This window comes from Callorhinchus milii, unplaced genomic scaffold (assembly GCF_018977255.1).
Source record: "Callorhinchus milii isolate IMCB2004 unplaced genomic scaffold, IMCB_Cmil_1.0 Scaffold11, whole genome shotgun sequence".
Taxonomy (NCBI): domain Eukaryota; kingdom Metazoa; phylum Chordata; class Chondrichthyes; order Chimaeriformes; family Callorhinchidae; genus Callorhinchus; species Callorhinchus milii.
In genome coordinates, this window is record NW_024704752.1 from 1525969 (window position 1) to 1594594 (window position 68626).

Below are 68626 nucleotides of genomic sequence, written 5' to 3' on the forward strand. Positions count from 1 at the left end.
ACTGGGTTTTCACCGTGGTTAGCGGTTTCCAATCTCTGTGTTTGCACAAAACATTTGGCTCTGTGGTCTGCTCGCTGCCCACATTGTTGAGCAAACAGCTGCCAGTTTAGCCCTAAGCCCCTCTCCGATGTCTCGATTCAATCAGGGTCTACACAGGTGCAGGTCAAGCCTGTACTCTGCGCAAATTGTTTTCTCACAACACGTTATCCCGTTTTCCCTGTTCTCCCCCCCCCCAACCCCCTGGCCTCCCCATTAATTATTTTTCCTTTTGTTTCTTGTTCATGAATTTTGAGTAGGTTGTAGTTGGCGGGAGGGGGAATGGTTGCGGAGGAGTGGTTTGGGGAGAGGAGGGGGTTTGGGGATGGGGGTGTTGCAGAGAGAAGAGGAGGAGGGGGGGGGGTCACACACTCTCTCAAACCCATTGACAATCCACCAATAAATTGAGACATCTGTGAGTTTCCAGCTCTCCCCCACCCCTTTGAGCTCATCACAGGTAAAACCCAACACTCCCAATTAAACCCTGAGTTTGGAGTGAGCGAGTGAGCGAGCGAGGCCTGTGTGGAGTGTGCTGTCCCTAACCACAGCCTCAAGTCTGCAGAAGCCTCACCATTAGCCAGCTGTTCCCTTCAGAACCTGCTGATTGCTAACAATGGGTCAAAGCCAAGGCCTGAGATAGCCCTCAGGCTGGTCGGTGGGATGCTAGGGCCATATTCGCTCTCTCATCCGCACCCCAACCCCCCTCTCACCACCACCACTCACTACCTTAGTATAAACACCTTGTCTGACCACAAGCCCCTAACAAGGTGCTTGTTTGACTGCAGATTGCTAAACCATATGTGGACAATTAACACGGGGCAGGGCTGCTGTCTGCTCCCCACAGAGGCTGAAGGCAGCTCTCTCAGTCCCTCAAGGGTGTTAAGGTCTGGTGGATTAGTCTGATGTCCATATGTGGCATTGACGGATGAATTAATGCTTCCCCCCCCCCACCCTCGTTTCAAAGCAAAATGCGGCTTGAAAACGCTAAATGTGAGTAGAAGTCAGAGCCAGCTCCAGTCCATCGCCATCCGACAGCCCCAAACGCTGGGGCTTGACCCTCACGACCTGGTCGTCAGTTTGTTTTCACTCCCAGCGCCCCCCCCCCCACACACACCCTGACACACATACCAACACTCACGCGCGCACATGCACAAACAAACCCAAAACATCACACGCGGACATAGATCCCGCAGCTCAATGATTAGAGCACTTGTCTTGCAAGCGAGGGACCTGGGTTCGATTCTCGGCAGAGGACGAAACCTCGGGCAAGTTTCCTTACTCCACGCGCCTGATAATAATCCCTCAAGAAAAAAAATTAAAAATAATAATGATAATTTGGTCACTCAATCCCCGACAGTTTGTGGGACGCTGCTGTGCACAATTGGGTGCCGCGTTTTGCCCACAAAATACAGAGTCAATTCACTTTACAGTATATTCAGTGAAGCGCTTTGAGATGTCTCAAAGACGTGATAAGGCGCTGTATCAAATGCAAGGATTATTATTATTTGTTCACATAGAGGAGTCCCGTAGGGTAATGGTTAGCACACTCGCCTCGTAAGCAAGAGGACCTGAGTTATTTTGGTCACTCGATCCACTCAATCTCAATACAGCTGCTGCATTTCGCCCACAAAATACATAGTAACTCCAATATATTCTGTGAAGGGCTTTGAGATGTCTTAACACGTGATAAGGTGCTATATCAAATGCAAGGATTATTATTATTACTAAGAGATGCCCGGTTCAGGTGGACATTAAAGAACCTTTTAACGTTTTACGCACCTACAATATCGCCCGGTCTCTCAGCCTGAAGACAAACTCTCTTAGGACAGTTAATTCTCGGTTTACCAACGTCAAGATGAAAGATTTCAGGCCGAGAGAAAAAAATGCAATTTATTTGCCATGTAACTGAATGAAATAACAGCCCTGATAATAATGACATTATTACTCATGTCGATGTACAGTGAAGCCCTAATCTCTCATTGTTCTGTCCTGCAAATCCCTGTGGAATGTGCTCAGGAAATCAATGGGAACTGGTCGTAAAGTGCTTGGATTCGCCATACGCCTGATCCTTTAATTACACGTTAAAAGCATTTATATTCCATTCATCTACAGGAACATTTGGTCTCAGAATCACATATTTTACCTGAGACGGGCTCACTCGAGGCTCCCGTCATGTTTACAGCTCAGAGCCGGACAGGCAGGTCCTAGGGGTTTTGTTGGTTGACTCTGACTCAACCTTTGTTGTAGTTGTCCCTGTGCTCACTAAATATAATTTGTTGTTGTTGCTGTCTCGAGGCTGATGCTCCAGTGCAAGGCTGGGAGAGAGAGGATATGCTGTAAACTGGAGTGACTGTGTATGTTGTGGGTAAAATGCGGCAGCCAATTGCATCCAGAATTGTCCCACAAACAACCATGGAGTGAGTGACCAATTTTATTTAGTTGGCCAGGACCCCAGGAAAAGGAAACTCCCTTCTCTTTTCAAATAGTACCATGGGATCTTTATCGTCCACCTGAACAGACAGACGGGACCTCGGTGTAACATCTCATCTGAAGGACGGCACCTCCGCCAATGCAACACCCCCTCAAATGCTGCATTGGGGGGGTCAGCTTAGACTATGTGTTTCCAAATCCTGAAGTGGGGCTTGGACCCACAAACTTCTGCTCAGAGGCAAGAGTGCTACCACTGCGCCCCGTTAACCCAAGGTTCTGTCTAAACCCTGCTCAGGTAGATGTGCAAGATCCCATGGCACTGTTTGAAAAGGGGGGTTTTCTCCCGTTGTCCTGTCAGCATTCTCTCAGATCCAGTCCCGTTTGTGGGACGTTGCTGCGCGCAAATTGGCTGCAGTGTTTGCCCACAAATGCACAGTCACTACACTTTGCAGTAAAATTCTGTGAAGCACTTCGGGATGACTGAATGGCGTAATAAGGCGCTTATCAAATGTGAGGATTGTCATTACAAGATCACAATAAGTGAAACGTGTTTACAGTGGGAGTATCGGTGGAATCTCATTTCCTTACTCCATACATCTCGGTTTACCTAACAGGAAGCAGAAACCCAGTTGTCAGTTGATTAGCAGATCGCTTTCTGTGGTTATTATTCCCTTCTATACAAAATAACAATAATAATTTGGTCATTCAATCCATGACTGTTTGTGGGACGCTGCTGTGTGCAATTGGCTGCTGCATTTTGCCCACAAAATACACAGTCAATACCCTTTACAGTATATTCTGTGAAGCACTTTGAGATGTCTCAATGACTTGATAAGGGGGAATATCAAATGCAAAGGATATTATTACAGTGGGAGTAACGGCAGTAATCAGCTGTGGAATGCGCTGAATGGCAGATCAATGGAAGCCAAACTCTCTTGTCACAAAGTGCTTAATCTGTGAACATTTCCTGATCCCTTAATTAAACACTAAAAACCCTTGTTCCATTCATCTCCTAGAAGGTGATGTTTCAGCGTGAGAGATGCAGTCACCTTCCGGTCATGTTTACAGCACCAAACGGGCGAGAGGTGACAATTTGCATCCTTTAAATTCGGGCGTGTGTGCGCGTTCCTTAGGAGATCTCAGCATACGGCTGAGCCGGGCGGACAACGTGGAGCAATCAAAAGCAACAACCAGTGAGCTGGTCGCTAGTCTCAACACACTTCGTAGGATTTATAATAAATAAATTTCCTTGCATCTGAGACAGCGCCTTATCACATCTTTGAGACGTCTCAAAGCGCTTCACAGGATATACTGTAACGTGGATCGACTGTGTAATTTGTGGGCAAAATGTGGCAGCCAATTCAGCACAGCAGCGTCCCACAAACAGTGGTGGAGTGAGTGACCAAATTATTATTTAATTTATTCTTTTGAAGGGATTATTAACTCCGGAAAGTGTTCTGCCAATCGACTAACAGTCAGGTTCCTACTTACTGCTGGGTAACTAGACGTGTAGAGAAGGAAAAGTGCCTAAGGTTTTGCCCCGCCCGGGAATCAAACCCAGGTCCTCTCGCCTGCGAGGTGACCACTCCAACTAGTATGATATAGAACTCCTCAGGGTTTCCTGTAAAGTGTAGTGACTGTCTAACATAGTGGAACTTAGCAGCCAATTTGCACACAGCAACGTCCCACAAACTACGCTTTACCTGGGGGATTGTTGGCCAGGACACCAGGAGAGAGAAACTCTTCTCTTTTTCAAATAGCGCCGCGGGAGATCTTTAGTATCACCTGAACAGACTCACCGAACGCAAGCTTTCCTCTCTTCCCCCCAACCCCCCCCCCCACCCTCACATGGTCCCTCCGTCTCCCCCTCCCCCTGCCACCGACTACTGGTGTTCCTAACACAGTGAGAAAATATACCAACAAATGACATTGTATAAATGACACATAGACCTCAGCTCATGTCGGGAGGACGTCCCAAGGAGCTGGACAGTGAGGAGCTTGCACCCGAGTTGGGGGTTGGGATCAGGAAAGGTGGTGGGGCAGGGAGGGTGGGGGTAGGAGGGGGGGGGGGGAGAGAAAAACTCTTGTGTGGGGTTAAAAATGTTTAAAACCCCCCACAAAAATAAAAGGTGAAGGCTCTTTGCTTGTCACGTGCAGAGGGTACGAGTCTGTGTGTGTGCGTGTGTGTGGGAGGAAAGGGAGACAAAGGCAGCCTGGCCTGATGTCAGCACGACAGCCCTGAGTGGGTGACTGAGGACCACGTGTCACTCAGGAGATCTCAGCAAGGCGCTGGCAAGCAACAGAGAACAGAATGATTCATACTCTCTGCCCGCTGTAATGCCATTGTGGGGCCGGGTTCAATTACCCCCTAATAACACAGGACCTTCATGCGGGAGGTAGAGCGTGGGGGAGAGAATGAGAGAGAGAGCACGGAAGGGGAGAGTATGGGGGGGAGAGAGCGCGCGGGCCGGGGAGAGAGTGCGGGGAGGCAGAGAGCGCGGGGGTGGGGGGGGCAGAGAGCTCAAGGGGCGGAGAGCCAGAGAGCACGGGTGGGGGAGGCAGAGAGCAGGGGGAGGGGAGGAGGCAGAGAGCGGGGGAGTGGAAGGGGAGAGGGCAGGGGAGTTGACGTGGGGGTGGGCGTGGGGGGAGGGGAGCGGGCGAGGGGTAGGGGAGCGGGCTAGGGGTGGGGGTGGGTGGGTACAGAGCCGGAAGAATGGAGAGAGGGGGGAATCACACTGTACAGTATAGCCTGTGAAGCGCTTTGAGGCGTCTCAACGATGTGATAATGCGCTGCGTCAAACGCAAGGGTTATTTTTATTTATTATTATATCCTCGCATTTGCGGAAAACCAGAGAAGGAGGGAGAGGGGAAAGAGAGGGCGCGGGGAGGGGGGTGTGGGTGGTGGTGGGGAGGTAATAATATGAAGACTATAATTAAGACATTAATCCATGCAATTCTCTCTCTCTCTATCCCTTTGCGAATGAAAATCTGAATTAATAATGGAGAGAGAGAGAGAGACTTCGGAGATTGTCAGAGCAAAAGTGGCGTGAAGCGAGCAGAAGCTTAATCAGGATTTGATTGACAGCTGGATTGTGGGCATGAATATTACAGTCAGCCCCACTACCAGACTGTCCGCCCCTCCTCCAACGCTCCCCCACCCCCCACCCTGAGCACGTGCGTGCCGGGCACCCGGTCTGACTGGAAACCCAATGCCAGATCAGGCACACGTGGGTGGAGAAAATATTAGGATTAACCCATTCATGGGGGGGTGGGGGTCACCGTCTCTCTCTCTCTCTCACTACCCCCCTCCCCCTTCCTCTCCCTCTCCCCATTGATTCTAATGGTGTTGATTAAAAGCTCTTTTGTTAATAATACCTTTTTATTAAAATGTTCATTTAAAATGAATTAAAGCTGCGCGTGGATAATCCACACTAAATAATATCCTCCATTCTTCCATCTAATCCTCACTCACAGTGAATATACGTGTGTATTAAACACACACCATCACCCAAAGCTGCCCCTGCTCTCTCTCTGTCTCTCCCTCTCTCTCCTTTCATTACTGTATGTCTCTATAAATGCAGAGCTGGTTTTAAAGTAATAACAATAATAATCCTTGCATTTGCTATAGCGCTTTTCCCGTCTTCTAGACGTCTCAAAGCGCTTCACAGGATATACTGTAAAGTGAATTGACTGTGCATTTTGTGGGCGAAACGCGGCAGCCAATTGCGCACAGCAGCGTCCCCACAAACAGTCGTGGATTGAATGACCAAATCATCATTTTTTTTATTGTAATTTTTTTTTGAAGGGATTATCCCCTCAAGAAAAGTGATCCACCAATCGACTAAAAATCGGGTTCCTACTTACTGCTAGGTAAACAGAGGTGCGTGGAGTAAGGCAACTTGCCTAAAGTTTCGCCCTGCCCGGGAATCGAAGTCAGGTCCTCTCGCTTGCGAGGGAAAGGCTTTTGGGATCTTCAGGGTGTTCACAAACTCCTGTTACCTGCCAACCCTCATTTTTTTTTCTTACAATGAATGTTTATTTTTTGTTGCAGATGAGTAGAGTGTAACAATGGCTGATCCCAGTAACTTATCGTAATGGTTAGCGCTCTCGCATTGTGGTGTGGAAACAGAGTTAAAGTTAAAGGCACCAATAAACTGCAAACAGTTACCAGAGAGTAATGAGCGACCCCGTTAATCTGCTAAACTCGGCATTCATCAAATTCCTCTCCAGGTTTTAATATTTGTCTGAAAGGCAGACTTAATTAAACGGTGCGTGCAAACAAGAAATAGCCCAGCAAACTGAACCCAGACACCTCAGCCACCACTTACAGCCCAATTCAGACTGGGACCCATTCCCAAAGGTTAGACACTCGCTTGCTGTGATTATTATAATAATAATCCTTGCATTTGATACAGCACTTTATCAGGTCATTGAGACGTCTCAACTGCTTCACAGAATATGTTGTAAAGTGGATTGACTGTATATTTTGTGGGTGAAACACGGAAGCCAATTGCACACAGCAGCGTCCCACAAACAGCCGTGGATTGAGTGACCAAATTATTATTTTTTCTTTTTTTAGGAGGGGTTATTACCCACTGAAAGTGATGCACCAATTGACTAACACCCGAGTTCCTACTTACTTCTAGGCAAACAAAGGTGTGGGGAGTAAGGAAACTTGCCTGAAGTTTTGCTCTGCCCAGGAATCAAACCCAGGTCCTATCACTTGCGAGACGAGCGCGCTAACTACTACCCTATGGGACTCCAAGATACATGGCTGAACTGCATTTGGGATGAACCTGCTGAGATTGGGACAGTCGGGGAGTGGAGAGGGAGGGGAGGAAGCTTTCAACTAATTTCTTATCCGAGCCCACGTTGGAGCCTAGAATCCTGTGGCTTAGTTTAATTTAATTAGAATGCTCTCATGTGGAACTTTGTCAAATCTTTCTCAAAGTTGGAATCAAGGACATGTCGGGGTGTGGCCCTGTTTGCTTTATCTGCACCATCTTCAAAGAAGCCAAATAGCGTTGCCAGCCGTGATCTTCCCCTTCTAAACACATGCTAGCTCCTTCTTATTAAGTTATTACTGTACTTGCATTTTCAACCAACTCCTTAGAATGGAATCCAATATTCATCCTCTTATTGATGTTCGTCCTGTGGGCCTGTCTTTGCTCGAGTCAGTGTGTGGTCCTCTCTAAATAGCCGGCCCGCACTCATCCACTTCCACTTTACCAAAAGGGATTCATTTCCCTTCAAAATCATAGTCTACAATTTTCCTCCCTTCTCTTATTTGAAGACCTAATTTCTCTACTCTAATCCCATTCCCCTGCTCTCTCCCATCGTGTCTGTGCTGGTGCTCGTTGGTAACCCGATCCCAACACCCCCCCCCCCCGAAAAAAGTCTACCCTTCATTTCACACATAGAGCAAGATTAATGCAGCCATTTTAAATCGGTGACCAGGTGACTCCAATTGGACAAGTACAGAAAAATGCATCAGTATAATAATAATATAATCCTTGCATTAGTATAGTGCACAGCAGTGTTCCACAAACAGATTTTTCTTGTGGGGGGAAGGATTATAATCCCCAGGAACAAACCGGCAATCGACTAACAACTGAATTCCTACTTACTGCTCGGTAAACAGTCACGTAGAGTAAGAAAACCTGCCTAAATTTTCGCCTGCCCGGTGAGGTGAGCGTGCTAACCACTATACTATGGGACTCCCAATAGTTGCAAATGCCAAGTTGCATTGTTCCCAATTAATCTCTACCTTAAGCAGTAGTTGGCCAGTCATTAGTCCATCCGTCACTTGTTAGTCTGTAGCAAATTCATGCTTGCAAACAGGAAATTTGTGCCAAGCCCTGGTCCCTCCTGTGGCTATGATGAAAAGTGTAATTGAGACGGTAGGAAGACTTTCGGTCTGTTCTCTGCGACTCACACGAACCTCTGTAAGATCTCCCTGTGAGCCCTACTGCTGACACTCACTGTGATTGATGGCTCAGGCGGTGGACATCAGCTCAGGGAAATGAACCCAAATCAATCTGGCTGGGCTCGGGCATTTCTGACAACGTGGACCGAAGGGGACAGGAATTCAACTTGTGAAGTCCTGTAGCTTAGTGTAGTGAGTTTGCCTCGCAAGCGATAGGTCCCTGGGCGGGGCAAAACCTTAGGCAAGTTTTCTTACTCCATACACCTCTCCTTACCTAGCAGTGAGTAGGAACCCTGTTGTTAGTCGATTGGCGGATTGCTTTCCAGGCGTAATAATCCCTTCAAAAAAGTATATAGATAATAATAATTTGGTCACTGAAAACGTGACTGTTTGTGGGACACTGCTGGGCGCAATTGCCTGCTGTGATTCACCCACAAAATATACAGTCAATTCACTTTCCAGTATATTCAGTGAAGCACTTTGAGACACCTCAAAGACGTGATACAGTGCTATATCAAATGCAAGGATTATTTTAACAAGGAAGTTCTGTAGATCTGTCTTCTCCACACTTTCCCCTCACATTTCCCAGCCTTATATTGGGTTCAATTATCCCTTAGACCTGGTGCCAATTACCACAACTCCATTCAAGCCTAAAACAAAAACAGAAGTGGCCGGTAACACTTAGCAGGTCAGGCAGCATCTATGGAGAAAGGAAAGTGAGTCAACGACCCTTCGTCAGAACATGACAAAATGTCATGAACCCAAAACGTTAACTCACTTTCCTCTCTCCATAGATGCTGCCCGACTTGCTGAGTGTTCCCGGCCGCTTCTGTTTTTGGACACGACTGTTTGTGGGACGCTGTTGTGTGCAATTGGCTGCCACAGTTCCACCACAAAATATACAGTCAATTCACTTTACAGTATATTCTGTGAAGCGCTTTGAAGCGTCTCAACAATGTGATAAGGTGCTGTATCAAATGCAATGATTATTATTATCATTATTATTATTATAGATGTCAGCTCAGCCTATTACTCTCTCACTGTTGTCTGCCTCCATGTGACTTTTAACACACAAGCAAGTCCCAGTCCAAATCCAATCAGCCTGACTCGATCTGTCACTCTCTCACCTCTGGGTCAAAAAGTTCTGCACTTGACCCCCGTCTTGGACCTTGAAGCTTGGACCAGACTGATGTGCTCGGGGATGGGGGGGTGGGACAGAGGTGTGCTTTGTCGGAAATGCCGCCCTTCCATTGAGCCAAGGTCCCCGTCTGCACCTTTTTAGGTGGACGTTAAAGATCCCGTGACACTATTGAAAAAGAGAAGGGAGTTTCTCTCTCTCTCTCTCTCTCTCTCAGTGTCCTGTCCGACAATCCCCCCAGATAAAATCAATCGTTCACCTCATTGGCTTTTTGCGGCACTTTGCTCTGTGCAAAGTGGCAGCTGCGCTTGCCTACAAAACACACGGTCACTACACTGTGGGACACTGTAGCAATACCCGGTGGCTGATCCCCACAGTCTCTGCCACAAGCGTATAATAATAATATAATAATAATCCTTGCATTTGATATAGCGCTTTTCACGTCGGGAGGACGTCCCAAAGCGCTTCACAGAACACACTGTAAAGTGAATTGACTGTATATTTGTGGGCGAACGCGGCAGCCAATTGCGCACAGCAATGTCCCACAAACAGTCGTAGATTGAAAATGACCAATTTATTATTGTTTTTTTGGTTTTTTGGAGGGATTATTATTAGGCTCTGTGTGGAGTAAGGAAACTTGCCCGAGGTTTCGCCCTCTGCCTGGAATTGAACTCAGGTCTCTCACTTGCAAAGCGAGTGCTCTAACCACTGAGCTACAGGACTCCAAGCGTACACATGGCTCTGGGTTTGGGGGAGAAAGCGGTGGACAGATTCCCAATTGACACAGATAAACATCTGCTCGAAACCACGCCAGTCAGGGACGGGAGCCAGTGCCAGGAAGGGACCATAAATCCAGGCTTATGTACTGCATTTGTCAGGGTGGGAGTCCATTACACTGCTCACTGCACCACCCAGGACAGGCTGAGCACTCAGTAAACCTAACTGTTCCCCATTGTAGTGAAACCCTGAGTAACTGAACAGAGACAGTGAAGCCCAGTTGTGAGCAACTTCTCACTGAGTTTCTTTAACGTCCAAACTCAACTCAATCAGCCAAAGGGTCTAGTTTTAGGGTAACGTTCCTATCAAATGGAGCTGTGATAATGGTTGCTCTGTAACTGGATTCTACTGGGTTTTTAAATACCACGACTACTACTAATGATAATCCTTGGATTTGATATAGCGGTTTATCACGTCGTTGAGACGTTTCAAAGCGCTTCACAGAAAATACTGTAATGTGGATTGACTGTATATTTTATGGGGAAATTGAAATAAATGTGGTCAAAATGTTGCAATTTCAATATCATCTCTTGTCTCTCTCTATCTATCTCTATCTCTCTGCCTCTCTGTCTCTATTTTGTCTCTGTCCCTCTCTCGATCTTTATCTCTGGCTCTTTGACTCTGTCTAGCTCTCTCCCTATCTCTGCCTCCACCTCCATCTCTCTATGTCTCTTTTTGCCCTCCATTTTTCTCTCCCTGCCTTTGGCACTTCTCTTTCTCTCTCTTGCTCGCTGCCTTTCTTTCTCTCTCCATCGTTTCTCGATCTTTCTCTCCAGGTCCCCGATTAAACCCTGGGTTATGAGCAATCTTTGATGGTGGAGTATGAGTGACCAAAACATTTAGGATTTATATATTTGATTTACTTGGGTCTCCGCCCAGTGACTCTCCGGCTCCTATCTTTACTTTAACTGTAAGCTCCACTTACCAGGGAGTGTGCCTTATCACGTCTTTGAGACGTCTCAAAGAGCTTCACATTATGTATTGTAAAGTGAATTGACTGCGTATTTTGTGGGCGAAACAACTATGAACGTTTTAACTGTGAACGAGGTTTAGACAGAAGGATGGGGGATATCGTTTATTTCTGAGTGTGGATTATCTTGAACAGGAGCACAACACGAATGTGCCGGGTGGAGGGGGGGCCACTAGGACTTTGTGGACACCCTGTACTATTGGTGCTGGGGGCCAGGCAGGAGAATGGCCTGTAAGCACACATACAGAGAGAGAGGGGAACCTCGGGCCCGGGAGGCTGAATGTGGTCTTGTCAATGCTGCCAGGCCCAGCCAGTGTTAATAATCATTAGCGAGCAGCTGAAAGGCTCCAAGACAAGCGAGCTGCAGGTTTCTGGCTGCTTTTCAGCCCCCGAATTAAGAGAGACGCGTTTGTATTGAATGTAAATTTCTGGGGTTGGAGGTAGGCCCAGGAGGTTTAGAATCCAGAGCAGGCCCGCGGTTGCCATGGCGACCGGTCCGCCGCCACTCCAAGCCAGCACGCGGGGGCATGAGAGGTTGCCGTGGTGACGGAAGGCCACTAAATAAGCCGAGCTGACGGCCTGGGTAAATACTCTGCCCCTTTTCCCCTTCACTGAGGCCAAGAAATGCAAACCCAACATGGCCGACTCCAACCAGTGACAGGGCCCTGAGGAGAGGAGTCGAACACACAATCGCTCCTTTACATCAGACTTTCTGATCTTTAACGCTCTTCTGCTCACAGTATTGGTGGCATTAAATACCCCTCAAACCTCCATCCACCCACCCCACATTTATGTCTGCTTTCAGCCATTCTAACCCCTGTTTCATTTAATCGGCCTTCTCTCTTTCGTCTGGCATTTTATTTGCCCTTGAAAGACTTGATCTTCGCTTCTTAGCCATCTGTATTCCTTATTGAACTCGTTGGCATCCCTTGTTAACATATTTGCACACATATCCTTTTGGGAGGACACCTGTGGGAGGACTCAGTGGGAGGACTCCTTTGGGAGGACTGCTGTTGGTGTCTCTACATCAATCTGTTAGACAGACACACAGAAGACATGTTGTCCTTATTAGCACTGAGGTATCTCTCTAGAAAGGTGTGTGACCTCTGTTTCTCCTTTGTTGCAGAATACCATGCATACCTTTTTGGGGCTTAACCAAAGCATTTTTAATAGATTTTTTAATATAGCTCATCAATGATAGGAGAGCCCCGATAAAAAAATATGCCCCTAACACTCCCCCAGGCAAGACCTTTCTAATGAGGTATACATCATGTCTTTACATCAATGGGTTATTGCGTTCCTAGTGGACAGACAGATATCTTTATTAGTATAATGATATCTTGTTAGAACTATATTTAATGTGCTAGAGAGGAGGGTGCATAAATGTTTATATGAGTGAGTATGTAAGTGTGAATGTGGGTTTGTAAGTGAGAGTGTGTAAGTGTGTATACTCCTCAATTGGTTTCTTCACTACACAAGGACACACTCTGTGGACTAATGTCAGACTAGTCTATGAGCTGAAAGTGCCAGACTTGGGTCCTGGCCAACAATTAAATCAGTCGCTCACTTCATGGCAGTTTGTGGAACTTTGCTGTTCCCAAATCGGTTGCTGCGTTCGCCTACAAAATATACAGTCACCACACTATGTACTAAAATCCTGTGAAGCACTTTGAGGTGTCTTGCTAAGGCGCTGTATCGAATGCAAGGATTATTGTTTTATGATGAAGTCCAGACTTATATGAGACTTGAACCAATAACCTGACCTCGAGGTGAGAGTGGGACCAACTGAGCCAGGCTGGAAGAGTGGGACTTGCCAAGAGAGAGAGAGAGAGCGAGAGAGAGAGAGAGAGAGGAACACACACTGCATTCTGTCTCACATTCTCCCCTCCCTAAATACCACCTCTTAATAAAGCCGTTTAGCAGCTTGATGAACTCACATTACTCTGCGTTGAAATGAAGTTGGTCAACTCATGAGGAGGTGAGGCGGGGGGTGGGAGGGGAGGAGTGTGGGGGAAGGGAGGAGAGAGGAAAGGACCCAGCATTTGGATACTTTCTCTGCCCCCTTCTCTCCCACTCCCTTCGCCCCTTGCTCCCTGCCTCCTTGATCTCTCCCCTCCCCTTGCTCTCCCACCCCCTCCTCCTCGCTCCCAGCACAGACAAACACTGCGTCTTCGAACCATTGCAATGCTAGAGTTGGCAGCAGTGACTGAGCAGAACAGACGAGAGCTATTTAAATCCATGAGGGAGGCAAATAGGTTTAACATTTGTTCAGAAAAGTGCACATTTCACAGTTCTTTTACCTTTACAACTGTTTCCTCTCTCACGTCTGGACTCTACAAGAAGTGGGGGGGCTGAGAAAATGTAACAAATAATAATAATAATACCAGTTCTTGCATTTGATATAGCGCCTTATCATGTCGTTGATAGGTCTCAAAGCGTTTCACAGAATACACTATAAAGTGGCAGCCGTTTGCACACAGTGACGTCCCACAAACAGCAATGGAACGAGTGACCAATTTTATTTGGGGGAATTGTTGGCCGGGACACCGGGAGAGAGAGAAACTCCCTTCTCTTTTGGAGTAATGCCTTAAGATCTTTAACGTCCACCTGAACAGGCAGACGGGACCTGGGTTTAACGTCTCTTCTGAAAGGCAGCATTTCTGACAATTCTGGCCAGAAATTGCTGGTGTGGGTGGTGGGGTGGGGGGGGGGTTAGGTGAGGGTTAGGGGGAACATGCCAGTGGGTAAAAGTGTTCAGAAATCTATCGCAAACTAAAAGGAGATCTTTCAGTTCTGGAATGTGTGTGAGATCGATGCCTACATTCTGTTATGTCTGTCCACGTTTTGCTTTGAACGTCATTTTACTGAGCTGTGAGTTTCGAGAGTTTTGACGTCGTGCTCCACCGCTGTCAATCGCTCTGGGACACTACCCTGTGTGAGGGACGCTGTATACACATATATTGTTGTTGTTGCGGAGTTTGTACGTAAGCGCGTGTGTGATTGAATGAGACAGTGACATAGGGGGAGAGGCAATTAGACCTGGCGTGGTGTGATCTTACCCCCTCCCACCAGAGCCACTGTCTCCCATCCCATTGTCGTCCCCCACCCACCCCACCCCACCCACCACCCAAACACTCTCATTCACTCATTCCTATCTTTTATCAAATCCCCCTCCACCCCGATAAAGGGGCAAAATGTGCACCATTGCATATTGCTGAGCCATGTGCTAATTATCACAAGTGTCGGGTTATGAAATGGCCCATTTTTCCACCCCATTCAACGTTCTGGCATAGAAACTGGCCACTTTCCACCCGCCTGGTGTTTCTTCCCCACAGGAGCCTGATGGTCTAATCCCCTCTCTCCTGCTCGCTTACTTACCCCTCACCCATTCGGCCACACTCTCTCCCCTTTTCAAGCATCTCATTCCCTTAGAAACATAGGAACAGGAAGAGGCCATTCAGCTGCCCGAGCCTGTTCTGCCATTCTACAAGATCTTGACTGATCTGTATCTCAACTCCAATCACCTGCCTTTGCCCCGTATCTGTTAAAATCCTGACCTAACAAATATCTATCCACCTCACTCTTGAAAATATGAATGGATCCAGCCATAATCCACAGCCTTTTATGGGAGAGTTCCAGATTCCCACTACCCTTTGAAAATAGTTCCCCAACTGAGGAAATAGTTAGCCAGGAGAATGGGTTACCTCTGGAGGGGGCATAGAGAATGGGTTAACTCACAGGCTCTCTCAACCTGCAAACCACTCACGTGGAATATTTTCATGTTCCCCCCTTTCGGAGCTCCATCCCACAGTCCCTTCGCCTTGCTCCCTCCCTTGCCTCCTTCAAGGCCCATCTCAAAACCCTCCTCTTCGACCACGTCTTTGGTCACCCTCTTACCCCCACCCTCCATGCCCTCCACCCATCCTGATCCCAACCCCCAGCTCAGGAGCAAATCCCTGACTGTCCAACGCCTTGAGCCGTCCTCTTGACGTGAAAGGCGCTGTGTAAATGGAATTTGTTATTGTGTTTTAACGCGACCACTTTTCTGTGTTCCTTCTGACCCTCCCTCCAACTTTACATCTCCATCTGTCTCAGTCACACCGAGAAACTGAAGAGAGAAAGAAAATGAGAGAGTGAGGGAGAAGCTAAAGAACGAGAGAGAGAGAGAGAGAGAGAGCAGTTTTTATCAGGTATAAACATCTTAAAGTGCTTTACCGTTCAATACATTGACTGTTGTTGATTTGTAGGCAAAATGCGGCAGCAAATGTGCACACAGCAAGGTCCCGCGCATGTACACAAACACACACATGCACATACACACAGCCTGAGAACAAGAGCTTAATCTGAGGGACTATTGGCCAGGACACTGGGAGAGAGAGAGAGAAACTCCCTTCTACTTTTCCAGACAGTGTTGCTGCTTTCCCCTAACCTGAACCGGCGCAGACTTGAACTCGGTTCAACGTCTCATCCAAAGGACGGCACCTCTGTCAATGCAGTGCTCTCTCTCTCTCTCTCTCCTCACCACTCTTCACATCCACACCTCCCTCCAGCATTAAACTGGAGTGTCAGGCTAGAGTGTAATTTTAAAGTGGCCCACGTGAGTTTTAAACCTTCAAGACGACTCAGAGATGAGAGTGCAAGCCACCGAGCCTCAGAGATAATAATAATAATAATAATAATAATAATCCTTGCATTTGATGTAGCGCCTTGAGATGTCTCGTGGATTGAATGACCAAATTATTATTTATTTATTTATTTATTTATTTACATAGACAGATACACAGAGGCTCGGCCTCTTGCTGTGTTTGTATAAGCAGTGAATCGCTGATGAGGAAGAATTCTTTACGGAACCATTTACGTGCTCCTAATACCAGCAGCAGCTTTAATAATTGAGATAAACACAAGGAATTTGCGGCTACATCCAGCGCCAAAGCGTCCTGCAAAAAGCTGCTAATTTATGCGCAGGGAGTGTTGAAATGAATGCCATCCTTTTTACATCTTGGGATCTGGGCTCATGTCCAACCCAGACACAGGCAAGAGAGAGAGAGAGAGAGAGCAGGCGAGACAGACAGAGAGAGAGATGGACAAAGAGGAAAGAGTTCAGGCGAGTGAGAGAGAAAGAGAAGGAGAGAGAACAGGCTAGAGAGAGAGAAAGAGAAGGAGTGAGAGAGACAGAGAGAAAGAGCAGGTGAGAGACACCGGGAGAGATAAACTCCCTTCTCTTTTCGAACAGGCAGACGGGACCTCGGTTTAACGTCTCATCCAAAGGACGGCACCTCCAACAACACAACACCCCCCACAACCCCCCGCGGTGCTGCATTGCAGTGACAGCTTAGACTATGTGATTCCATGTCCCTATGTGGGGGCTTGAACCCACAACTTTCTGACTCTGAGGCGAGAGAGCTACCGACTGAGCCGGGCTGACACACAATAACAGAAAGGCAGATCGAGGGCTTGGGAGAGAGCAATTCCAGCCCAGCTTTGTACCTGGTGTTGAAATGAACATCCGAGCCCTTGAAAGCCTACAGATAGCCGGGAGAACGAGTTAAACCCTGGCCCTTGGCAGGGTCCGAGAGCAGCTCCTGATAAATGTGATCAAGTGGGATTAGCAGGGCTCTCTGGCTGGCCATCCGTCCGTCCGTCCGTCCGCACACCCAACACCTCGCGCAGGCGATCAGGTTTTCTTTTAGATGATGACTACGATGATGAAGGTGAAAGTCAAAGCCCCCCTCAAGCGCACCAGGTTTTTCATTTAAAGTGGGATTGTTGGCCGCTTGTGGCTCAGACCTGACTTACACTCGCCGGAAGGTCCCGAGCTTGACGGGATGTAGAATAATGGAGACAGAGAGACATTGACCACCCCCCTCCCCCACTCACTCGTCGGGCAGGTAGACATTGTCTCCCACTCCATGGGGACAATAAGTCACAGGCCACTGGTGGGCTCAGGGAATGAGCATTCTCACGTAATAATAATAATAATCCTTGAATTTAATACAGCACCTAATCATATAGTTGAGATGTCCCGAAGCGTTTCACAGGATATATTGTAAAGTGGAGTTCCTGTGTCTTATTGCGGGTGAAACGCAGTCAATTATGCACAGCCGTGTCCCACAAACTGTTGTGCTTTGAGTGACCACATTTTTGGAGGGGAAGGATTATTACCCCCAGGAAGCGAGCCGCAAATCGACTAACAACCTGGTTCCTACTTACTGCTAGAGGCGTATGGAGTAAGGAAAGTTGCCTAAGGTTTCGCTCTGCCTGGGAATCAAACCCACGGCCCAATTCCCTCTCTCCCCCAAATAATCAAACCCCCACCGCCATTCTCCTTGAGCCGTGTCCCTTCACTATCGTGTTCTCTTTTAGGTCGTTCATTGTTTGGGTCTGGGGGGAGAATACTTAATGGGAACCTATTTTGCCCCATATTGAGCAGGCTGACACCCTAGGATGGGTCAGCCTCACTAGTAAAGAAACAGAAAAGGGGGATTTCAGTCGTGACTCATTTCTACCCCAAAATAATAACAATTCATCATTTAAAGAGGGTTCATGAGACAAGGGCGCCACCCAGTGGATAACTGTCTCAAAGCGCTTCACGGGAAATTGCTGTCAAGCGTAGTAACTGTTTATGTTACGCAAACAAGGCAGCCATTTACACACAACCAGTCTCCACAAACAGCCACAGAATGAATAAGCAGCTTATTGGGGGATATTCGACCACGGCAATGGGAGAAGGAAACTTCATTCTCTTTTGGAATTGTGTCAATGTTTCTTAAACGTCCACCTGAATAGGCAGCCTGAGCCTTGGAGTTACCGTCTTACCCCAGAGAAGTCTTCCTACAATGTGATGATGCAGTGTGCCCTCAGGATTGTACTGGGATGTCAGAGCGCAATTGGGGGGTCTGAACCCACAATTTTCTGACCCAGAGGCAAGAGTGCTACCAAGTGAGCCACCAGCACAAACATGATGGGGAGAGAGCAGGGAATGGGGTTAGAGTAGAGAGCTCCAGTGGGGAGCGAGCACCAGCACAGACACGATACACAGAGTGCCCTCCTACGTTGCTGTGAACATTCTACGATAGTGGAGACCTACAGTGTAGTGGTTAGAGCACTTGCCTCACAAGCAAGAGGATTAGGCAGAGCAAAACATTGGGCAAGTTTCCTTACTCCACACGTCTCTCTTTACCTAGTAGTAAATAGGAACCCAGTTGTTTGTCAATTGGTGGATCGATTTCCGGGTGTAATAATCTCTTCAAAAATAATAATAATAATTAATTCAGTAACTCAATCCACGGCTGTTTGTGGGGAAGCTGCTGTGCGCAATTGACTCCCGCGTTTCGCCCACAAAATATACAGTCAATTCACATTACAGTGAATTCTGTGAAGCGATTTGAGACGTCTCAAAGCACTTCACAGAATATATATAGCTGTGGTAAGGCACTATATTATTATTATCATATGCAGCACAGCTTGAGCGGCAGAGAGGAGGCAAGTGCCTAGTGTGAACATGAGGATCCTTTTGGGAATTCCATGCTCCGTCTCCTTTGAAACCACAGTTTAATAATTTAATTGAAACTATTTTCGTAAACAGGGTCAGCTACAGAGGGAGATGCTCGGAGTTCTCGCAGCGAGGCTGACAGGATGCTGTGTGTTTCCGTCTGAGACACGGACCCGAATTTTCTCTGGGATTATTTTCCACTTCCTCCATTTTCAATTTATTTTAACCCCTTATCTTCCAGGTTCAGTGCAATATTGGTACAGCCTCTGTCACTGGGCTCTCTCTACGGATATTTAATAAAAGTCACAGGTTTTTGTTTTTGGCAGCCGAGTGTCTGACTCATACGGAAACCCATCACCGTTGCTTAAGAGTCTCCAAACCCGATTGCGAATCCCATGCCTCCTACCTAGACTTGGAAATTCCAGAGATAGATTGTTGGAATGGAATGCCAATCTCTCTCTCTCTCTCTCCCTCTCCCTGGAGGGATGCATCCTGCTTACCTAAATCCGGAAAATATTAGGTGCAGGTTGGCAAGATTCAAGGCTTGGGGGACGCCAGAGTGTGTGTTGGGGTAACTGCTAGAGTCAGGAATAACCAACATTAGTGGGGAGAGAATTATATAAAAATTATGTCCACAAAATACACAGTCACTCCACCTTCCTGTGAAGCGCTTTGAGACGTCTCGAAGTCGTGTTAAGGCGCTGTATCAAATCCAAGGATTATTATTATAAATAACAGAATGTAAGAATTTTCCACGATTTAGCAAGAATTGGGAAATGGTTAAGGGCCGGAAGGCTAAGACCAGGTGGAATTCTTCAGCCCCGGAGCCTGGGATCGGAATGGCTGGCGTCTGTCCTGTGACACTATATGGCTCGATAGTAACTTTCAAAAGGGAGTTGGATATGTATTTGAAAAGGCAAAATTTGCAAGGCTTTGGGATAATCCTGTAGCTCAGTGGTTAGAGCACTCGCTTTGCAAGTGAGAGACCTGAGTTCAATTCCAGGCAGAGGGCGAAACCTTGGGCAAGTTTCCTTACTCCACACAGAGCTTAATAATAATCCCTCCAAAATTAATTAATTAATTAATCCTTGCATTTGATATAGCGCTTTTCACGTCAGGAGGACGTCCCAAAGCGCTTCACAGAACACACTGTAAAGTGAATTGACTGTATATTTGTGGGCGAACAATAATAAATTGGTCATTTTCAATCCACAACTGTTTGTGGGACATTGCTGTGCGCAATTGGCTGCCGCGTTTGCCCACAAATATACAGTCAATTCACTTTACAGTGTGTTCTGTGAAGCGCTTTGGGACGTCCTCCCGACGTGAAAAGCGCTATATTAAATGCAAGGATTATTATTATTATTATTAATAGCGGGGGAGTGGGATTAGCTAGTTGGTTGCTCTTTCAAAAAACTGGTACGATGGGCCGAATGGCCTCTTTCTGTGCTGTAAGATTCTATGGTTCTATAGAACTCCCGGATCTCTCTGGGAACCTGGTGTGGGATTACATGACCCAGGTGCCAGTGAGGGTTAGTGCGAAGATAACAAAGGATAACACGTAAATGGACTGGAGGAAGCAGTCCAGGATGTGCCCGATCCTGATCCACTCGTGCTTCAGTCCTTGCTCTTGGCTGCGCTGGTCCAGGTGTTGCTTTATACCTTCCACATCCTCTGCAATCTTTCTGAGCAGCGACTGGAGGGTGAGCAGTTGAGGTGAGCTGCAAAGCTCAGACGTGTGGTCCTCGCAACCTGTGGAAGGCAACAGCTGGTTAGACCAGAGTCAGTGTTAACCTCTGTTTACCAGCAGTAAGTAGGAACCCGGTTGTTAGTCGATTGGCAGATCTCTTTCTGTGGGTAATAAACCCCCCCACAAAAAAATGATAATAATTTGGTCACTCAATCCACGACTGTTTGTGGGACGCTGCTGTGCGCAATTGGCTGCCACGTTTCGCCCACAAAATACACAGTCACTACACTTTACAGTATATCCTACGAAGTGCTTTGAAACGTCTCAACAATGCGATAAGGCACTGTATCAAATGAAAGAATTATTATTATCATCATCCCTATACCTTGTACCCCTCACCTTGTTTGGCCACGCTGACGATGGGAATGTCAGTCGGCACCGACTGATATAACGGCTCCCTCACCCTCTGGCAGAACACCTTTGCCATGTAATGGAGAACTGTCACCCTGACCCACTTGGGAATGGCTCTGCTCTGGTTCGTCTTTTCGTGAACGATATTGATGATGAAGATGGTCTCTATCAGGCTGACTGCCATGAAGGTCAGACACACCACAAAGTAAATGGCTGGAAAGGGAGAAAGTAAACAGAAGGCGTCAGATTCTCACCCCCTTCCCGAGCAGCCAAACTCCAATTCCTTCTCGTCCCGGCCACTTCCCGTCTTTGGATGAGATGTTAAAATGAGGTTCCACCTGTGTCCTGTTCGGGTGGACGTTAAAGATCCCACAGCGCCCCTCGAAAAAAGAAGGGAGTTTCCCTCTCCCAATATCCCATCTGACCACTCCCCTATCCTCACCCCACCACCCCACCCGTGCGATAAAATTGATCATTCACTTCACGGCTGTTTAGCCGATGTTGCTGTGCATAAATAGACATCAACGTTCCTCGGTTTAACAGTTCGTTCCAAGTACAGCACGTCCGACAATGCAGCCGAGCTCCCCTCAGCACTGCAGCTTGGACAGTGAGTTAATAATAATAATCCTTGCATTTGATATAGCTTCTTATCATGTCTTAGAGACGTCTCAAAGCGCTTAACAGAAGATACTATAAAATGAATTGACTATATTTTGTGGGCGAAACGCGGCAGCCAATTGCGCACAGCAGTGTCCCACACAGTCGTGGAATGAGTGACCAAATTTTTTTTCTTTTAAAAGGGTTTATTATCCCCGGAAAGCGATCCGCCAATCGACTATCAACCGGGTTATTACCTACTGCTGGGTAAACAGAGACTTGTGGAGTAAGGAAACTTGCCTAAGGTTTTGCCTGCCCAGGAATCTAACTCTGGTCCTCTCACTTGCGACACAAGTGTGCTAACCACTACGCTACAGGAACTCTAAAGTTTAGCTGCTTGTCCCAAAGATGGTACCTCCAACACTTCAGTGGAGTGTCAGCTTGGACGATGAGTTGAAGGTTGATGGTGGTTCAGGGATCGTTGTCATACCTATTAATGGGGTGCCGGCAGAATTGTTGGGGAGCAGGTCTTTCACGATGAGCAGGAAGACTGAGTATCCGAGCATCAGCGTCATCTTGAACGACGCCCGGTCGAAGCTGTGGGTGGGAAGATAGAAGCTGAGGATGTCGGTTAGCATCAGGAAAGAGCTGGGAATCAGCAGGTTTACCACGTAGAAGAGAGGCCTTCGCTTCATCGTCAGCTGTAAAAGGGAACAAGAACATACAGCAGTTGAGAATAATAATAATAATAATAATAATAATAATAATCCTTGCATTTGATATAGCGCTTTTCACGTCTTCTAGACATCCCAAAGCGCTTCACAGAATATACTGTAAAGTGAATTGACTATATATTTGTGGGCGAACGCGGCAGCCAATTGCGCACAGCAATGTCCCACAAACAGAAGAGTCAGATTCTCAAATAATTATTATAATAATCCTTGCGTTTGATACAGCGCCTTGTCACATCATTGAGACGTCTCACGGCACTTCACAGGATACACTGTAAAGTGAATTGACTGTGTATTTTGTGGGCGAAACGTGGCATCCAATTGTATACATCAGTGTCCCACATACAATCGTGCATTGAGTGACCGTATTTTTTTTTGGAGGGATTATTACTAAGCAATCGGCCAATCAACTAACATTCGGGTTCCTACTCACTGTTAGGTAAACAAAATACACATTCAATCCATTTTAGAGTATATCCTGTGAAGCGCTTTGAGACGTGTAGAAGACATGAAAAAGCTTTATATCAAATGCAAGGATTAATTATAGGATTATAAATCAAGACCGGGATTATTTCACAATTCATCCCGTGGTGAACATTCAAACATAAAAGTAGTTTACCTCCAGGGATACAATATCATAGCTTTGTCCATCTACAGAAAGGCTTCCTTCTACAGCGTTCACTTTGATTAATTCCCACTCTCCTTTTGTTTGAATAATCTTTTGGGATATTGACGTGATATCCTCTGAAGTCTGTTCGAGATGTATTTTGAGGTCAGTGTCTGCAAGGCAAACGTTTTGGGTTAAACCAAGCTGCGCGGCTCATTCAGAGACTTCCTGTGGCTAATTTTAGCAACTAATACGCGCTATTTCTAAACAGATTTCTTATCGAGTTTCTAAAGCATCGAATGCACTGAAGAATGGGTTGGTTGCTTCCCATTTTTGATAATCTTCACATTTGGCATATTGCCTTATCACATCGTCAAAACGTCTCAAAGGGCTTCATGTGTAGTGACTGTATATTTTGTAGGCAAAAACGGCAATTAATTTGTGCACACTACGATGTCCAACAAACAGCCCTGAAGTGAATGAATATAGATTTAGGGGGGATGGACAGCCAGGATACTGGGAGAAACATCATCCTTAGTGATAGTGCTATCTTTCAGATGAGACATTAACTGAGACGTCAGTGTTTCAGGGGAATTTTAGCTTGAAAGCACCTCAAGCACACTCATGTCAAGGCTAGTTCGGTTGAAATAGATACCAACAACACAACTTGCATTTACATTGCATCCAGTAGCAGAGGTTATGCAATAGGCAAGTTTCCTTACCCCACACACCTCTGTTTACCTAGCAGTGAGTAGGAACCCAGCTGTTAGTCGATCGGTGGATCGCTTTTCCGGGGGTAATAATCCCATGAAAAAAATGTTGTCACTTAATCCACGACTGTTTGCGAGACCTTGTGTGTAATTGGCTGCCGTGTTTCACCCACAAATATACGGTCAATTCACTTTATAGCACATTGATTCTGTAAAGCACTTTGAAACGTCTCAAATGCAAGGATTATTCTGATTATGTCCTTCAGGCAGGATAGTGTCTCAGAGGCGGGGTTGAACACTGAGCAAGGGAGAAGGGGGGGAGGGTGAAGTGACAATTGGATGGTTAAAGCGGTCAGCCTGAAAGTGGGATTTACAGATGGAGATATAATATTTCATGGTTCTTCACCGAAAAATGTGATGGACATGGCTGACAAGGAACACTTTTGAATGTCGAAGGGGAAGTATAGGATGTTGAGATTGCAGGAGCTGACAATTCGCAGAGGTTTTCCATAGATAATCTTCCCCGTGTAATGAACGTAGAGATACGGAGCCATTGGTGACTTATCCTCATCAACCCTGTTTCGGACAAAAAAAATTCCAAGTTAATGGTATCAAGCTTTCCCTCAATTTTTGCTCGTGGCTTATTGCTTACAGATGAAAGATGGTCACTTATACTTCAGCAAAGTGGGAATTGGATAGATATTTGAAGACATGGGGTGAGAGCAGGGAATGGGGTTAGAGTAGAGAGCTCCAGGGAGGGAGTGAGCACCAGCACAGTTAGTGTATTTTTTTTGCTGATGGAGTGATAAGAATTAATTGTAACTCATGGTGTAAAGCGAAGGGTGAAGAGCGAAGCGAGAATCTCCCCGTTTAATGGGGAAAATGTGACGCACAACCTGAACACGAGACTCGTTCACTGATTGAGAAAAGATTTCCTGAAGGGGACATTGATAATGTGGGCAGAGATTGCTACTTACATTTCAGTGATGAAGGTATCTGGGAGCCAGAGTTTGTCCACAGGAAGAGCCACGTACCGCTTTCCACCAAATTCTGATGGTTCCCACATCAGGAACTCGTGGAACCAGGTCTACCCGAATAAACATCCGTGTTACTATCATAATCCTCGCAATCCAAACAGCGGCAAGGAAACATGCATAAGGCTCCCCCCCACCTCCTCGGAATCGAACACAAGTCCTCTCGCTTGAGAGGCGAGCGCACTTACCACCATGTTACAAGTCTCCACAACCTCTAGTCATTGGGAGCAGAACAGTCAAAGAATCCTAATGCTCCCCTACAATTTATGTAGACTGACTAGCTATATTGTGATAAACCTTGATTCCAATACTCTAAGTTTCGAGTACATCTGTTGTTCAGCATCAACCGTGTAACCCAAGAACAGGACCAAGTTAACACTCATCTCCGTTGATCTCATCCTTATAGAATCCCCACCTGAGCGTCCGTCCATACAGTCCAGCTGTTTCTTAAACTAATCCCAGTGACGTGGCCTCAACCAACCAAGCTTCCTGTTCCCCTGTCCCAACTCTTGAATGCTGCTGTATAGAGAAGCATATCCTGGTGTCTGTTACTTGCTCTTTGCGCACTAACCCTGTGACTTTATGCCCTGCTGTCTGGGGCTATAAACTGATTCCTTTACCTGCTCAATCCATATGTACGTTGTTAGAGTCTCCTGTTTCTCATCCTTCAAAGAAAAAATAGGTATTAAAAGTCTGACGTTTACAAAGTCTGACGTTTATAAAGTTTGACGTTTACAAAGACTCCAATGCAATCCTACCACTCCCAGGATGGCGTGAAGGATGACGGTGAGGTTAATGTATAGAGGGCGGCTGAAATTCTGGACGGGCCGAATCGCACTACTTTCAAACACGTCTTCGAACGCCTTTAAGAAACGTATTCCATCCAAATCCGCAAGATTGGGGCGAGCGCAGTCACTGGGTCCTGGAGCGGAAATGCAGCAATTGTTCCAACAGCTTTCATAGGAACATAATAATCCTCGCATTTCTTTGATATAACAACTTATCACGTTGTTGAGAATGCTTCACAGAATATACTTTAAAATGAATTAACTTTATATTTTGTGGGCGAAATGCAACAGCCAATTGCACACAGCAGTGCCCTAAACCAGTCATGAATTGAGTAACCAAATAATAATTTATTTATGCCTTTCAGCTCCTCGAGCCTGTTCCACTATTCTATTAGATCATGGCAGACCTGTACCTCAACTCCATTTACCCACCTTTGCTCTATATCCCTTGATACCCTGACCTAACAAACATCTACCCACCTCAGTCTAGCACATTTGAATTGATCCGATTTCCACAGCTTTTTGGGGAGAGAGTTCCAGATTCCAACTAACTACCCTTTGTGTGAAAAAATGCTTTCTGATTTCACTCCTAAATGCCCTGGCTCTAATTTTAAGGTGATGCCCCCCTTGTTCTGGATTCCCCCACCTACCAGATACAATAGTTTCTCAGTATCTATCCTATCGAATCTCTTTATCATTTTAAACACCTCAGTTAGATCAACACCTCAGGACCATCTCAAGCTTTCAGAAGAGCACAAGAGAGGTTTAGTTGAAGAAGCCTTTTTTAGCCCAATGATCTCATCCGCAGGGCAGCGTCCCAGAGCGCTTGACAGTGGCGGAGCACGACGCCGAGCCAGGGGGAAGGGGAAGGTGACCGTAGGCACGATCGAAGGGCAAGGTCTTCAGGCGCGATCTGAAGATGGGGAAGGAAGGGATAAGGTGGAGATGGACCCCTGACCTCCCATCATTGTGCTGAGATGTTTCTTAAATGAGTCCCTATTTAATAAAAAAATAACAACCCTTGCATTTCATACAGAGCTTGTTGCGTCAAAACATCCCAAAGCGTTTCAGAGTTTCTTTTGCACAGTGTCGCGCTGTGTGTTTTATAAATTCAGCTCCCTTGGTTACTCTTAAACGTGGTGATGGGTTTCTGCACTTGTCAGACATCCGGCTGACCATAATAAAACTTCCAATATTTCCGGCCAAAATTCTTACCTTCCATCAAAGAAGCGACCATGACAGAGAGAAAGAAGGGGATCAGGCGATTGTTTGATCTGAGTCCTCCAACCTGCCTGGTTTCATCCATTGTCGGCAGCCAGTGTCGTTCAAGAGAAGGGGAGTGTGAGGCATTGCCAGCTCACAACCGCAGGTACCAACGTCCAACTCACTTCCTGAATGTTAAATTAACCCTTTGAACGTTCTCTTGCCTGGAAGCAGAATCTTCTGTCTACATACCAGGTTTATCCAATTGTATGTTTTCATTAACACGGAGCTTCTGTTTCATTAGGAGTCCAAATGCAAGTATTATTATTATTAATATTATTATTATCAACAATAATAATGCTTGCAATTAATATACCTCCTTAACATGTCGTTGAGACGTCTCAAAGCGCTTCACAGAATATACTGTAAGTCATTGACTGTGGATTTTGTGGGTGAATTGACAGTATTGTTGCCTTAAATCAGATGGAAAAACAAGCTATCATGTCAGCCTGGCTCTGTCAGTAGCGCTCTCGCCTCTGAGTCAGAAGGTTGTGGATTCAAGCTCTCCACATCAGGAACTTTGAACTGACATCTAGACCGACACGCCAATGCAGCATTAGGGGAGCGCTGCTTGATCAGAAATGCCGTCCTTCGGATGAGATATTAAACCAAGTTCCCAACTGTGCCTGTTCAGGTGGGTGTTAAACAGAAGCGAGCTTCTCTCTCCCGGTGTCACTTCATGACATTGGAGTGTCAGCCTGGACTACATGAGTTCCAAGTCCTGATGTGGGGATTGAACCCAAAACCATCTGACTCGGAGGTGAGAATGCTACCAACAGACCAGCAAAATTGGATAAGCAGAAAGATATTTACAACAAGGTTACATTTGTATAGCGTCTTTCACGTCAGGAGGACGTCCCAAGGCATTTCTATAGCATCTTTCACGCAGGATAGTGCCTCAGAGCGCTGACAGGACCCCAATCCTGGCACCACAAGACTCTGGACTCACTCTGAAAGAGTTATAACAAATGTACCCCACACCCTCACTCCCCTCTCCTCCCCTCCCTCCCACACACACACACACACAATGCCCAGTTGGCGCGAGAGTTTTGTGCTTTATTACATAGCAACTGAATATTGAACAAACATGGGACAAAATGACAAATTAAACTCCGTCTCCCCAGCTTGCAGCATTTATTTGCAGACTTGGCTCCAGGCTGTTTGAAAACCTTTCGTTTTTTTCAATCTTATCAGAGTAGAAAGCAATCAACCGCTTTCCGTCTCAACCTCCAGAAATATGCCACTTGTCTCTGCCTGGTGACCGAACTTCCCACCTTCAGTGTTGTTGTAACTGGAGCGGCTTCAGACGTCACTGACAGGCCTTTAGTTTGGGGAGATTTGCATATGGAGTCCTGTAGAGTAGTGGTTAGCGCCTCGCATGCCAGGGGACCCGGGTTTGATTCCCGGGTGGAGCGAAATCATTGGCAAGTTTCCTTACTCCACACGTCTCTGTTTGCCTAGCAGTAAGTAGGAACCTGGTTGTTAGTCGATTGGCGCCGGGCGCCACGAACCCATCAACCCCATTCTCGTTTGTCTCCACCTGTTCTCCAACAGATTGAATTCAACATCCTCATGTTCATATTCCCTGCACGGTCTTTCTCTGTGACCTCCTTTAACCCTTTTGACCCATGTGCTCCACGATGCAACACTCCCCCCCACCCCGCCCCCAGCATTGCTGTGGAGTGTCTAAGATGACACTCCAATGCAGAGCTGGGATTGCATTGCATTGTCGGAGGTGCTGTCCTTCAGATGAGACCTTAAACCAAGGTCCCGTCTGCCTGTTCAGATAGTCGTTAAAGATCCCATGGCATTACTTGAAAAGAGAAGGGAGATTCTGGCCAGTCAAGAAATGAATGATTTTGGTTCCTGCGATTGAAGATATTATTTTATAAGAACCTTTTTTCTCCAGCTTGTGTTTAAAGCTCGGACTTTAATCTGAGCCTATGTTTTGTCCTTTCTGAGCTATATTTTCCACTGTAGGAAAGATAGAGCCTCATCCCCTCAGCTCAATTTATGATGTGTTCTGACTTCATCTGTTTCATCTTACAACAGGAAATTAAAAACATCCAAATCCTCTTCGTTGTCCTGACTCTTTGCGTTGCCCTGGCAATCTCTAACTCTGTGTAATTTTGTTATATACAAGTCCTGTAGCTTAGTCCTGTAGTTCAGTGGTTAGAGCACTCGCCTCGCAAGCGAGAGGACCTGGGTTCGATTCCCGGGCAGGGCGAAACCTTGGGAAAGTTTCCTTACTTCACACGCCTCTGTTTACCTGCCAGCAAGTAGGAACCCGGGTGTTAGTCGATTGACGGATCGCTTTTCCGGGAATAATAATCCTTTAAGAAAAAATAATTTGGTCACTCAATCCACAACTATTTCAGTCTCTCTCTGTGTCTCTCCAAGTCTCTCTGTCTGTCTGTCTGTCTGTCCTACATGAAGGACTCCAGCTCCCATGACAAGCAGGAGACAGTGCCATACATTTGTTACAGAATATAGATGTTTCTGTCTGAACGGTGTGTGCTTTCCTCTGACACTACGTAGTGGCAGAATACGATGCATATCTCATATTTTGGGGCTTCATTAAAGCATTTTTTAATATAGCTCATAAACTATAGGAGATCCCCCCAAAATAATATACCCATGCAAGATCTTTCTGATGAGGTATGATTCATTTCTCTAAGTTAATCAGTTACTGTGTGATTGTCGGATACACAGACACACAGACTTTATTAGTAAAGATAGAAGATATATATACTGTGTACACTGTGGGAGGTGTATCTAACAACAAAAAGTTGCATTTATATAGCGCTTTTCATGTAGGATGTACACATACTGAGGCAGGTGTACAGTATATAAAGTGCGCACATACACAGACATACAGAGGGAGGTGTTCATTATATACAGAGCACACACAGTGAGGGAGGTTTACAGTATATACAGTACACACACAGAGGGAGGTGTTCAGTATATACAGCGCACACACACACTCATACAGGGAAGTATATAGTATATACAGTGTACACAGATGGAATGTACAGTATATACAGTGCACACACATACACTGAGGGAGGTGTACAGCATATACAGTGTATATACACAGTGATGGAGGTGTACAGAATATACAGTGTACATACACTGAGGGAGATGGACAGTAATAATAATAATCCTTGCATTTGATATAGTGCTTTTTACGTCGGGAGGACGTCCCAAAGCGCTTCACAGAACACACTGTAAAGTGAATTGACTGTATATTTGTGGGCAAACGCGGCAGCCAATTGCGCACAGCAATGTCCCACAAACAGTCGAGTAAGGAAACTTGCCCAAGGTTTCGCCCTCTGCCTGGAATTGAACTCAGGTCTCTCGCTTGCAAAGCGAGTGCTCTAACCATTGAGCTACAGGACAGTATATACACTGTACACACACTGAGGGAGGTGGACAGTATATACAGTGTACACACACACTGAGGGAGGTGGACAGTATATACAGTGTACACACACTCACTGAGGGAGGTGGACAGTATATACAGTGTACACACACTGAGGGAGGTGGACAGTATATACAGTGTATACACACACACTGAGGGAGGTGGACAGTATATACAGTGTACACACACTCACTGAGGGAGGTGGACAGTATATACAGTGTATACACACACTCACTGAGGGAGGTGGACAGTATATACAGTGTATACACACACTCACTGAGGGAGGTGGACAGTATATACAGTGTATACACACACTCACTGAGGGAGGTGGACAGTATATACAGTGTATATACACACTCACTGAGGGAGGTGGACAGTATATACAGTGTATACACACACTCACTGAGGGAGGTGGACAGTATATACAGTGTACACACACTCACTGAGGGAGGGGGACAGTATATACAGTGTACACACACTCACTGAGGGAGGTGGACAGTATATACAGTGTACACACACTCACTGAGGGAGGTGGACAGTATATACAGTGTACACACACTCACTGAGGGAGGTGGACAGTATATACAGTGTACACACACTCACTGAGGGAGGTGGACAGTATATACAGTGTACACACACACTGAGGGAGGTGGACAGTATATACAGTGTATACACACACACTGAGGGAGGTGGACAGTATATACAGTGCATACACACACTCACTGAGGGAGGTGGACAGTATATACAGTGTATACACACACACTGAGGGAGGTGGACAGTATATACAGTGTACACACACTCACTGAGGGAGGTGGACAGTATATACAGTGTAGACACACACACTGAGGGAGGTGGACAGTATATACAGTGTACACACACTCACTGAGGGAGGTGGACAGTATATACAGTGTACACACACTCACTGAGGGAGGTGGACAGTATATACAGTGTACACACACTCACTGAGGGAGGTGGACAGTATATACAGTGTACACACACTCACTGGGGGAGGTGGACAGTATATACAGTGTACACACACACTGAGGGAGGTGGACAGTATATACAGTGTATACACACACACTGAGGGAGGTGGACAGTATATACAGTGCATACACACACTCACTGAGGGAGGTGGACAGTATATACAGTGTACATACACTCACTGAGGGAGGTGGACAGTATATACAGTGTACACACACACTGAGGGAGGTGGACAGTATATACAGTGTATATACACACACTGAGGGAGGTGGACAGTATATACAGTGCATACACACACTCACTGAGGGAGGTGGACAGTATATACAGTGTATATACACACTCACTGAGGGAGGTGGACAGTATATACAGTGTACACACACACTGAGGGAGGTGGACAGTATATACAGTGTATACACACACTCACTGAGGGAGGTGGACAGTATATACAGTGTATATACACACTCACTGAGGGAGGTGGACAGTATATACAGTGTACACACACACTGAGGGAGGTGGACAGTATATACAGTGTACACACACTCACTGAGGGAGGTGGACAGTATATACAGTGTACACACACTCACTGAGGGAGGTGGACAGTATATACAGTGTATACACACACTGAGGGAGGTGGACAGTATATACAGTGTATACACACACACTGAGGGAGGTGGACAGTATATACAGTGTATACACACACTCACTGAGGGAGGTGGACAGTATATACAGTGTATATACACACTCACTGAGGGAGGTGGACAGTATATACAGTGTACACACACACTGAGGGAGGTGGACAGTATACACAGTGTACACACACTCACTGAGGGAGGTGGACAGTATATACAGTGTAGACACACACTCACTGAGGGAGGTGGACAGTATACACAGTGTACACACACTCACTGAGGGAGGTGGACAGTATATACAGTGTACACACACTCACTGAGGGAGGTGGACAGTATATACAGTGTACACACACACTGAGGGAGGTGGACAGTATACACAGTGTACACACACTCACTGAGGGAGGTGGACAGTATATACAGTGTAGACACACACTCACTGAGGGAGGTGGACAGTATACACAGTGTACACACACTCACTGAGGGAGGTGGACAGTATATACAGTGTACACACACTCACTGAGGGAGGTGGACAGTATATACAGTGTAGACACACACTCACTGAGGGAGGTGGACAGTATATACAGTGTACACACACACACTGAGGGAGGTGGACAGTATATACAGTGTACACACACTCACTGAGGGAGGTGGACAGTATACACAGTGTACACACACTGTGTGGAGCTGCAGTGCCGCCTGTGGCCGTGGGGGGCGCTGTGGATTGCCGGCGGGGGAGCCTCAGTGCGCAGGCGCGGTAGGCCCGGTGGGCTCGGCAAGATGGCGGCGAAGCAGAGACCGGTCCGCAGGGCCCTGTCCTCGGGCTCGGGCTCGGGCTCAGGCCCCGGGTCCGGGTCCGGCCGCGAGGAGGACCCCGAGCACACGGCGCCGCTCCAGGCCGTCCTGGTGGCCGACAGCTTCAACAGGAGGTTCTTCCCGGTGTCTAAGGACATGCCGAGGGTAGGCGGCCTCCTATAGAATCCATACCGTGATGCCTATGGCGCGCCGGTGCTGTCTGTGTGTGTGTATACATATACTGTTTATAGTATACACTGTATATAATATGCTGTTTGTTCAGTTATATATATGCACACACACAACATATGCAGTCTGTTGAGTTATAGTTACACACACACACACATATATTATATATTGTAGTTTATGGTATATGTGCTCTCCAGCGACTATCAATATACAACAACAACAACAATATAATAGACATCGTACAGATATGCATTATACACTGTGTATATACTGTGCGCATACAATACATACAGGTTGTACGTTGTCTCCGCTATTATGTAATGTTGATATCTATGCTGTTATGTATATCTGTATGTATATATAATAATAATAAATGATAATAATCCTTGCACTTGATATAGCAGCCGTATTAAAAGAAACAGAGGGGAGGTGAGGAGATATTTTTTCACACAGCGAGTTGTTGGGATCTGGAATGCATTGCCTGAAAGGGTGTGGAAGGCGATTCGTTATCAACCTTTACAAGAGAAGAAGATAATTATTTGGGGAGGACAAGTTTGCAGGGCTATGGGGAGAGAGCGGGAGGGGGGGGCGAGTGGGGTTGATCAGGGCTATGGGGAGAGAGCGGGGGAGTGGGGATGATCACAGCTATGGGGAGAGAGTGGGGGAGTGGGGATGATCACAGCTATGGGGAGAGTGCGGGGGAGTGGGGATGATCAGGGCTATGGAGAGAGAGCGGGGGAGTGGGGATGATCACAGCTATGGGGAGAGAGCGGGGGAGTGGGGATGATCAGGGCTATGGGGAGAGAGGGGGGAAGTGGGGTTGAATTGGAAAAACTCTTTTCAAAGAGCGGGTACAGACACGATGAGCTGAATGGCCTCCTTCTGTGCTGTATAATTCTGTGATTCTATGATTATCACGTCTTTGAGACGTCTCGAAGTGCTTCACAGAATATATTGTAAAGTGACTGTGTCATTTGTGGGCGAAACACGGCAGCCAATTAGGCACAGCAGCGTCCCCCAAACAGTCATGGATTGAGTGACCAATGTATTTTTTTTGAAGGAATTATTATCCCCAGAAAAGTGATCCACCAATCAACTCGCAACTGGGTTCCTACTTACTGCTGGGTAAACAAAGGCGTGTGGAGTAAGGAAACTTGCCCAACGTTTCGTCCTGCCACGATTCGAACCCAGATCTCTCGCTTGTGAGGCGAGCGCTCTAACCACTGAGCGACAGGACTCCGCAGTATATTGGTCAACCTGGATGAGTACACAGCTTTCTTGCCAATGGGTCAGAACGTTGTGGAATTATAATTGTATATCGTTTAGAGGGAATGTTTGTGTGTATATATATCTGTATATATATACTATGTACATATATACTGCATGTAGAGATGCATATATAGAGAGACAGAGCCAAGCTAAGACCTGCCATTGTTGTATTTCTGCTGTTTCTTCCTCTGCAGGCCCTGCTTCCACTTGCGAATGTGTCAATGATCGACTACACACTGGAGTTCCTGACAGCGACCGGTGTACAGGAAACCTACGTCTTCTGCTGCTGGATGTCTCAGCGAATCCGAGAGCACATATTGTAAATGTTTCAAGTTTTACAACATCTTCTGTTCTTGGGGGGTGTCTGATTTTCAGGGATTTGTGAATACCCGGAAGTATCCCTCTGGGAATGGTGATCTCATTTATGATCAGAGCTCCAATGGTGTTCTGTTAGTGTTTGCACTTGGGGGGGGAGAATCTGAACTTGAACAAAATGTTTTTTGCTGATTAATTCTCTTATACTGAATCCCTGGAATTTTTTTAATATATAAATTTATTTTATCCAATTATTTTTTCTAACTTTCACCCTACTAATTTTCACCCACAGAATACAGTCACTCCATATATTCTGTGAAGCGCTTTGAGACGTCTCTCAACAACATGATAAGGCGCTATATCAAACTCAAGGATTATTATTAGTAGTACATTACCCCTCTTGCCAGTTATACCGCCCAAGTGGCATTATACATGTGTGAGCTCTGACAGTGAGCATTGCCTACAGTGACTGCAGAGGATGTCACAGCCAAGCGTGACCTCTCCTCACCCGGCTGCCACACACACCCATACAGAACCAGTAGAGGGATTGGGAGCAGGAACCCTGGCTGTTTTTCCCCTCCTGGGAAGGTCAAGGTAATGGTCTCCCTGTGCAGACTCGGCTGAGGACAATAAACTCAGAATGGACTGGGATTCAAACCAGCAAGCTCATGATCTCTAAGATTTGGGGTTGTCTCTAGGGAGCCTGTTCCATACGTTTACTATTCGCTCACTGAAGTAGTGTTTCCACACTTTTGTTTTGAATTCACCCCTTCAATCGCAGGCCGTGACCTCTGATTTTACTGTTCAGTACAAGATAAAACAGCTTATCATTATTTAGTCACTTTAGAATCTTAAAGACCACTTACTCATATCGCCATAATATAAAATTTAGGGCTGACTTCAGTTTATAACCCAGTGTGCGCATGATGTAACCTGCATTTCTTTCCTTCATTCATTCATTAATTCCTTTCTTTCTCAGGAAGTCTAAGTGGAATCGGCCTACCTCTCCAAACACCATCCACGTGATCAGCTCTGAGTCCTTCCGCTCCATTGGCGATGTCCTGAGGGACGTGGACGCAAAGTCCCTGGTGCGCTCAGACTTCATCCTGGTTTACGGCGATATCATCTCCAACATCAACATTGCCAAAGCATTGGAGGAGCACAAGTGAGTGTGTGTTGAGATACACTGTTGGGATACATTACTAGCCTGCAAAGTCCCCATTGAACCACAATTCAATGTATAGGGTGTCCAAAAAGTCCTGTTACTCCCAAGTTTTTTTTATGTAGTACACTAACCAACAACTGAAACATGTGGAAGAATGATAATAATTGTATGCAGAAGTACTTAATTGTATTCAGTGCAAGTGTTTAAATATTTAGATGTTCAGAGGATTATTGCGAGTGTGAACGACATCATTTTCATGATGTCGCTATCTTTGGTGCCACATCTTCCTTGACATGGATGTAGTGAGGAGACGAAATGCATCTCTGACAGCTTGTTTCATCTCCTCCATAGTCTTATGTCGCTATGTTGTAACGGGGGAAGGGGTCGGGGGGGTAACATGGCTTTGTGGACACCCTGTGCAGTGGTTTTCGATTGCCCCCACACTTTTGGTTCCAGTGCTAATGCAGTGGCTTTTTGTGTCTTGGTTCCGCAGGACACGGCGGAAGTTGGAGAAGAACATCTCTGTGATGACCATGATTTTGAAGAAGTCGTCGCCAGGTCACAAGGCCAGGTGTCAGGAGGATGACATTATTGTTGCCATGGACACCAAAACTAACCGTATTCTTCACTACCAGAAGACTCAAAGGCTAAAGAAATTTCGATTTCCCATGGTCTGTATCTGTGTCTTACAGTGACTTCCTCTTCACCAGTACCAGACAATTTTGCCACAGATAAAACGTCCTGTGTGTGTACAGTACACTAAGTGTGGTGTGTGTAGCCTCACCCAGATGGTTCTCTAACGGGTCTCTGGGCCAGAAGGTTGTAGCTTCAAGCCCCTCACCAGAGCTGACAGCTCAGGCTGACGCTCCCAGTGTGGTACTGGAACAGCACTGCTTTGTTGGAGGTGCTGGGATGTTAAACCAAGTTTACTGGCCTCCTCTTGCCCTCCCCTCCACCATCGGCAGCCGTTCTTTCAGCCACAACGCCCCCTCCGAAGCTTTGGAACTCTCTCCTTCAATCCCTCCCAGTCACCCCCTTCTTCCCCTCTTTTCGATCATGACTGAAAGCTTTCCTCTTCAACCGGGCTTACAGTCACCCTCCCCTTAGCTCGGAGTCAGGCTCCGCCATTGTTAAGCACTCCGAGACGCTGCCCCACGTGAAGGCCGCTGTGTAAATGCAAATTGTTGTTTTGAAGATGGTGACATCCTGGTGGCATTTTCCTGCCTGGTCAATATTCCTCTCTCCCTACATGTACTACACACATTGCCAGGGTGAAGCCTAGTCTGAGTTTCAGACAGGAGTAGATCAATGGTCTAGTCACTCATTCCACTTCCTCTGACACACACTCTCTCATCTAATAACCTGGAGTCATTTCACTTTCCAAATTGCCTTGTTCCCAGTTGACTCATCACAGTTGCTTGTTCCGCCACCGGTGCTGTGAGGAAATATATAAAACTAGCTGTACCCGTTGCAGATACTCTTGCAACCAAAGGATCCAATATGGAATGTAGATTGACACACAGACAGACACACAGATACATTTCATCTGTATGTATACTCATCTGGGAGGACTCCTGTGGGAGGATTCGGCGCTTTAAAAGTGTAATTTTGTTGCTGCGGCTTAGCTTCGTCTGTGTTCTTTATTTTGTTCCTGCCGGTTGGCTGCATGGGTGCTCTGTGGCGCAGGATGCCACAGCGACACGGTCAGCCGGCACGGCCACCAGATGTAACTGCAGTGTGTGTGCACATATGTAGGTGCTCTGTGACACGCAATGCCACAGCGCCACTTTGACTCGGCAGCCACCAGGTGTAACCAGTGAAAAACACAAAACTGAAAATAACTCAGGAACGATAGGAGATACCCGAAAACAAATATTCCCAAGTCACTCCTCGGTGCCAAACCTTTCCGTTGAGGTATAAAGCATGTCTCTACATCAATCGGTTATTGAAATCCTTGAAGCGCAGGCAGGCATTGTCGTTTTATTAGTATAGATAGATGTTTCTTGGAAGTGCCAGTGTGAATATCTCTGACCTTGGTCTTTCTGGTGTTCCATATAGACCATGTTCCACAGTGGGAGCGATGAGATCGAGATTCGACATGATCTCTTGGATTGCCACATCAGCATTTGCTCTCCACAGGTCAGTGAAAGAACTGTATCAACATACGCAGATTCGATAACAACTTTTAAAGAGAGAAGTCGATAATTATTTGGGGAGGATAAGTTTGCAGGGCTATGGGGAGAGCGCGGGGAGTGGGACTGATTGGATAGCTCTTTTCAAGACACAATGTACTGTAATATTCTATGATTCTATGCTTGTTGGCAGATAATAACCACCTCTTGTTTGCGTGGTACTGTGCCAGCTTCTGCACAAACCAAAATATTGCAGCTAACTACCAACGCAGAGCTGGGTGGGGGGTGGCAGAGGATCAAATTCTCCTGAAAAATCCCATGACCCCATTGGAAAAGAGAAAGGAATTTCTCCATGCTGACAATCCATCAGACTAATTGATCCCTCAGCTTCTAGCTGTTTTTGTGGGACTTTTGCTGTGTGCAAAATGACTGCCATGTTTGCCCATCAAAACCGTCTGTGCTCAACAGTAATAATGTGAAGCGCTTTGCAACATTTTGATGATTTAAAACACTTATTAAATTGGGGATTTATTATTATGATAAAACTTCTGTGTTGGTATCCAGTTCTAGGCAGTTTGAGCATGAGTGCTGCTGGTGAAGTAACTAACCCCAGTGTTCAATTTGTTGCCAGGTTGCCGAGCTATTTACGGACAACTTTGACTACCAAACCCGGGATGATTTTGTGCGTGGCATTCTTGTTAGTGAGGAGGTGAGTCTTGGTGTGGCGTTTGCTGGTTGCTGTATTGATTTGTACTGCAGAGAGATTGTTTAGCTGTGTTCAGTCAGGGTTAAATGCACAATAGGTTTATTGTAACCCAAATCAAATGATTATATTGTTTTAATCTTGCCCTTTAACAGGAAAATCTAATGTGGCCACAATAGGCCACGTGTCTGACAATTTTAAAAACTTAGTAACCACCAGTTTCAGGCAGGAGGTTGACTATTATTCCTTCCCGCTACCCATCTGACTTCCCAATAGATTCTTTAGACACATCTATCTCATCGTGAGATGACATTGCTCATTTGCTTCTTAGGTATTTGTGGGATGTTGTGGTGCACAAATTGGCTGCAGTGTAGGTTTACAAAATCCACAGTTACTTCACTTCACAGTAAAATCCTGGGAAGTACTTTGAAACATCTTGTTGTGATAAGGGAATGCATCAAACACAAGGATTATTAACAATAATAATAATCCTTGCATTTGATATAGCGCTTTATCATGTTGTCCAGACTTCTCAAAGCCCTTCACACAATATATTGTAAAGTGAATTTAATGTGTATTTTATGGGCGTATAAAAGTATAAAAGCCCCCAAATACTTTTAATTTCCAAAAATGTTGTGTGTTTTTTTCTTAAATCTGTTAGTGTAATGCCTAATTTTTTTTTGATCTGTAATTCCCCCCCCTTCCCCCCCTCAAAACAAATTGGTAACCAGTTAGTGGAATCCTGTAATATACTTTAGTTAGAGTAAGCAAGGAGACCCGGGTTTTATTTGGCAGATCGCTTTCTGGGGGTAATAATCTCTCCAATCAAAAAAATAAAAATAATTTGGTCACTCAATCAATGACTAATTGTGGGATGCTGCTGTGTGCAATTGGCTGCATTGTTTCGCCCACAAAACATACAGTCAATTCACTTTACAGTATATTCTGTGAAGCGCTTTGAAACGTTGCGAAGATGAAGCGCTTTATCAAATGCAAGGATTATTAACTATGTTGAAGCATTGCCTACCTCAGGCATAGCTGTGTGATCATTACCGTGGGTGAATGATGATGGGAGGGGGAGGACTGTTGTCTGCCTCCGGCACAGCCAGGGAATATTCAATAAGATAAATATTGAACGTGTCACTAAATTGAACCCACTATCAGCTCCTGGGAAGATTTGTTCTTACTTTTTTTTTCTCTCTGTGTTCCGGCGTAGCAAATGGATTCAAATCCCTACGTCCCCATCTGCTTTCTGTTTGTATTCCCTCTGCCTATTAATAATTATCTGCATGGTTGCATATCTGCGGTATTTTAATAGTAAAACAGATTTTTTCTGCAAAGGAACCACATCTAGAGAAATAATGGGCATAGAAATTTGACCACTGGGGCCCTATATATCATTTGAGCTTGGATTTACCCGTGTGTTTTGTCTGCGTGTAACTGAATTTGCCTGTAACTCCAAATGGACATATTACATCTGGTTCTGTTGATGTAAAGATACAGTGGACATAGAATAATAGAAACATAATAATAATAATGCTTACATTTGATACAGCGCCTTTTACGTCAGGGTGCCGTCTCAAAGTGCTTCATGGGATTTGCTATAAAGTGGAGTGACTGTGTGTTTTTGTTGGCAAATGCCTAATGATCAGCTTAAAAGTGAGTATGAAATCAATTATGGAGTTACAAATACAGCTTTCATTTATATAGATCCCCTCACGTAGGGTAGGGTCACTGAGCACTTGATTGGGGTTTTAATTTCTCTTTTCTCTTTGACCGTGCCTTCAGCTCCCCTCTCGACTCTCTACCCCCTCCTCGCTCCCTCCCTTCCCTCCCCTCACCCTGACCATTTCCCCCCTGCTCGGGTCCTGACCCAACTGTACAGCGCCTTGGGACGTCCTCCCGACGTGAAAGGCGCTCAATAAATGGAATCTTGTTGTTGTTGTTGTTAATGTAGCGCTGAACTATTTTTGTTTCTGCAAACCTATATTTATCAAATGGCTTTTTCCTCTCTTCCAAAGATGCAAAATTGAGCACTTTTTAATTATTGGTTCTATTCAATGTGCTGCTTTACGTTGTTTTGTGATTGGGCAGAGAAGCAGATGGAATCGCAGTGCTATGCAACTGTGGTGGTAACTGGCCCCAGGGGTTGGAGGTTAATGCTGGGTTTGTGCAATGGTTTTTTCCGGTAACGGTCAGCCTGTGGTTAAAAACCTACTGTGATCGGTAAAACTCTAAAGCTTTGGGTCTCCGAGCTGCTGTTAACAGCATCTGGGCAATGTTCCACGTGGGCAGAATCTTTCTCCGAAGACAAACATATGCCACACAGGGTTTTTCTAAATCTTCCTTCCTTGTGGTAAGGACACCTATAGCCTGTCCTTACGTACGTTGCATTTCACATAATTCATACATAATAATTCCTTCCACAAAAAATTAATAATAATAAATTGGTCACTTTAATCCATGACTGTTTGTGGGATGCTGCTGTGCACAATTGACTACCGTGTTTCACCCACAAATATATACAGTCAATCCGCTTTACAGTGTATTCTGTGAAGCGCTTTGAGGCGTCTCGAAAACATGATAAGGCGCAATATCAAATGCAAGGATTATTATTATTAATTCTCTCTCTCAGCCACCTCCATCTCAACCTTGTTAGGTGAGGAAATGCTAACGAACTTCCCTCTCTGTTGCGTGTGTTCAGATCTTAGGTAACCAGATTCACATGCACGTCACGAGCGATGAGTACGGAGTGAGAGTGTCCAACCTCCTTCTGTACGATGCCGTGTGCTCGGATGTCATCCGGCGCTGGGTCTACCCCATGACCCCCGAAATGAACCTCACCGACGACCAGAAGAACGCAGCCACACACTCCCGGCACAACATCTACCGGGGGCCGGAGGTCAGCCTGGGGCAGGGCAGCGTGGTGGAGGAGAATGTGCTGATCGGCAATGGCTCTGTCATTGGGGCAAACTGCTTCATAACAAACAGTGCCATCGGCCAGAACTGCGTTATAGGTATGTTTGCACCAAGCGGTGCAAATCAATGTTTAGTTTGAAGAAAGGACTTGCATCATTATAAGCGCCTTATAGCACTTCAGAACGTCTCGTAAAACTTCAGAGTTGTGGAGTGCCTGTAATGTATTGGTTCGAGCACTCGCCTTGTGAGTGAAAGGACCAGGGTTCAATTCCCGGGCAGTGTGAAACATTTGGCACATTTCCTTACTCCACACGCCTCTGTTTACCTACCAGTAAGTAGGAACCTGATTGTTAGTCGATTGGCGGATTGCTTTTCTGGGTATAATAATCCCTTAAAACAAAATTTGGTCACTCAATCCACGACTGTTTGTGGGACACTGCTGTGCGTAATTGGCTGCCATGTTTCACCCTCAAAGTACACAGTCAATCCACTTTACAGTATATTCTGTGAAGCGCTTTGAGACGTCTCAAAGACATGATAAGTGCTATTAGCGTTCAGATGCGGCGTTGACAGCATCCACCTGAAGAACATGTAGAGTGGACCTGAATGTCTCGTCTGAATGACTGAATGTAGCTCTCTCCCCAGCAGTGTGCTGAGGTGTCAGCCTAGACTGTGAGTTCAGATATTGGATCAGCTGCTGATCTGTTACATGTTCGAGAATGTCATTGACGTTGGTGCAGCAAGCCAAAACACGCATAATTACCTGCGACACAATATTCATTGTCACTACTTATATATTTTCTTTTGTACAGTGCTTCAAGACATTTGTTTAATGCGAGATGCAATTTTGCTTGAATGTGGGCGGGTGACAGTATTGCTCGTTAAAGGCCGTTTTGATTTCACTCAGTTCTTCAGTTGCCATTTCATTATAAATGCCCTAAAACATGGCTGATTTTAATATTATTAACCATGTCTCTGCACTGCATCTGCCACTGAGGAGTTTTAACCTGCAAATCGGAGTTCAGTATTAACATTACAATGAAAAAGATCATTTGTTTCACTGATCCAACAAAAAAAATCATGCTACACTCCCCCTCTCTCTCACTCACACACACACCTCAAATAATGCCTTTCTCTTGAATTCTTGAATTTGCTGACACCATCTGATTTCACTGCCTCCTGTGAGTTTCTACGCTTTAGGATATTGATTGCTTTAATAAGATTTCCCCTGAGCTCCCCCCTCTCCAGTAGGAACACTCCCCAAGTGCCTAATACCAGCTGTCAATCTAGTTACTGTTTGCTACAAATGTCAGGAGGGCTCTACTGTAATCTATAAGTCAGACTCCAGGTGAGGCTGTACCAATGCCTTGTACAAGCTCCATGAAGGGGCGGTTTCACTGTGTTTTGAGAATGAATGGCCAGTTGGTTAAAAACAGAAGTTGCTGGGAACACTCAGCATCTATAGAGAGAGGAAAAGGGGTTAACGTTTCAGGTCAAGTCATGTGAGTGTTTTGAGTGTGTGTGTATATTATCGTGTGAGTATGCATCGACCTGAAACGTTAACTCACTTTCCTCTCTCCATAGATGCTGCCTGACCTGCTGAGTGTTGCCAGCGACTTTTGTTTTTGTTTCAGATTTCCAATATCTGCAGTACTTTGCCGTTTATTTTCTGACCAGTCGGTTGTTGCTTTAGGCGATGACGTCAAACTGGATCATGCTTACATCTGGAATAACGTCCGTATTGGAGACAAGGTGGAGATCAACAGGTCGGTGGTGTGCAGTGAAGTGGAGGTGAAACCTGGCGTTAAGCTGAACGAACACTGCGTGCTAGCATTCAATGTGAGTAGCAAAGCAGAACTGTCGGTAGGCAGGCGTGTCACTCTCTCCCCCTTCCGTGCCAGTGATTAACCTCCAGGAGAACAATTTCTCACCCCATTGTGGCTAAACTAATGATGCAATTTTTCTTAAGTTTTTTTTTAACTGTGACAATAATGATCGAGTCATGTATTTCATCAACAACAGTTTACTTTTATATAGTGCCCCTCACGCAGGGCAGTGTCCCAGAGCGCTTGACAGTGGCGGAGCACGGCGCAGAGCTGGGGGGAGTGGGGGGTTGACAGTAGGCACGATTGAAGAGGAAGGTCTTCAGACATGATCTGAAAATGGGGAAGGAAGGGGCAAGGCGTTGGGATAGAGGAAGAGTGTTCCAGCGTTTCTCATGTGCTAAGAGGAAACTCTGGACTGTGTGTGTGGTGGTGATGGAGCAGGTGGGCCAGACATCGGCCTGGATGAGTGCAAGCTTCCTGCAGCTGAATATGGACAAGATGGAAGCCATATTCCTTGCCTCCCGTTAACGTCTTGTGAATCTAAACTCCTCATCCATCCTAGGCTCTCCCTCAGACTCACCGAACCAGTGCGCAATCTAGGCGTCCGGTTTAGATTGTCCCAGCTGTCCTTCCTCCCTGCACATCCGGTCCCTGACCAGAACCGCCTTCTTCCTTCACCTTCACCACATTGCCCGCCTCCGACCGTACCTTACAATAACAACAACAACAACTTGGATTTATACAGCGTCCTCCAGAGTCTCAGAGCGCTTACCCCAAATGCAGCCGAAACCCTTGTGCATGTGTTTGTCACCTCCCGCCTGGATTACTCAAACGCATTCCTCGCTGGTCTCCCCAGCTCTACTATTCAAAAAATCCAGCTCATTCAGAACTCTGTTGACCGCTTACTGGTTTGGACCAAACTCCGTACCCACTTCTCACCAGTTCTGGCCAGGCTCCACTGGCTCCGTATCACTGAACGGATCAACTTCAAGATCCTCACAATCGTGTTCAATCGTGTGGAGTCCTGTAGCTCAGTGGTTAGAGCACTCGCCTCGCAAGCGAGACACCTGGGTTCAATTCCAGGCAGAGGGCGAAACCTTGGGCAAGTTTCCTTACTCCACACGTCTAATAAAAGTCCCTCCAAAACAAAACAATAATAAATTGGTCATTTTCAATCCACAACTGTTTGTGGGACACTGTTCTGCGCAATTGGCTGCCGCGGTTCGCCCAGAATATACGGTCAATTCACTTTACAGTATATTCTGTGAAGCGCTTTGAGACGTTGAGAAGACGTGAAAAGCTCTATATCAAATGCAAGGATTATTGTTGTTATTATAAATTGCTTCACTCTGTGGCACCTCCCTACCTCCCCAACCTCACTCCCCAATCCATCACCCAGCGCCTCCGCTCGACTGGCACCGGCCTCCTGCTTGTCCCTTGCGCCCTCTGCCCCACCATTGGAGGCCGCGCTTTTAGCCACTATGCCCAGAAACTGGAACACTCTCTTAAAGCTTCCGCCTTGCCCCCTCCCCTTTGTCAAGTCTCCCATGAAAATCTTTCTTTTCGACCGTGCTTACGGCCATTTACGGCCATGTGCCCACCCCTCCCCCCCCATATAGCTCTGAGACGCTACCCTGCATGGCGCTATATAAATGCAAGTTGTTGTTGTGAGCTCACGTTGGATGTGGTTCTGGCTTCACTAGGTGACAGTGGGGCCGGACCTGTCCTTGGCTGAAGGCACCATCATCTCCATGCACCTGCCAGACGAGGAGGAGGAGGAGGATGACGATGAGTTCAGTGATGACGCAGGAGTGAATCACTTAGAGTCAAAAACCAAGGTGAAAGGTGAGCAGCTCTGGCTCTGCGCAGTGTCTGAACAACAACTTACAAATCGGGAGGACGTCCTAAGGCGCTGGACAGTCAGGGGTTTGGGATCAATAGGGGTGGAGGGCAGTGAGGGTGGGGATAGGAGGGTGACCAAAGGCGTGATTGAAGAGGAAGGTGTTGAGAAGGCAAGGGAGGGAATGAGCGGAGGGACTGTGGTATTCCAAAGGGTGGGGTCAGAAAGGCTGAAGGCCTATGGTGAGACAGGTAGGTCGGAGGACATGGATCAAGTCAGAGCCCGCTGAGCAGAGGAAGCTGACAGTTCGGTGTGGTTTAGCAGGTCACAGGTGGGGAGGAGCGAGGCTGTGAAGGGCTTTGTAAGTATTGAAGCAACTCTCGTGTTTGCAAGAGATATAATAAAATCTGTTTGTGTCTCTTTTCACAAGCTTTCGTCGTGTTCTGTCGGATAAAAATGTTAGGATGCAGTGCCTGTGGAGTCCTGTAGCTTAGTGGTTAGAGCACTCGCCTCGCAAGCCCGGGGACCTGGGTTCCAATCCCGGGCAGGGTAAAGCCTTTGGCAAGTTTCCTTACTGCACACTCCTGTTTACCTAGCAATAAGTAGGATTCCGGTTAGGTGATTGGCGGATCGCTTTTCGGGGGGGTAATAATCCCTTCAAAAAAATTTTTTTTTTAAATAAATATGTATTTTGGTCACTCAATCCATGACTGTTTGTGGGATGCTGCTGTGCGCAATTGGCTGCCACGTTTCGCCCACAAAATATACAGTCAATTCACTTCACAGTATATTCTGTGAACCGTTTTGAGACGTCTCAAAGATGTGATAAGGCACTATATCAAATGTGAGGATTATTATTACTCTTATATCGAGATTCTCGTCCATTGTTCAGGTTATAACCAGGACGAGGTAGGGTCCGAGGGCAGAGGCTACATCTGGAGAGTAGCTCACGAGAGTGACGCTGAGGACGAGGAGCTGCTGCAGAACCTGTGGGGTAAGGAACTGAGCGGGTTTCAGTGCCCTGAGCTGTTCATGTCGCTCGTTTACCTATGAAAGCAACGGCCCTCATCTGGGTCACGAGCAGCAGAGAGCGTGCTGTCAGCCAGCAGCCGAGAGGGGTGGCTTGGGAATGGCAGAGAAAGGAAAATTTACTGCACGGAAAGCAGGCCATTCGATCCATCGTCAAGAGGAAGTGACAGATTCCACCTAACGACTCCTGCGGCTACACTGGCACTGAGGTTGCGTAGTGGATCCTTTTTCTTTTCCCCAGTGTCTGTTTACTCCTTAAATATGACATAGTTGGACAGGTTCTGTTGATTCTCAGCGCTCTTCCCCCTCCCCTATTGTGATCGTTAACTGCTCCATTACTTGGAGCTCCGCAGTATAGTGATTTGCGCACATGCCTCGCAAGCAAGAGGACCCGTGTTCGATTCCCAGGGTGGGAAAAACAATAATAATAATTTGGTCGCTCAATCCATGACTGCTTGTGGGAGATTGCTTTACCCAAGTGGCTGTTGCATTTTGTCCACAAAATACACTCCACTTCACAGTATATTCTTTGAAACCCTTTGAGAAGTCTCAATGACGTGATAAGTGGGGCCAATAGAAAATTGCGGAAATATTTGCCAAAGATTGCGGGAAGTTTGCTAATTTGTGCGGAAAATTGCGGGGGGTGATTAGTGCTATTGAGAGGTATATTTTACTGCCGACTTACAGGAGGTCACCACCGCTTGCCTCTCTGGGCTTGCCACCACGCACAGAGAGAGACACACCCACAGACACAAAGGGGTTTGCGTGTAGGGGATGGTGTGTGTGTGTGGAGCAGAGGGGGTGTGTGTAGGGGAGGGTGCTCGTGTGTAGGAGAGGAGGGTGTGTAGCGGTTTGTGTAGTGGAGGGTGTGTGTGTAGCAGAGGATATGTGTAGTGGGGGTTGTAGAGGAGGGGTTGTGTATAGGGGAACGTGTGTAGAGAAAGGGAACGTGTGTAGGGGAGGGTGCGTATGTAGCGGAGGGATGTGTGTGTAGTGGGGGTAGTGTAGTGGGACGGGGGGAGGGGTTGTAGCAGAAGGCTTTGTGTGTGTAGGGGAGGGAGGTGCGTAATAATCAATTCCAGGCAGAGGGTGAAACCTTGGGCAAGTTTCCTTACTCCACACAGAGCCTAATAATAATCCCTCCAAAACCAAAAACAATAATAAATTGGTCATTTTCAATCTACGACTGTGGGACATTGCTGTGCGCAATTGGCTGCCGCGTTTGCCCACAAATATACAGTCAATTCACTTTAAAGTGTGTTCTGTGAAGCGCTTTGGGACATTCTCCCGACGTGAAAAGCGCTATATCAAATGCAAGGATTATTATTATTATTATTATTAATACAAGGAAATGTGTACCGGGAGGTGTGTGTGTGTAGCGGGTGGGAGTCTGTAGCGGTTGTGTGTAGTGGAGGCTGTGTGTAATGGTGTATGTGTGTAGCAGAGGGGTGTGTGTGAAGTAGAGGTTTGTGTGTAGTGGAGGTATGTGTGTGTAGCAGAGGGAAGTGTGTAGCGGGGTGTGGGGGGTGTAGCGGAGGTGTGTGTGTAAGGGAGCGAGTGTGTAGCGGAGGGGTGTGTGTTTAGCGGATTCCGTGGAAAAACTGCGGCCGCACTTTTCTCTTGGCCCAGGTGATACGGCGCTATATTAATTGCAAGATTATTATTATAACCTAAGAGCATCATGAAATGTGTTAAGTCACGTTTACTCGTGACGTTTAACAGCTCCACTGTTACCTGTTGAGTTCTAGTAAACTCGGGTGAGACATTGATTGACATTGTTGTTCTCTCAGGTCTAACTCTGAACCCAGAGTCCGGGACCGAGAGTGAAAGTGAGATGAGTGTGAGCTCACAAGAGCTGGACAGCAGAATTATTTCGCCCCAGTTGGACGATGACAAAGGTGAGGGAGCTGTAGGCACGATCGCTGGGTCATGTGTGCGGTTTCTACTGGAATAGAGGGCGTTCAAAGAGGACCTACTAGAGATCTTAAACTCGGAACAGTTTTTGAGAGGAAAAGTAGTGATAGATTATTCCTGCAGGTTGGGAAATCATTTAGTCTGGGGTGTAAACTCAGCATTGTCATCGGAGGAGGTTACCAGCGCCGTGTCAATGTCACCATTGTCAATGTCACCATTGGCGGGCGGGCCTTCTGCCACTCTGCCCCCACCCTCTGGAACTCCATCCCGCAGTCCCTCCACCTCGCCCCCCCCTCCCTTGCCTCCTTCAAGACCCATCTCAAGACCCTCCTCTTCAACCGTGCTTTCGATTACCCTCCTTCCCCCCCCCCCCCGCCCCCCATCCTCCACCCTCCCTGAACCCGAGCTCGGTTCCGAAACACTGATTGTCCAGTGCCTTGGGACGTCCTCCCGATGTGAAGGGCGCTATACAAATGTAAGTTTGTTGTTAGAAAATAACCCAGTCTCACAGAGGCTTGTTATTATATGGAACTCTTTGTCTCATTGACTGTCACCATTAGAGTATTTCGAGAGGAAAAGAATAAGTAGAAGCATTTGACGAGGAAGAGTATTAAAGGGAAAGAGCGGGGATTGGAATTGGGGTCCATCTGCAAAATGTACAGTCACTTTACAGGAAGTCCCATTAAGCGCTTTCAGGCGCCCTCCTGACGTGAAAAGCGCTGAAGGAAATGCAGATGTTATTATTGGACAAGTTAGCACCAGTGGGGGAGCCGGCACTAGCATAGGCTTGATGGCTACCTGGACACCACTGTAATTTCTGAGATTCTGTGTTTTTGCTGCAGTGTTTCAGAATGAAGTTCTGGGCACGTTACAGCGAGGGCTGGAAGAGAACATCTCCTGTGACAACCTGGTGCTGGAGATCAACTCTCTCAAGTGAGTCCCTTTCACGCTTTGCGGCTCTATTCCCACCGGGTTTGTTTGTGATGAACCGAGGATTGATGCTGCAGGTTCACACACTTCTGTTCCCACTCTGAAGTGCTTCATGAGATTGCGTTCAACTTCTGCTCTTGCGTTGACCACATGGCAGAGATCAGTAAATTGGGGCAACGTGATGAGGCTCAATATCAAATGCAAGGATTATAAAACACCACACGTTGATTTTGATTTTTTTAAAATCGTGGGAGAGCTTTAATCCGGCAAACATAATATTAATAATAATAATAATGATTCTTGCACTTAATATTGCGCCTTATCACATCATTGAGAAGTCTCAAAGCGCTTCACAGAATATGGTGTAAAGTGGATTGACTATATTTTGTGGGCAAAACGCGGCAGCCAATTGGAAACATCACCACAAACAGTCATGGATTGCGTGAACAAATTTAGTCCCCCCACAAAGCGATCCGCCAATTGACTAACAACTGGTTGCCTACTTACTGCTAGGTAAACAGATGCGTGAGGAGTAAGGAACTTGCTCCGTCCAGTAGTCAAATCCAGCTCCTCTCGCTTGCGAGGCGAATGTACTAACTAACTACGGCATAAAATATTTTTAAAAAGATCCTTTTATAACGATTATAAAATGCCACACATTGATTTTTTTAAATGTAGTAACTGCAATATAGGAAAACATGGCGGCTAGCCCCCCATAAACACACACACACGCACACACACACACAGGGTTCCCCCCACACACAGGAGTAAGATGAATGATCAATTGGAGTCGATGTGAATTTGCATGAGAGTGAGAATTGTATTGGCTGGGGAGCCAATTACAGCCTGGAAAAACAGTGTATAATCTTTGCCCACTTGAGACTGAATGGGCTTTTATCATTTACAAACCATTTATAGTAGAATTACAGTGTTTGCGGGGGCTGCCGGGTGTAATTGAAAAGCACATCATAGCAGCTTCAGTGTGAAGTGCAGTTTGAGGGGATGGGGGTTAGTTTGTGCAATTTCTCAATTATCGGCTGTGGTGGGTGTTTACAGGGCTCCAGATACTTCCTCCAAGTAATTGGAAGAAATTGTGCGGTCAGGGACCATGTCTGTGTAATGTAAGACCTGTGTAACCTTAGTTACATTGTAAGTAAAATTACTTTTCCGGAGATAATAATCTCTTCAAAATAAAATTTAAAAAAATAATAATAATTTGGTCACTCAATCCACCACTGCTTGTGGGATACTGCTGTGCGCAATCGGCTGCCGTGATTCAACCACAAAATACACAGTCACTCCACTTTACAGTGTATCTTGTGAAGCGCTTTGGACGACTCAAAGATGTGATAAGGCGCTAAATCAAATGCAAGGATTATTTTTACTATGTTTGCAGGGTTAAAGCTCTCCCGACTGCAATGGGACCCCGTGTCCCACTTGAAGGTCGGATATTTCAATATTTACAAGAGTGTAACTTTGCACATGTTCACGTCTCAATGCTTGTCATTTTCAGACCAGGCTCCAGTGTGCTGGACAGTTATTGTCTTAACCTCAGTCGTCACTTGTGTGACAAAGCATTTTGTGCATGGAAAAAAACTAATTTCTGACCTCCCCTTAACTCTTCCTGTAAAACTCTTGAGCTCAGGCCCAGTTTGTGACCAATCAGCAGGAGTAGTTTATTACTAACTACCACTCAAAACCTTTCAGAATTTTGAAGCACTTTGTTGTAATTATAATCATCCTTACATTCGATATAGTGCCGTTGAGACGTCTCGAAGCACTTCACAGAATATACTGTAAAGTGAATTGATTGTATTCTGTGGACGAAATACGGGTGCAAATTGAATTTAATAATTGCATTTAATAATCTCCACTTAACGCTTTGTTTAGTGCATGACCCCCTTCTCCCGCTCGCACATTTATCAAACTTGTGTTCCTCTATGTGAATCTGACTGATTTTCAGGTATGCGTATAACATTACTCTGAAGGATGTGATGCAGATTACAATGAAGGTAGTTTTGGAGATGCCATTGCAACAGCACGGGCCTGGGGTGGGCTCAGTGCAGTACAGCAACACCGTCCTCTCTGTGAGTAGAGAACCTTTCATCTCCATCCTACATAATACATCAATAACAATACATGTGTACAGCGCCTTTCATGTCGGGAGGATATCCCAAGGCGCTGGACAGTCAAGGACTTGCACCTGAGCTGGGGGTTGGGATCAGGATGGGTGGAGGGCGGGAAGGGTAGGGGGTAGGAGTGTGACTGAAGAGGGTCAAAGAGGGGGGTCTTGAAGGAGAATAGGGAGGGGATGGGGCAAAGTGACTGTGGGGTGGAGTTCCAAAGGGTAGGGGGCAGGAAGGCTGAAGGCCCGATTGCCTTTGGTGGGGCAGATGGTGCGGTTTGTGGAGCGAGCCAGAGTCCACTGAATGGAGGGAGTGGACAGGTCGGTGTGGAGTTAGCAGGCCACAGAGGTAGGGAGGAGCAAGGCTGTTTTCTACCTACTCTCCGTTACATCACGCTGTGGTTGTTTATAAACTGTGTTTATTTGGGTTGTTTGTGGTGATGGTTGAATGGAGCGTAGCTCGGACGTGCTTTTGCTTGTCTTCTTACGTTAGGTTCTGTGGTCGCCGGCAGCGCTATGGCATGTTCTTAGCGTGGCCACAAGGTGGCGTGTGCCACATTGCAACAGGGAGGGAGTCATCCAGGATGTGTGGCGGGGAGGGCGGTGGGTGGGGGGGGGTGTGGGAGTGGAATAGAGCGCAATGAATAAACAGATGTAGAAAATCCTGATTGAAACGAACTGATGCCGAGAATGGACTTGATGCTTGTTTCCATTAACGAGCAGTAACGAGGCTTTCTGTGTCCCATCCATTCGTCCAAAATAGATACCCAGGAACTTACAGCACTGAAAAACCCAGTGCAGTCCATGTGGCTGGTACCAATCAACCTGAGTCCCCATGTGCTCTCAGCACCACATGGCACTCCTGAATATCCAATACGTGTTTGTGTTTCCGCTATTCCTACATTTCTGTCCTCCTTTCATTTCTAACCCAAATCGGCATTACAGGGGAAAGGAAACAAATTGCAACCTCAGCCCCAGTTGCTATATAAATCTGTCTGAATTGCAGTGCGACACAGAGCTTTCTGTAAACTACCACAAAGCTTGAACTTGGACCTCAATCTTCAAGAATCATGCTTCTAATTACATCAGTGTAATAATTTTCCCCATGTGAGTTGTCTTGAGTGAACTTGCTGAACAGCAGCTAGGTTTGTGCTGAGGACTGCACTGAGTCGTGTGTCGATCAGCTTGCCTCAAAATGGGACAGTGTTGTACCATCTAACTTGGCTCGTGCTCTGTCCCCTGCAGGAGGGGATAGAGCACAAAAAACAAAACTTTGCACAATAGTCTTAGCAAAAAAAAGAAAGATTTATTTTGGAGTCCTGTAGCTTTGTGGTTAGAACACTCGCCTCACAAGCAAGATGACCTGGGTTCGATTCCGGGCAGGACGAAACTTTGGGCAAGTTTCCTTACTCCAAACACCTCTGCTTACTTAGCCGTAAGGAGGAACCCGGTTAAACTCGATTGGCGAATAGCTTTTCCAGGGGTAATAATCCTTTCAAAAAATATATATAAATAATAATTTGGTCACTGAAAACATGACTGTTTGTGGGACACTGCTGTGCGCAATTGCCTGCTGTGTTTCACCCGCAAAATATACAGTTAATTCACTTTCCAGTATATTCAGTGAAGCACTTTGAGACACCTTGATACAGTGCTATATCAAATCCAAGGATTATTTTAACAAGGAAGTTCTGTAGATCTGTCTTCTCCACACTTTCCCCTCACATTTCCCAGCCTTATATTGGGTTCAATTATCCCTTAGACCTGGTGCCAATTACCACAACTCCATTCAAGCCTAAAACAAAAACAGAAGTGGCCGGGAACACTCAGCAGGTCAGGCAGCATCTATGGAGAAAGGAAAGTGAGTCAACGACCCTTCGTCAGAACATGACAAAGTGTCATGGACCCAAAAGGTTACCTCACTTTTCTCTCTCCGTAGATGCTGCCTGACTTGCTGAGTGTTCCCGGCCGCTTCTGTATTTGTTTCGAATTTCCAGCATCTGCAGTATTTTGTGTTTTTTTTCCATTCAAGCCTGAGTGGACTCCAGCCCTTGTTGTGTTAGCTCTCTTTACAACAGTAACAACAAATTTACATGTGTATAGTGCCTTTTGGGTCGGGAGGATGTCCCAAGTCACTGGACAGTCAGGGTTTCGGACCCGAGCTGGGGGTCGGGATCGGAGAAGTTGGAGGCCGGGCAGTGGGGGGAAGGAGGTTGATCAAAGGCACGGTCGAAGAAGAGGGTCTTGAAGGAGGCAAGAGAGGGAGCGAGGCAGAGGGACTTGCAGAATGGAGTCCAGATGATGGGGGCAGAGTGGCAGAGGCCCACCCGTCAGGGGTGGGGCAGGTGAGGCGGGGGACGTGAAGCAGGCTGAGGGGAGCCCACTGAGGGGAGGGAGCGGACAGCTTGGAAGCCGCAGAGGTAGGGAGAGCAAGGCCATAGAGGGCTTTGAAGATGAGGACCAGGATCTTGAACTGTATCCTCTGTGTGATGGGAAGCCGGTGGTGTCAGTTGATGATGGGAGTGATAGGGTCACAGAACCTGGTGCGAGAGAGGACACGGGCTGCAGAGTTCTGGAAGATCTGCAGCCTCTGTAGGAAGACGTTGGGAAGGCCGACAAGCAGGGAGTTTGTGTAGTCAAGCCTGATTTTCCCCTGTTTTTTGGTCACACGTGTTTGAAATGGGGGGGAAAAATCTAGATTGAAAAAAAGCAAGCAGTGAATGGCCCTCCCTCGTGACCAGAGAGTCCAAGCGTTTCAAGCGCTGTGAGTTGACGTGAAATAAATGTATGTTTACGATATAAATGTATTGCTAACCGGTAATATAATCACGGCTGTGTTACCAACTATCTGCAAATATGAAGATTAAAGTTGTGAAGCTGTTATTTTCACCCTTTTCCTCTCCAGCTCCTGAAGCGGTGGATGCCTGTGTTCAAAAACTATGTGAAGAGAGCGTCTGATCAGCTGGACTGCCTGGTGGCCATTGAGGAATTCTTCACCGAACAGGAAGCCCTCAGTCTCTCCCTTGTCAAGGTAGATCCCACCAAACCTTCACCACTTAGAGAGCCACGTAAGCAATATTTTATCCCGTTGCCGGACAGAGCCTGAGACTCTGGTGACAGTCTCCTGGTTGGCTTGGGGCCTGAGAGTCACCTGTAGTTGCTCGTCGGACAATGAAGTTGGAAATGGTTTGGGGGCCGGATTCGGCCCCTGGGCTGCCAGTTGGGCCGCCCTGGTTTAGCTGCCCACAGCACAATGGCTCAGAGACTCTCTCTGCCTTCCTCTCTCTTTGTCTCACCCTCATTGCCTCCCTCTGTCTCACTGAAGCTTGCTGACTCACATGCACTTGCTGTCTTTAAAGTCCATCTCAAGACCTCCCTCTACCCCTCCTTCAGTCACCCTCCTGCCCCCTCCCTCCCTGGCCTCCATCCCTCCTGATCCCACCCACCCCAGCTCACGAGCACATCACTGACTGTCCAGAGCTTTGGGGCGTCCTCCCGACATGAAAGGCGCTGTGTGCATGTAATGTGTTGTTAATGTTGCCCGTTTGCTTCTCTCACTCGCATGCACGCACAGACTTAAGCACACAATCTCACGCACCAACACACGCTCCTGTGTGCGAGTATAACTGACTACACTGGTGTTTGTGTTGTGATGCCAGTCAGTCTATTACCCTTTCGCCTCATCAGGCTGAACTCCTCTTTCACCTGCCAAGTGTTCACCACAAGGACTGGAACCAGTTTAGTGCAGCTGTCTGTTGCTTCCAGCACTAACCTCACATATGGGGAAGCGCAGTGTCTGCCAATAACTGCGTCTCCCAGTTCTGACAGCGCTAATAAACCCGACCCTTCAGTTGAATTACTGGCCTGTAACTTCCTGTCAGTCTCCCATTACTTTGTTTGATACGCCATGTGCATGATCTGCATTTAGATATTTTTTATCGCTTTGCTTCAATTGAGGGATTCATAAAAAGTTTACAACAGTGGGTGCTGGTGCTCGCTCCCCCACTGGAGCTCTACTCTAACCCCATTCCCTGCTCTCTCCCTCCCCCCATGGTGTCTGTGCTGGGGCTCGCTCCCCCACTGGAGCTCTCTACTCTAACCCCATTCCCTGCTCTCTCTCTCTCCCCATTGGTCTGTGCTGGGGCTCGCTCCCACTGGAGCTCTCTACTCTACCCCATTCCTCCTCTCTCTCTCTCTCCCCCATTGGTCTGTGCTGGGGCTCGTTCCCCCACTGGAGCTCTCTACTCTACCCCATTCCCTCCTCTCTCTCTCTCGCCCCATGGTGTCTGTGCTGGGGCTCACTCCCCCACTGGAGCTCTCTACTCTTACCCCATTCCCTGCTCTCTCTCTCCCCCCATCGTGTCGGCTGGTGCTCGCTCCCCTACTCTCTAACCCCATTCTGCTGCTCCTTGCCAAACCCTTTAATGTTCATTTCCCTCAAGTGTTTATCCAATTCCCTTTTAAATACTGTCATGACCTTAGCTTCGGCAGCCATGTGTGCTAAATCACTTCACATTTTAACAACCTTCTTTATCTCTTCAAATAATCTCTTCCTCCTTTTCTTATGAATCACTATTTTCTGCTGAATTTTTTGCAGTTTGAGCCCCACCTCTATCATCCTGTCTCCTCAACTGCATTGGCACCTGCCTCTTCTCGCTCAACCAGCTCAGGATCGCACTGTCTCTAAGCTGCTTCGAGACATTTTCATAAGGCAACAACACTATGTAAAGTGCAAGTTGTTTTTGTTACGGTCCAAAAAAAATTATAATAATGTGGTCACTCACTCCACGACTGTTTGTGGGACACTGCTGTGCGCAATTAACTGCCACATATTGCCTACAAAATGCAGTCAATCCACTCCACAGTATATCCTGTGAAGTGAATTGAGACATCTCAGCGATGTGGTAAGGCGCTATATAAATCAAGTTGTTGTATACCAAATGCAACGATTATTATTATATAAAGGTGAGTGTTGAGGCCGCTGAGGGTGTGTGATCAAATTCCACATTTCACCATTGGCTCCCGTGAGTTGTTGCTCAGGTTGTTGTCTGAATGGGTTGGAACCTGTTGTTGGAGCCTTATACCGTACAGGACTGGCTGGCAGCACTAGCGATACCCAGTGAGCAATCATCTGCTGGTTACGAGCCTGAGCTAACAGCTTGGAACCAGACGTGGTCTGCCCAAGCTGCAGAATGGAAGTAAAGTGGTGAGGTTTGTTCGGATTAACCACGCGTAATATTAACAGATGTAGTATTAGTTAAGCCACTCACCGCTGGCAAGGGAGCTGGTTATTCCACCCTGCTCCCTCTGACAAGCACGTCCTTCACACCGTGTTAAATGATCCAGAATAAAATGCCTTCAAGGTCAAACTTCTCAAAGCACGTCACAAGCGAATCGTGATCAAATGTAGCAAGTTTTGTAAGAGGCAGAAAAGTGACTTATCGGCGGGCGGGCCTTCAGGCACACTGCCCCTGCCCTCTGGAACTCCCACGTTCTCTTAGCCTTGCTCCCTCGCCTCCTTCAAGGCGTGTCTCAAGACTCTGACAATGCCTTTGGTCACCCTCCCTGCCCTCCACCCCTCCCGATCCCACCCTCTGCTCAGGTCCAAATCCCTGACTGTCCAACTCCTTGGGAATTCCTCCCGACGTGAAAGGCGCTGTGTAAATGTAATTTGTTATTGCTGTTACAAATCAAAACTGAATTGTCCACAATTCTGTGCAATCTAAAAGAATTAAAGGCGAGATGGTATTGTAGGCTAATACCAGGAATTTTCCTGCGCTTTAATTTGGCCATGTTTGTAAATGCATGTCTGCTTCCTGCCATTAGCCTGTTTGCCATTAAGTTTATTGACTGCACAAATGTTCCTTTGTAATAGACTGCCACTTCCCTGCGCCAAGCCGAGCACAGAAATAGAAACAGGCCGATCAGATGTTTGCTGGGATTACAATATTAATAATATAATCCTTGCATTTGTATAGTGCCTTATCACCCCTTTGAGACGTCTCAAAGCGGTTCACAGACTATACGGTAATGTGAATTGACTGTATATTTTGTGGATGAAACGCTGCTGCCAATTGCGCACAACAGTGTCCCACAAACAGTCGTGGATTGAGTGACCAAATTATTTTTTTTTGAAGGGAATATTACCCGCTGCAAAAGCGATCCGCCAATTGACTAACAGTCGGGTTTCTACTTACTGCTGGGTAAACAGAAGCCCGTGGAGTAAGGAAACTTGCCCAAAATTTCGCCCCACCCGGGAATCAAGCCCAGGTCCTCTCTCTTGTGAGGAGAGTGCTCTAACCGATACACTACAGGACTTCACGATATTCCAATTCAGAAAGAAGAAAAAAAGTAACTTTATAGTGCCTCATCATGTCAGAAGTTTTATAATCACCTCTTAACTGAAGTGACTGTTTTCATAGGGTTAACAAGGGTAATTGGACTTGAGTTACAGATCAGCGATGATCTTATAGAATGGTGGAACAGGCTCAAGGGGCTGAATGGCCTACTCCTATTTCTACGTACTATTGGCTGGGATCTAGGCACAGGATAGAGCAGCTCTCGAAGCCTGGCTCAGCTACTGATGTTGTCCACGTTGCAACATTCTGATGTGTTCAGCCATAATAGGTGAGGGTGTGGACCTGGAAGTCGACCTGTTGGGAACCAGGGAGTCGGTGGAGGCTTCAGAGTGATTTTGTTAAGTGTGTGGTTTCTGCTTTAGGTGCTGATGGCGTTCTACCAGCAGGAGGTGTTAGCAGAGGAGACCATCTTCCGTTGGTTCTCTCAGGCCGCCTCTACCGATCAGGGGAAAAAGCTTCGCAAGCATCAAGGGGTGAGTTAGTGTCGGGCGGGCCTGACTCCCTGACCATCCAGCGGCATGGGACGTTTTCCCAAAAGTGAGAGGTGCTGTGTAAATATAATTTGTTGTTGTTGTTGCCCAACGCTCTGTGCAGTCCAACTCCTGTGTGGACGTTTGCTCACGGCAGTGGTTCTCGTCACCAAACCTATGGAAAGTATCGTCAGGGATTTAGAATTGTGTGGAATGTTACTGCACAGAATGCAGCCATTCGGCCAAACTAATCCGTGCCCATGTTTATACTCCAACTAAGCCTCCTAATCCCTCACCCGTAGCCCTCTATATTCTCTGCTCTCTCTTGAATGTGCCAAAAGCGTTCAAAGTGTAGCTGTATTTTTAGCTGTATTTTTCAAGCCTCTTCCACCATTGTCCCAACGATGTCCTGTAGCCACCCTGTACTGGTTAGCGAGCTTGCCTTGCAAGCGAGAGGATCTGGGTTTGATTCCCGGCAGGGTGAAACCTTAGGCACATTTCCTTTCTCCACATACCTCTGTTTACCTAGCAGTAAGTAGGAACCTGGTTGTTAGTCGATCGGTGCATCGAACATCATCAAAACGCCAAGTACAAAGAGGTTCTAGACTTCTTCACCTCAAAAATTGAAAACATCCACTTGGCTGCATCGTCCTCTTCCCAACCCCTGCCGTGTCCCACCCAAACCATCCACACCGCCTTTCCCCTCTGCCACGGCTCCTGCCACTCCCCAATCCTTACACACCTTTGCCCCCATTTCTCCCTCCTCACTCTCAACCACAAACACCCGGATGAAGTTCATCACCTGCTGCCTCGACCCCCTCCCCACCGGCATACTGACCCGGACCAAACTCCAGGCTCCACTGGCTCACCATCACCGAACGGATCAACATCAAGATTCTCACACTCGTGTTCAAATCCATTCACTCTCTGGCACCTCCCTACCTCTCCGACTTCCTCACTCCCCAGTCCATCAACCGGCACCTCTGCTCAACTGGCACCGGCCTCCTGCTCGTCCCTCGCACCCTCTGCCCCATCATCAGAGGTCGCACTTTCAGCCACTACACCCCAAAGCTCTGGAACATTCACCCTGAATCCCTCCACCGTGCCCTCTCCCCTTTTTCAAGTCCTGCCTGAAAACTCTCCTCTTTGACCGAGCTTATGGCCACCTTGCCCTTCCCCCGACTCAGAGTCAGGCTCCACCACTGTTAAGCGCTCTGAGACGCTACCCTACGTGGAGGGCTATATAAGTGCAAGTTGTTGTGTTTTTCAGCTGTGAGGGAAGTCAAACCTCTTCTGCCATTTTTGTTCAGAGTCCCACTGTGTAGTGGTTAGCGTGCTTGCCTCACAAGTGAGAGGACCCGGGTTCGATTCCCTAAGAGAGAAGCCTTAGGCACGTTTCCTTACACCACACGCCTCTTTTTACCTGCAGTAAGTAGGAACCCAGTTGTTAGTCGATCAGCGCATTGCTTTCCGGGAGAAATAATCCCTTCAAAAAAAATAATAATAATGATTCGGTCACTCAATCCACCACTCTTTGTGGGATGTTGCTGTGCGCAATTGGCTGCCAAATTTTGCCCTCAAAATACTCAATCAATCCACTTTACAGTATATTCTGCGATGCGCTTTGAGACGTTATTATCGTTGTTTTTATTTATGGCCCAACCTTTACTCCCAGGCCTTTCCCCCTACCCCGTGCTAGCCTTATTTCCCCAACTAATATCCATCCCGCAATCCCTAATTAATTCCGCTAAGCATCTGACTCGCACGGAAAAGAACATCTACACATTCCTGCCGGCGGAGGGAGACCAGGATACTAAGTAGGGAAAGCGAGGTGCATGAGAACAATTTTTTGAGGCGTGGTTATATAATGAGTGGTTTGAGTTTTAAAAAAATGCCTGTGGTCAGGAATCCAAGATTCTGACTTGCCCGAGATTCAGACTGCACAGACTCTGTGTGTGGGGGACAGTGGTAGTGAAGTCTGGGTGCGTTTCAGTGTGTGGGTATGTGGCGTGGGGGAACAGGGTTTTGTTCTGGTTAGGATTGATGCTACTTGGCTGTGTCGTGTCAAGATCTTGTTTTCAAGATCCTCTCACTCGTCTTAAAATGTCTTCTTGCCCTGGCACCTCCCTACCTCCCCGACCTGCTTTCTCCCCACTCCACTACGCATTTGTTGCCTCCGCTCGACTGGCTCTGGTCTCCTGCTTGTTCCTCATCCCCTCTGTTCCACCATCGGTGGCTGCACTTTCAGCCACTACGCCTCAAAACTCTGGAACACTCTCCCTCTATCCCTCCACCTTGCCCCCTCCTTCCCCGTCTTCAGATTATGCCTGAAGACCTTCCTTACCTTCCGTAAAATCGTGCTTACGGTCCCCTCCCCCAGTTTGGGGTTATGTTCTCCCACTGTCAAGTGCTCTGGGTACTGTACCCTGTGTGAGGAGCGCTATATACATACAAGTTGTTTTTATTGTGTCTTGTAATGTTGCCTGATTCCCAAATCTTCTTTTTCCACACCCGTAGCTCCAGAAGTTTATCCAGTGGCTGGAAGAAGCCGAAGAGGAATCCTCCGAAGAGGGGGATTAACCGTGGAGACGGGATCGCGGACATTCACGTTACAGAGTCGCGGGGGAGAGAAAGAGCGAGTGAGCGAGCGCATGGCTCGCACAGGACCTAGTCTGGTTGGAAGCAGCTGAGGCTCGGGTATGTGTGTGTGGTTTTTGGTATTGAAGAACTCAATGTGAGGAGTGATCGGGGCAGGGAAGCCCGGACCAGGCTGTCGCTGCCGCCAGTTTGTGTGGCACCTCGTCAATTTTTGCACATCCCGGGAGAAGGAGCATCACTTTATACCCACAGAGCAAGTCAGAGCAGAGACTGAGGCGTGGGCTGCCAAACTACTAGCATAACCAGGATGAAACTCAGCATGGGAATATTAAAAGATCCTTTTTTTATCTTTCTATCTCATTCTCTCTCTCTTTCTGTTTTTCGCTGTCTTTTTCTCTCTCTCTCTCTCTCTCTCCCTCCCCCTCTCTCTCCATTTATTTCTCCCTCCGTCTCTCCCTCTCTCTCTACTTGGAATCATCCACGTTTCTCTTGCCTTGTCAGGATGACCACGAGAGAAACAAATAGTGTACGTGTGTGTGTGTGAGAGAGAGAGAGAGGGGGGTGGGTGTTGGAAGGATGGGGGGGGGGCTCCCAGAGCACAGAAATGCCAATGCTCAATGTGTTTGAGGCGCAGAAATAAACAATAGCCACTTGAGCGTGCGCTGGTCAACGTCTGTTAATCTCTACCCTATTTGAAAGGAATCAAAACCCTTCAGGAGAGGACAGGCATTGCCCTCTCTGTGTGCGCGTGAGTGGGTGTGTGTGTGGATGCGTGTGTGTGTGATTGCGTGCTCACTTGAAACTAAATTGAAAGCTTGAAAACAGCAGAGATGTGAATGTAGGGTTTGGCAGGAAGGCTGAAACCTCCCAGCGTATAGACATTCCCCGAGGAAATTTATGCCCATTCGGCTCCCGCTCGGATATCGGATATCTGCTCCGTGTTCGTAGCCTGTGTGGTTTGTGCTGGAGTAGAGTTGATTTTTGACACAGAATATAATGCTAAGACAAAGGTTGTGAAATAAAACTCTTCCCAAGCCAACACTTTTTTGTGGTTTAGTTATTTCAAACAGTTTCTACTGGTTGTGTACAAGTTTAGGTGTGTGGGGGGTGGGGGGGTTGTTGTGTGTGATATATTACCAATCTCAGCCTTGCATTGGGAGGTTTCTTTGTAGTTTGACTCCTACTTCCAGAGCCCACTCCTCTGTTCCCCTTTCCCCCACCTGACTCTTTCTTTATTATAATTATCATAATATTTATCTTTGCTTGTGATTTGAATATTGCACACTGCGCAGGAATCAGTTTCAGTCCATTTGAAGGAAGGAACTTGATCCCACTTCAGATGTTTCCTTTCAGTACACACTCCGGACTCAGGAAGCTCTAATCCACACTGGCACAATGTGCACACATATTAATAATAATTCTTGCATTTGATAAAGCACCTTATACATCTATGAGACGTCTCAAAACATTTCACAAAATATAATGAAGTGAATTGACTATATTTTGTGGGCGCATATCAGTGTCCACAAACGGTCATGGATTGAGTGACCAAATTTTTTTTAAAAAAAATTGTAAGGGATTACCCTGGAAAAGCGATCCAACAATTGACTTAACAACCGGATTCCTATTTACTGCTTTGTAAACAGAGGCTCGTGGAGTAAGGAAACTTGCCTAAGGTTTTTGCCCCACCCAGGAATCGAACCTGCGTCTTCTCGGTTGCAAGGCGAGTGCTCTAACCACTACACTACAGAACTCACACAGAGCTCCTTCGGAACAGACCCTCTGTGCGGTGTGGGCCACATTTTATTAGAGCAGTAAGTGAGGGTGGGGGAAATGGCACTATTGGAACGGTGTTTTTGGTCTGCTGGGGGTTCACTTGACACATACAGACACCCGTCACCGTTCTTGAGGGCATCCAAACCAACCTGAGAGTTCCACACATAAGTGCAACCTGTACATGAAAATTCCTGTTTGTATGAAATGAATTGCGCGTTGCGTGGTAGAATACATAGATTGGGACATGGCGTGGGCATGTGACTGCCAGGATGATGGAAGACGGACTGGATGGAACTTGGTCTTCTTCCATCTAGCAATTCTTATGTTGACTCTCCTTTCCGGAGGGACGCACCATGGTTACTTAACTCCGGAAAGTCTTGAGCGCAGTTTGGCAGGAACCAAGGCTTGGGGACCCCAGAGAATGCGTTAAGACTGTGTTAAGCAATTGCCATTGCGAGGGGCTAGCTTCTGGCAAACTTCCTGTTTATTCAGCAAAGACACCATCGGGGCTTTTGAAGGGTTGAGAGGAGCTGAGAGAGGAGACTCCCTGCCCCACCCTTCCCCCCTTTAATTGGTGTGTTCCTCCCCAAGTCCTACCAATGAGCCAAACTGGCTGGTCTGTGCAACACTCCTTCAAACAACAACAACAGATTGTATTTGCACAGTGCGTTTCACATCAGGAGGACATCCTAAGGTGCTGGACAATCAGTAGTTTGGACCCGAGCTGGGAGTTGGGATCAGGTGGGGTGGAGGGCAGGGAGGCTAGGGGTACGAGGGTGACCAAAGGCACAATCGAAGAGGAGGATCTTGAGATGTGCCTTGAAGGAGGTAAGGGACTACCGCTCAAATTATCTATACTAATAAAACAACAATTTCTGTCTGTCTGTGTCTCAGTGTATCTGGCAATCACCAATCGACATAGAGACATGATTTAATAATAATAATAATCCTTGCATTTGATGATAATAATCCTTGCATTTGATATAGCGCTTTTCACGTCGGGAGGACGTTCCAAAGCGCTTCACAGAACACACTGTAAAGTGAATTGACTATATTTGTGGGCGAACGCGGCAGCCAATTGCGCACAGCAATGTCCCACAGTCGTGGATTGAAAATGACCAATTTATTATTGTTTTGTTTTTTGGAGGAATTATTATTAGGCGTTTATACCTCATCTGAAAGGTCTTGCATCTAGTAGTGTCATGGGCATTTTTTTTGTTGAGGTGGGGGGGGGGGGAACATCCTATTGTTAATGAACTATATCAAAAAATGCTTTAATTAAGCCCCCAAATTTGAGGTATGCAACGTATCCTGCAACTATGTAGCGGCAGAGGAAAGCACATTCAGAGAGATATATCTATATACTGCAACAAATGTATGGCACGTTCTTCTGGTTGGCATGGGAGCGAGAGTCCTCCCATGTATGACAGACAAAGAGAGAGCCTGAAATAGTGAGAGACACAGAGTGAGAGAGAGACAGTGAGAGAATATATTATAACAACAACAACACGATTCCATTTATAGAGCGCCTTTCATGTTGGGAGGACGGCCCAAGGCGCTGTACAGTTGGGTCAGGACCCGAGCAGTGGGAAATAGTCAGGTTGAGGGGAGGCAGGGAGTTAGGAGGGGGGAAATGGTCAGGGTGAGGGGAGGGAAGGGAGGGAGCGAGGAGGGGGTAGAGAGTCGAGAGGGGAGCTGAAGGCACCGTCAAAGAGAAAGGTCTTGAGACTGGCCTTGAAGGAGGAGAGGGAGGAAGTGGCGAAGGCACTGGCGGATGGAGTTCCAGAGCCTCGGGGCTGAGAGGCTGAAGGCCACCGATTGTAGGGCGGTTGGGGCGGGGGATGTGGAGCAGACCGGAGCCAGAGGAACGGAGGGTACGGGCAGGTAAGTAGGGGGATAGTAGGTCAGAGAGGTAGGAGGGAGCAAGGCCATGAATGGCCTTGTAGGCGAGGATGAGGAGTGACTGTGTGTGAAAGTGTAGTGACTGTGTTTTGTGGGAAAAACAGAGAGAGAGAGACAGACTGAGAGATAGAGGGAGAGAGACTGAGAGAAAATATATTAAAGGAGTCCTCCCACTGAGTCCTCCCAAAAGGAGTCCTCCCAGCTGAATATAATGTCTAAATGAAATGTCTGTCTGTGTGTCAATCTACATTCCATATTGAACCCTTTGGTTGGAAGCAAAGCTGCCATGGGTACAGCTAGTTATTTGATAATAATATAAATTATGAAATTGGCTTCTATCTCAGGTGAAAACCCTTTGATGACATTCTCCCGTCTGTGAACGGAATGAGAAACATCAGCCAAATGAGACATTGCCTACGGTGATCCCTTATTCCCTGCCTGAGCACGGAGTCCATAATATCTAGTGCCCGCTTGGGGAAAAGTAAAACAAAATAGGTTTTCCTGTGTGTGACGATAGCAAGGTTCAATCTCTACTCCCCCAGAGAGGGGCTTTAAGGAGAAATGTGGATTGATTCAGGCGGAGATGTCTCATGGTGGTGCCTGGTTGGGATCCCAAACAGTGTTTAACTCCCATTCTTGCCTCTGTAGTCCAGGCAGGTTGTATAATGGAGAGAAGTGGACTTTACCACCAGTATCTTAGCTAATGAAAATAACCTGTGTTTTAACATCAAAACATCTCAACTTTATCATAATATGATAATAATAGTCCTTGCATTTGATATAGCGCTTATCACCTCTTTTTTAGATGTCTCAACTTGTTTCACAGGATATACTGTAAAGTGAATTGACTGTATATTTTGTGGGCAAAACTTGGCAACCAATTGCGCACAGCAGCGTCCCACAAACACTCACGGATTGAGTGCCAAATTTTTTTGTGGGATGAGGGATCATTACCCCTGGAAAAGCGATCCGTCCATCAACTAATAACCGGGTTCCTATTTACTGCCAGGTAAACAGAGGCGTGTGTGTGGAGTAAGGAAAATTACCTAAGGTTCCGCCCTGCCCGGGAATCAAAGCTGGGTCCTCTCTCTTGGAAGGAAAGTGCTCTAACCACTACAGTACAGGACTCCAAAATGTATCTGCTAATTTATCTCCAAAATTGCTAACCAAGGCACTGGAGAAAAAAAATCCCTTCGCTTTTCAAATATTATTCCCTATTTCACCTTCCCCTCACGTGATCGCCATTGTTCGTTGCTCACAGTTAATTCAGAGATCAGGTATTGGCTGTTGGAGGCCATCACTAGCTGCGGTGGGAAGTGTTGTTGGATACGAGCCAGAAGTTAGCAGGGGTTTGTGAACTGCACTGGCAAACACCAAACTATTTGTGGAGTTATTGAAGCCTTCCCAGCTTTGAAGCCTGCCTTTTGTAATAACTTCCAACGCTCTCTTGCTCAAACTTTTGAACTTTGTTTCACATGATTTTCAGGCTGGTCTGCCAGTGACTTGTTGTTTTTCCTGATCACAGAATCATTCAGCGCAGAAGGAGGCCATTCAGCCCATCGTGCCTGTGTCGGTTCTCTAAAGAGCTCTCCAACTCGCTGTGACTCCCCTGCTCTTTCCCTGTAACCTTTTATACACCCACAAAATATACAGTCAATCCACTTTACAATATATTCTGTGAAGCGCTTTGAGATGTCTCAACGACGTGATAAGGCGCTGTATCAAATGCAAGGATTATTATTATTATTCCTGGGATGGAGACAGGTTAGAATGAGTTGTGCCGCAGTCTCTATGGAAACTCCTTTAATGCTGTCTGTGTGACATGCAGATCAACCCAACCTCGGACCTGATCCAAAGTTCATTCTTGAAATTGTATCAGACTTTTGTTTTGTCTCAGGAAATCGTAGTGTTAAACCGCCACCACGTGCTTCCTGCCTGTGCAGAGAAAGTTACCACAGCTGAACTTCCTTCCACTCGTAGCGTTCTGGATTCCTGGACCCGAGGAAGTCTGTCAGTCAAATATCAGTGGCAAACTATGTGGTTTTAGTTGGTTAGACTCCAAGTTACCTCCAACGCACACTCTGGGCTCCCCCCAAGCTTTGACTCTTGCCAACCTGCGCCTGATACTCTCCGGGATTATGTAAGCAGGAGGTGTCCCTCCAGGGAGAGAGAGAGAGAGCGCATTCCATTCCAACAATCTGTCTCTGGGATTTCCATGTGAAGGTGGGAGGCAGGGAATTCTCAGCTCGGTTTGGATCCTCTTAAACACGGTGATGGGTTTCTGCATGTGTCAGACACCTGTCTGACCAAAAAAAATCAATCAGATTTTGGCTAATTGGGAGGGGTTTAACCTTTACATGTGATAAGGCCCAAGTTTGTTTGTTTCTTAACCTTGATCCCGGGATTTAAATTTGCAATCTTCAATAATAAGCAATTTGAGGTGCTAATTATAATAATCCTTGCATTTGATAACATGCCTTATCGCCTCGTGAAAATGTCTCAAATCACTTCACGGGGTATTTACTGTGAAGTGCAGTGATTGTGGATGAAACTCAGCAGCCAATTTCCACACAGTAATGTGACGTCCCACAAACAAAGTGAAGTGTTATCAGTGAATGACCAACTACAACAACAACTTTGCACATTGCCTCAGCACGATATTGGAGCATCAACTGTGAGCTCAACATCCTGATGTGAAGCTCGAACCTATGACAACAACAAATTATACTTATACAGCAAATGCAACAACAACTTGGATTTACGCTGTGCCCTTCTGGGGATATTTGATATTTCAATATTTTAATTTGGTGGGGGGTGGGGGGGTCGGGGGGGAGGGGGGGGAGTTGGTAAGGGGGAAATATTGCTAATGTAGTACAAATAAACCACCTTTCTGGTTGACGATGAGTATTGGGAACGGAACAAAAGGCAAAATCTGAAATAAGAGCGGAAGTGGCCGGGAACGCGCAGCGGGTCAGGCAGCATCTATGGAGAGAGGAAAGTGAGTCAACCTTTCAGGTCGCAGGTCCTGTGAGTGTATGACAGTGTGTGTTACGTGTGTGTGTGTGTGTGTGTGAATGTGTGAGTCCTGACCCAACTGTCCAGCGCTTTGGGACGTCCTCCCGACGTGAAAGGCGCTCTATAAATGGAATCTTGTTGTTGTTGTTGTATGGACCTGAGACCTTAACTCATTTACTTCTCTCCGCAGATGCTGTCTGGGCTGCGGAGGGTTCCCAGACACTTCTGGGGGTGTTTTTTTGTTTGGGAACTGAACCCTGGATGTGATGAGGGTTTAAACCCCTCGAGGCTGATGAACCCTTTGCAAACGTCTCATTGCAATCCCCAAACCCCGAGAGACATTGAGTCGCAGAAGCCCTCGTGTGATCTTTATAGCGAATGGGGAGAGAAGAGAGAGGGAGAGAGGGAGGGAGGAGGAGAGAGAGGGAGGGGGAGGGAGGAAGAGAGAGAGGGGGAGAGAGGGAGGAGGAGAGAGAGGGAGGGGGAGAGAGGGAGGGAGGAAGAGGAGAGGGAGGAGGAGAGAGAGGGAGGGGAGAGAAGGAGGGAGGAGGGGGGGGAGGAGGAGAGAGAGGGAGGGGGGGAGAGAAGGAGGGGGAGGGAGGGGGGAGAGAGGGAGGGGGGAGAGGGGAGGGAGGAAGAGAGAGAGGGGGAGAGAGGGAGGGAGGGGGAGGGAGAGGGAGGGGGAGAAGAGGAGGAGGAGAGAGAGGGAGGGAGGAGGAGAAGAGAGAGGGGAGAGAGGGAGGGGAGGAGAGAGAGGAGGAGGAGGGGGAGGAGAGAGGAGAGGAGGGAGGAGGGAGAGGGAGGGAGAGAGAGGAGAGGGAGGGAGGAAGAGAGAGAGGAGGAGAGAGAGGGAGGGAGGAAGAGAGAGAGGGGGAGAGAGGGAGGGAGGAGGAGAGAGAGGGAGGGAGGAAGAGAGAGAGAGGAGGAGAGAGAGGGAGGGAGGAGGAGGAGAGAGAGGGGCAGAGAGGGAGGAGGAGAGAGGGAGGAGGAGAGAGGGAGGGAGGGAGGGAGGAAAAGAGAGAGAGAGGGAGGGGGAGAGAGAGGGAGGGAGGGAGAGAGAGAGTGGGGGGGAGAGAGGGGGAGGGATGACAACAATAACATAAAGAAATTGTCAGATGGAGTTGAAAAAAAAATGTCAGAAACTTACAAACTTTCCTGTGTCAGTGAGTGAGAGAGTGAGAGAGAGAGAGAGGATCACAGAGCCATTCGTTGGAGTGAAACGGGGCGGCGCTCTCTCTCTCTCTTCTCTCTGTGTGTTTTTCTCCCCTTCTCTCTCTCTCCTCTCTCTCCTCATCCCTCCCCTGTCAGTCTCTGGGCGGACCGGGATTTGCAGGTTCAGCCTCTGTGTGTGTGTGTGTGTGTGAGTCGCTCTCTCTCTCTCTCTGTCAGACAGTGTTATTGCAGGTCTGGGATCAGCGACAGAGGGTATCGAGTGGCGGAGAGGAACGACCGAGACACAGAGAGAGAGAGAGAGACAGTATCGGGGTGTGTGGGGGGGACACGAGGTCACCGTCAGAGATCCCCCAAACCACCCACTCCCCAGAGCCGCGCTGTGTCCAAACCAACACTCCCCCCTCACCCTCCCACTCCCTCTCCCCCCTCTCCCTCTCCCTCCCTCTCTCTCCCACTCCCCCCCTCTCCCTCTCACACTCCCCCTCCCTCCCTCCCTCTCCCCCTCACCCCTCTCCTCTCTCCCCCCTCTCCCACTCTCCCTCTCTCACTCCCTC

General features: G+C 46.9%; 2 protein-coding genes across 2 annotated transcripts; one reads left to right on the forward strand and one right to left on the reverse strand.

Moving 5' to 3' along the window:
- Positions 1–20276: 20276 nt before the first annotated feature.
- LOC103187994 (5-hydroxytryptamine receptor 3A-like) lies at positions 20277–26643 on the reverse strand. Its single transcript, XM_007907777.1, has 9 exons — positions 26553–26643; positions 25308–25471; positions 25170–25214; positions 24493–24602; positions 23922–24091; positions 22818–22978; positions 21958–22168; positions 20859–21083; positions 20277–20521 (listed from the first exon to the last, which is right to left on the reverse strand). The coding sequence occupies exons 1-9, from the start codon at positions 26641–26643 to the stop codon at positions 20277–20279; spliced, it is 1422 nt and encodes a 473-aa protein (XP_007905968.1).
- A 5739-nt stretch (positions 26644–32382) lies between these two features.
- eif2b5 (eukaryotic translation initiation factor 2B, subunit 5 epsilon) lies at positions 32383–60559 on the forward strand. The gene is made up of 16 exons (XM_007907756.2): positions 32383–32588; positions 34076–34200; positions 35176–35361; positions 35855–36032; positions 37420–37500; positions 38125–38202; positions 40901–41213; positions 42809–42954; positions 44645–44786; positions 45674–45775; positions 47601–47708; positions 48567–48657; positions 50618–50741; positions 53685–53810; positions 57501–57611; positions 60126–60559. Exons 1-16 carry the CDS (start codon positions 32409–32411, stop codon positions 60186–60188), a joined length of 2154 nt encoding a protein of 717 aa, XP_007905947.1. The 5' UTR covers positions 32383–32408; the 3' UTR covers positions 60189–60559.
- The last annotated feature ends 8067 nt before the right edge of the window (positions 60560–68626 follow it).

Coding starts and splice junctions, on each gene's coding strand:
- LOC103187994 (XM_007907777.1), bottom strand. CDS start 26,643: ATGGATGAAACCAGGCAGGTTGGAGGACTCAGATCAAACAATCGCCTG. Junction 25,215..25,307: donor TTCACGCCATCCTGGGAGTG/GTAGGATTGCAT, acceptor TTTTCTTTGAAG/GATGAGAAACAGGAGACTCT. Junction 21,084..21,957: donor TGCCGGCACCCCATTAATAG/GTATGACAACGA, acceptor CTCCCTTTCCAG/CCATTTACTTTGTGGTGTGT.
- eif2b5 (XM_007907756.2), top strand. CDS start 32,409: ATGGCGGCGAAGCAGAGACCGGTCCGCAGGGCCCTGTCCTCGGGCTCG. Junction 32,589..34,075: donor TGTCTAAGGACATGCCGAGG/GTAGGCGGCCTC, acceptor CTTCCTCTGCAG/GCCCTGCTTCCACTTGCGAA. Junction 34,201..35,175: donor CGAATCCGAGAGCACATATT/GTAAATGTTTCA, acceptor TTTCTTTCTCAG/GAAGTCTAAGTGGAATCGGC.